At 45.0% G+C, this 72089-nt stretch overlaps 1 protein-coding gene across 1 annotated transcript; it reads right to left on the reverse strand.

Moving 5' to 3' along the window:
• Window positions 1-20474: 20474 nt before the first annotated feature.
• On the reverse strand, window positions 20475-59286 carry LOC107187714 (zygotic gap protein knirps-like). The gene is made up of 3 exons (XM_015575868.1): window positions 59123-59286; window positions 47067-47144; window positions 20475-22584 (listed from the first exon to the last, which is right to left on the reverse strand). The coding sequence occupies exons 2-3, from the start codon at window positions 47142-47144 to the stop codon at window positions 21391-21393; spliced, it is 1272 nt and encodes a 423-aa protein (XP_015431354.1). The 5' UTR covers window positions 59123-59286; the 3' UTR covers window positions 20475-21390.
• Window positions 59287-72089: the final 12803 nt, after the last annotated feature.

The raw sequence follows: 72089 nt of genomic DNA on the forward strand, positions 1-72089 counted from the left end.
GAGGCGGAGGATGGAGTCGAAAGGACGCGGGGGACCGTCGAACGCTGCGTGACCGCGCGCAAAACGCTTCGCGTCCAGGATCTCACGGCGCGCACCGACGAGATTACAGGGTCGGTAATTAATATATTGAGCGGTAATTAATATATTGGCCGGGCTACGCCGGCAACGTGTTATTAGGGGGAAGCCTCCGAAGAAAAAAAATGGGTGAGGGGGGATCGGTCCCTCTTTGCGGCGACAGATTCGGCCGGTTGAACGCCGCAGGGGTTCGAATACGCTTCGACAACCAAGGGATCACGCCGGCCTCCTCTTCCGCTTCCTCCTATCCCCTTCGATCGGATCGTGACTCAATTTATCACTGATAATTTGCGCGATACGAATCCATCGCTGTCGCGAATAAACGTCCGCGAAGTTATTACCGCGGCGACGACGGTGGCAGACACCGCGCCGGCTCGATCGGGAACACGCATCGTCGTCCTTCCCGCTGCCTTTCATATGGTTGACTGTAATTTATCGATCGGACGCCTCCGATAACTTCTCCTCTTTCTCCGTCTCTCTTGTTGTTTTCCGTCGCGCGCGTACCACGGAGGACGCGAGTTGGTAAATTACGGGGACGCCGGACGCGATGATTCGGGGAAACCCGATCGGCGCCGATGGAATTTTTAACGAGAGATCGGGTGTCTACCGACGACGCTCGACGCTATCGGCGAGAATCTGCCGGGAATTACAAGTTAATCGAAGATCGGGAAGATTGTACAGTCAACGGCAAAAGACTTCGAGCGGGCTGTTCACCGGGATGGTAACAGGATAATTGCTCCTGGTATGTTTACGCTTTGGGTAGACTGAATATAGATACTAATTGTGTAATTATAGAAACGTAATACGTTAATGCATTTTGCATTTTATTTAATTATTAAACTGTGGTTCTCGGTGTACGGTTCAGTTGCAAGTAAAATGTTGTATTCCTCAAAACTCATGTTTCAAATTTTGGCACATGTATGACTATGATAGTACTGTTATAGTATTGAATAATTACGGAATATTGAAATTCTTTTATTAAAATTGTGAATTTAATCTTCTTCGATCATTAATTTATTGAAAAGACTGTATTAAATGTTAGTAAAAATGTGGAACCCTTTCGCAATTAATTAATTAATTATTCAAAGTTGAAGAACGTGCCACTTAAATAGAACAACCCATTCGAGTGTATTTTCAACGATTAATAATACGGAAACGAAGCCTGGAACGCAATTTGATCATTCTTGATTTTCATTTGGGCTTTTCAAGAGAAATCCACTCTGTGAGAAAGTGCCACATTTTTACCAACACCCTCTGTAAATTTCCGTCAGATAATAGAACAGGGTAGTCTATCAGAAAAAATAAGTTGAAAAAGAACAAATTTTGTTCATACAATGCTTCGTTTTCGTGAAAGCCTGTAGGAAATGTCATCGAGTGTACATGTATTCGTGGTGACAATAAGTAGAAACGGACTGCACTGAACAGACGTGTCAGCCAAGTCATACTCAAATACTCAAAATTTAATTACCTCGTAAACAAAGTATCATAGGATAAAATTTTATTCCATATCTTCGATTTATTTTTGCACGTAGAATTCTACCCGGTTGTATTACCCAACCTAGGACACCTCCTATACTAATTTCCCGTGTATAATGCACAAACACTTGCTATGGAAATTAAACTATCGAAGAATAATTAATTGCACTGCCGTAGTGAAAGATTCGAGATAACTCGTAATGACCAGAAACCACAATAACCGACCCACCGAATTCATTAACATTGCATTAAAAGCGAGTATCTTCCGACAATCTCGATTCACCCTCCGTTTTTTATCGCGAATCGATCGCATCGGTCATCTCCCGGAGCGGCTTGTCCGCGGCCGATCGACTCGATTTTAGCCAGATCGAAATCGCGGTTAGCTGCAACGGAACCAACTTCCCTCCCCGCCCCTTCCTCCGCCGTGTTTCCATTTAAATGCGAGCGAGCAGCAGCGGCCGGAATAAATTATCCGGTCCATCGATTATTTCCTTACAACACCGCCGGCAGCAGGCCCTTATTTAGAGAGCCTCGCGGCCCGAGTCCGAGCTGGAAGCGTCCGCACGGCGGATGCCTGCGCGCCTAGAATAGGAGAAATTCCCTGACAATCGTCGAGGCGCGCGCGATCCTTCTCTCTGAAGAGATACACATCGACGCGCGCGGGGACGTCGCTGGATCGATTCCGCGGTGGGCGACGGGGAGGAAGAACGCAGCCCAGAGAGTCCGATGTCGTCTAGAAACGCGGCTCGAGAAATCGCGGAAATCGTGTCGATCGGGAAAGGTCAGATCGCCGACATTTCGGTGCGGCTCGACGGCGAGCCTGCTCGTGACAATAACGTTATCGATTAGTTCACGTTAATTCGAGCTGGTTACGCGGGGAACACGGAAGGATCTGCCACAAAATGGCTGATATTATATGTATGTAGTTTCTTGGTATAGGATAGGAATCTCTTTGTAATTTTAGTTGAACATCTTCTGGTTGTATATTTTAATCACTTAATCGATGATATTCTAAGAGTCGGGATTAAATGGAAATTCGTCTTTATTTTTGTGGGTCTGTTTTAAATGTTCAGTCACTTACCATGTTTTTATACTGATAATAGTATACTTACAGTAGTGGATAGAAAAGTTATCACTTTCTGATATTTTGTATTTCTATTATTTCTTAACATCGACGTAAAAACTTAAAAGGTTTGAGTTGATGTTTAGAAGTAATAAAAATAAAACAAACTGGAAAGTCGTAACTTTTTTGTCCGCTACTGTATGTCGAGCTTCTTATTACCTACAGAAATAGTTTGTACACGTTTTCTTATTTATTAGTGCATTGTTTAACCCTTTAACTATGCGTATACCTATACATATTCATAAAACTGACTATTCGAATGTAAAAAATAAGTCAATTCACGAATTAAAATAGTAAGTAGGCATGGAAAGAAGAAATTAATTGTTTTATAAACAGAAAAAATATCAGTACAAGTGTAATGCGATAAAAAGGTAAATTGTTATGTCTATTAATTTTTAGTTCCTTGCGTTTGAAGGGTTAATTCATCGTCAAGTTTTTATATCTGCGTCAGCTGTTAACAAGAGGTATACTATTAGAAGATATCGAGGGTCCCTTTCCAATAAGTTACTCGACGCGTTCATTGTTGGGAGCCGAGATTCCCATCTGTCGACCTGGATCTACGGCGGATCGAGAGGCGTTTGCGTGCAGGTATCGGGGGAGCTGTCTCGTTGCCGGGTTCGAAGGTGCCGAATGATGAAATACACCGTCGCTCCGCGGAGTCTCGTCCATCAGCGAAATGACGTGGAATTAGTAGTTTGGAATGGTGTAGCGGCTGCAAATTTGAATTTCATCCGAGCGGCGCGTGCACGCGCCATCGCAGGTTACCATTAGCGCGGCCACGGTGAAAGGCATCGAGGACAGTGCGATATTATTTGTGCCTTTTTCTGTGAATTTTTTTTCCCCATTCTTTTTCTTCACGTCGAAACGTTGAATCATTTTCTAGGAGTACTCGTTACCCGAGGCTGGTGAGCGTTGCGATTGTAATTCGCGACGCACCTGGAGCTATCGATGCCTATTCAGCAACCTGTTCGAAAGGTTGCGCTGATTGCGGCTGTTACCCTCGGAACGTACCATCGTAGCATTATTTAGCCTCGCCGTTGCATGGCGTGTATTAAAAATCCATCCAATATGAAGTTGGATAAAAGTATTAACCACGTGGAGGTCTCTCTGATCGCGAGAATCCATCAACCGAGGACGTTCAGTCCACTTTTCGTGTTCTTTCTTATCATTATTTCTGCAGTAAGTATACACCAGCGTGATAGAACAGAATAGGTATGTGATTAACAGTATAGTGTGTGCTTATGTTAAAGTGATACATGGATCGAATACAAGTTCGTATGAAAATCCATTTGATCTGTGAAGATTAATAATTAAAACGATTAAAATGACTCCTTATTTCTACGATAATACATAAAGGTACAATTTGAAGAACTGGAATAAAGTATAACAATATTAAATTACAATATTTAATGTCGAAGAAACCATAAATCATACAGCGAAATGGTAACATAGCTATTTCTCTGGTGATTTCAATACATGGTAAAGCACAATCGCCGCATAGGCCACAGTATCAACTGACCAGAGCTAACAATCATATTAAAACTCTGAAGTCATTCGATCAAACGCCAGTTAATCTTCGTCAAACACTACCAATACAAAGTGAAGTCTTCATCGACTCGATCAATTTTTACCATAATCACCAGCCCCAGTAATTACGTTTCGATCAAAACCGTCGATTGTTACGTCGACTCTTGTACAAAGCGCCACCGTCTCAACCAAAAGCCACGAACCTTCTTAATCGTCCAAACATATCCCAACGGTAAAGCCCAGTAGAAAGCCGAGCAGACAGGAGCTATCGCGATAACAGGTAATCCGTGATTAGCAACGCGTCGATTGCCCCGTATCGTTGATCGGTAGTCCGATCCCAGCGATATTTCAACTTGATCAGGGGGGTAGGGGGACTATGGACGGTGAAACTCGATCTCGGGGATCGAGCACATGGATCCCCCATCGGGAAAGCTTCCTTTGAGAAGCCGGCAGCTACGCGGACGTATCGTGCAGCCGGGGTCTCGTCCTCTACCGCTCCGGTTGAGTGATATAAAACCGGCATCCGCGAATAAATACTCCATTGCGGGAGTACGGGGGCCCTAAATATTCATGGGGCAGAGCAGCTCGCTCTCCTTAGTGTCCTCCGTCCTCGTTCAGTTCCTACCGTCTTTAACCTCGGCTATGGCCGTGGCAGGGAACGTCACGTTTGTTACGACCGCGAGAGAGGACTTTACCATTCGAGATCGGTTCGAGGCTTTTGCATCGTTCTGATCCGATCGACGCGACGCGACGTTACGAAACGCGGCGTTTATTCTTGTACGCTGTTCCTCGTTCCTTCTTCTTTCGCGTGGATTAGCTTCATTGCTTCATTCGTCGACTCAGTAGTACACAGGTGATTCGATGATTCACCGTGAAAATTCGGGGTAATTGGTACCGTTTCTGCGAATGTGATCTAGGTTACGTGAAATCTTGAAACTAGGCCGACTTTTTATTTTAATAAGTAGTTTAGATTGTTTTGTATAATGTTCCACCAAGATAGATTCTTTGCTTTGTTCAATGCAAAAATTACTGCGAGTTGCAGTAAGTTTGACTCAGTCAGAGTGACTTTGTCCTAAGTTAGAAAATAATAATTTCATATTTTGCAGCTCTGAAAATTGTTAAATTGAATTGATTTTTACGTGGAATATTATTTCACGTAGAATAAATACCTGCAAAAGAATTGCGAAATCGGAAATGATCATTTTCTGAGTTCGGGACAAAGTTACCCCTAGCAGAGTCAAACTTACCCCAACTTACGGTGTTTATTTATCATAGTCACACTGAATTCCTTGAATTTACTTCGAATTTATGTATTTCAGTGCTTCGTCCGAAGGTTGAATTGCTGCAATCAAGTCACGACTCGCTGATTGCAGTCTCACTTGACGCCGGAGAATTCTTCGAGAAGTCGGTAAGTACAGGTGTCTTCGGGACATTTCTTACATAAAATATTGGGTGGTTGGTTAATTAAGTTGCAAACCAAGAGAAACATACGTACGGCCGTTCGCAGATTTCATCGATACGTAATAACGTTTTCACTTCGTCCCCGTAAGTCATCGTTCAAATTAACCCTCAACCGTGTATCGTCAATTTTCCCCATTATCTTAATATTCTCCATCGTCCGCACTTCCTCCATTATCCACTCACGTTTGACTCGCACATCGAGATTGGAGATTAACCGTCGAAAGTGGCGTTTAACGCTAAAACGATTTTTAATTGGCGATAGCTTGGAAGAGAAACCTCGACAAATTTTCCGTGGTTTATATAGAGCACACAAAGAACATCTGTTGAATTTGATTAAAACTTCAACGACTTCAATCAAGGATCCGCCTCAATAACAATTCTGTTTCGATCTCGAATTTTTTCAACTACCCCACAATGCCTTTCCAAATCCATAGTCTTCCACGGTTCAGGATCATGGATTTAAATGAAAAAGGCCTGGCCTCATGAAGTCGTCTCACGTTTGGGGAGTTGGGTCTTTCGAAGCCTCTTTGTAATCTGTAGTGGGATAGTAGGAGCCCTGCCGAACGCACGGGCGAAGTTTCCCGAAGGGTGACCATAATAGTTCATGATACCAAAGTAATAACTAGTAATAACTCGTGGTACCAAAGTAATAACTAATGATATTAAAGTAATAACTAGTATAATTAGAAGTATTACTTTACAAAAGCGAATGACAATATCGAAACCATTACATTGAAATTATTCTACTAATTACCACCAAGTTATTGCATTCTTTGCTTAACTGAGTAACATAGTACCCCGTTCTCGAATAATAAAAAAATATCAATCGTTTAAACGATGGACTTCATCAATCACGCACATCACCCGAAACTACAGATTATAAGCAGGCTTCGAGAAACCCAATTCCCCTAACGTGAGACGACCTCATGAGGCCAGGCCTCGAGGTAAACCTCACCGTCTGCTTAACAAAACACGCACATTCTCCATCAACAATTGAATTTCTCACTATACATACAAGTGTTTTCCACCATTCGACGCTTCAGAATCGACGGAATAGCATCGATCGGCCAACCAGCGTGCAGCAATAATCCAGTCAATTAATCCGATGAAATCGTTCGTGGCGCTAATTGAACGGCTGACAATGCGGCGAGACGATCGGCACGAAACAATTTGCTGTCGCGACTCGTTAGCGCGGGACGTTGACGTCCACTCGTTCCCGATTTCGAGCACGACGAGGCCGGCCGCTAATAAATTAACCGGCGAATCCCTCGCGGCCGAGTAACTACGAGACTGTTCGTTCGTTTCGCCGCGTAATTAAGTTCGCCTGGCCTCGAGTCCGACGGCGACGTCGTCGTCGCTTCTTCTTCTTCTTGCTTTTCTTTATACCCGATGTGTCCGTCACCTAGCCCGCGTTAATCTCCTTCGATCCTGCGGCCCAGGCTCGTGCGCGAAGACCGAGGCGCGGCGACTTCGACGGTGGATCATCGATCTTTACGGCCCGCGGGGCCATTTTTACGGTGTACAATTGAGTTACCTTTATGACGGATCGACGCGCCGCGCCGACGGCATTCCATGGACCGTCGTACAGGTGAAAAAACTCGGGAACAGAGGGAAGATGAGGATCGAGCCGTGTGTGTTCATTTTTGTGGCGTGGAATATCGATAAATACTGTGCTCTGGTAAGTTCATATTCGTTTCGGAGAGTAAGGGAACTCTGCAATTGGGAGGAAAAGGGTATGTTTGGATAACCAGTCACTGGTAAATTTGAATCACTGACGATAAGAATTCGTTCGAAATTTACGATACTGGGCAAATGTATGGGACCAGGTCATGATAATTAAAGACAGAGAAAAATAATATTTTATAAAGATCGTTCTAGAAGATTTGTACATGTATACATATACCTACTGATGCCGTAATTCTTATTATATTGTAACAGAGTAATAAGTTACTGTTTCATCGATCATGAATTCTAGTCCCATACTTTTGACCGCTAGTGGATATCAGTCGTTACAACGTTGATTTCTGGTTACTCGAACCTTTCCTATGGGCTTTGTTAATAATTTAAAAAGAAGCATTTGTTTGTGTAAATTTAGAAAATGTAACAATTGTAATTATCACAGAAGAAGCGTTCGATAGATGCAAAGCAACCGACGGATTAAAAAATGGTCCTTTAAAAAATGCTGTACACAGTTAAAGGGTTAACCTCTTGCCTGTTAATAATGAGTCATACTTGTGACAATTATAAACAGGATGTAGTAAACATGAATTCTACCCATTTTCTCGAAGTCGAAGTAAAATACTATGTTCCTGATTTTGACGTTTAAATTCCAAGGCAAGTGCATACTTACAATGAACGTGGTATTCATTTTTCGTCCGGAAAATTATTAATAATAAATTGACACCGGTGTGAGAAGTCGAAAAAATAAATCATAAGGCCAAGGTGTTATTATCCATTAGTCTAAAAAAAAAAAAGAATCGACAGAGAAAACGTGTAACAAAATTCAACAATCATTGATTCACCTGTAACACTCCAATAAAGTTCCTTCGAAACAGAGCGTACCACACGAACCGCCATAATAAATTTATTCCATCGCGTGTAATAACGTAATACCGCCGACGAAGGTGATGATAAAAGAAGCGACTTAAGAAGAGTGATTCGAGGGTTATCCACAGCTACATTGTGTCTAAATCGGACCATTTCGAGGCCCGCCGACGGGCGCCCACACGATCGTCCGGTAGCCTGTAATCGCGTTGATATCGGAGTAGATCCGATTATAGCCACCGGCTAGTAATACCGATCGCCGCTTTAATAGACATCCCCCACCTTTCCCTCAGTCGTTATAGCCGCGTCGAATTTCTCCTCGCGCGTGTACACGCCGATTTTACCCACGGGCGCGTAAGCGTCGCTTTTTTTCCGGTCGGTCGTCCGAGAATGGTCATCGGGCACGCAACCAGTAGCACACGCGACGCATTAATTCCACCATTTTTCTGATGTCCTGGCATTAACCTTTAAAGTAGACGGCGTGATCGCCCGCAATCACGCGTGTGTGCCATCTTTACAGCCGCCTATCGTTCCACTTTGTGCTGTGAAGGGGGGCGAGGGGGGGGGGACACCTGTTCATCTTCGTCTCCTTGTTTTGCTCCCCCCTTTGAGAGACGGTCCCCGATGGCGACTCGACGAAGGAAGCGGGCCTGCTCGATCCGCGCGCGCGCTGATATTCGTGACGATCTTGTTGACAAGCCCGAGACATTAAACCGCACGGCGGAATGGTAAGTGCGCCGTGTCACGCGGACCTTAAGTTATTTCTCGTCTCGGTTTTTGCAGAAGCTGCCGCGTCTTGTCTAAATGGCTTCGATGAGTCTCTTAATAATGCACCGACGATCAAAGGTTCGGTGTTTCGATTATTCGATCGGTAGCTTGGATTTGGTAATGGGGAGCATACACTACCGGCTAAAAGTATGGGCTCTGGTCTGGTAATTGAAGAATGAGGAAAATATTATTCTAGAAAAATTTGATAACAGTAATGTGGTGAAACTGACTGGAAACAACTTGTACATGGACTGAGTAGGTAGCTTTTATTATGTCGTAGGAGAATAATGAGTTACTGGTCCATCAATTATGATCTCTTTATGGATTTCAGGTTAATCATACGAGTAGAGAAAATAGTGGCATATAAAATTGAAATTAGACTAGACTAATAAATTATTGTAGATCAGGAATATTGTAAATGGTACCGAATTTTTTAGCAGGACTGTATATATTCTTGTTTACCGAGTCAAATTGTTCTGGTCAATCGATCGAGCACTCTAAAGCGTTCAATTAGAATAATTTTCTTATACAGGGACAAAAGGTTATTTTAAACGAAAGGTCAAATTCTAACAGATCAGCCGTTATGTATTTCACGAGAGAAATATCCGAATGAAAAAAAAAAAGTAATGCTATACCATCAAGGTTCCATTTCCATTAAGAGGGATTTAATCAGAATTTAATTCAATCTCCGTTTCAAGAAGTACTCAGTTTCATAAATATATTTTAAGATTATTTTAGAATACATACGTAGACATCACGAATATCCAGCATATATGAAAATCGATTTCACTCCTGACGAACAAGCATTCCGGGAATACCTCGATAAGAATCGAGGAGGCGTTCGCCGGATACGAACCTCGACCTGGACATCTGCTAATGTACACCCCGTTTAATAGTTCATAAATACACGATTCGCAAATCATTTTCCCGCGAGCGTTTCGCGTGTGTATCGATTCCCCGGCTACACCAGCGTGCAAGATCGTTCGATGATCCACCGGCTGGATCGTAAGACCCGTGCACAGTTTCACCGGAACGCCTGAACGACTTCGCGCCGTCGAGGCGGGAGAACACTTTTGACGGTCGTAAGTTCCCGCGTAATGACTTAAAGGATTGGTCCCGCCGCACGGACGTGGTAATTTACGCGGCTCGTAAGTCGCCTGGTCGCGGGGCCGAGTTACAACGGCTCGGTTACAAAGTTACCACGCATCCGCCGTTAATAGAACGCCTCGTAATTTCGACGCTAACGATCGCGGAACGCAACTTCGATTTCACACCGTTTCCCGTCCCGCTACGACTCGGCCGATCGGTTCGATAAAATCTTTGAATTTGTGAACGTCATTACCCTTTATCAGCGCTCGATGTTCATCGACGATGATACCAGAAAAATCCTCGCAAAACCAAATAACCAATATAATACATCCGGTGATTCTGTTATATTCTTACCAATTTAAGGGATAAGAAATCCAACAGTTCGCAAAACTAATTTTGCCTGGCCCTCTTGATTAAACATCGAAGGGATCTCGCGGGATCGCGAAAACCGTATTCCATTCCACGATGGATAATATCGCCTGGGATATATATCGTCTGTATCTCGCGGAATATCTGCTGATAGTATCTGTACAAGTGCTCTCGCACACCCCCGTGGGTCGCCCGTACGAGCTGGAACACCTTGCGCCTGGGCAACGGCGTGCACGAGCATTACCCCCGCCAATAGGCGTATAAGCGCTCGGGCCCTAAGTGTATCTGTATGCATCGCGGCCAGTGCATCCCGAGCGCCTCTTATGGGCTCTCCGCGCTGGCGTTGCACCATAATATTATTAGATAAACGGCTCGCTGCTAGATAGTGTGTGCTTCTATATGGTTTACATAAGCGGTTGTGACCCCACTGCCTCGCTAGGGCCCTGTTCTTCTTCTTCTTCTCGCTCTATCCACCACCATCCCCCTCCCCTTCACTCCCACCATTCTCCTTCCCTTCAGCCCCCTTTTCGATGTATATAGGAGAGAACTATGCGGATACCTCGGTGCATCTCCATGCGATGCAACACAACCGAGGAACTTTGCAAGCGACAAGTGCGATCCTCCTCGCCCTTTATCCCCCTCACGCCTATCTATCCTTGTCCACCGTTCGCGATCGCACCACCTCCGCTGCCTCTTCCGTCGTTCATCTCCGAAGGGTTAATGGGGTTTCAGGGAAATTGCCTTTCGCGCCTAGCGACGGATAAGAACGGCTCTCGAGGCCGGCCAGGGAAGCTCGGTTACCTGTCGTCGAGTGGGAAAAGAATGGCGGGGGCAGAGAGGTGGGTTGAACGGGGTAAGATATAGGTTTAGGGGTTACGTGTACGATCGGTGATACGGGGGTCTAATTAGGAGTTAAGGGGTATGGTTAATTAAATCGTTAAGGATAAGACCAAGTTCAGATTTAGTTAGGGACTTTAGATAAAATTGTGCATTACACGCGATAATGTTTTGCAAGGTGTGTTGTTACATGGTGCGTCGATTGATTGCAATTTCTGTGAAACTCGAGGTTACCGTGTTCATTCAATGTTACATTGATATCTCAGATAATATAAGATATCGAAAAATCAAATTGCATTTATGCGATGAATCTCTTCTAATATAACATAATTCTTTTCAAACGTTTTTTTTATACGATCAGAAAGTAACGAGTTATTCTAGATGATAGTTCATATTAACTCACCTTGTCATATTTGTTCTTTCAAGAATCCTATTCACGGTTCTTATTCTCTGAGTGTGCTTTGTGTCCACTTAAAAAGAGTTGTACCTCTAAAAGAGGAAAATATTCTTCCACGGACCGTTTCCAGGAATTCCAAGAATATAGTTACATTCCCAGTTCACCATTGATTATGCCGTTAAACCTACGAATACCAGCAAGACTGACTAATTCCCTCCCATAACACGTCTGATACGTCCGAGGAAACCCCCCTGGAAGGGAACAGGAAAATCCGTGTACACAGCCGGGTGGCCAGTGACAGAGGTTAACGAGCGACGAATTCGAGCGGTCCACGAAAAATATGGCGTTGTCAGCCACGGGGGAATGAAAACGTCCCGTTTGATTGGCGCCAGTTGTAGCCGATAACGATCCTTATCGTTGGGCTGGGTATCTTCCGAGTCGGACCTCTAAACCATTCGTCCTCCGATTCAGGAAAATTAGCCTCGTGGCCAGTTAACGTTTCCAACGTCGGATCTAACGGACGTAGAGTCACACGAGGGCCGCGTTTCCTGATGATGAATCGCGGTGTCTTCGATTTCCACGAGATACCAACGCACACACACGCGCGCATGTTCAATCGGCCGGATCAGGAAGAGGCGAGGAGAAGAATGAAGAATGTTCCGGCGGATCGTCGGGTCCTTCGGATCTTCATTAATAATTACTTCTCTCCTACGGTCGGATCAAGTTTCTCTGCGTGTACGCGAGCTCGAGATACGAAGGTGGTTGCGTTCCCTCGTTCGCTTCGATCGGAAAGTAACCAGATGCTTGGCTACCACCGAACGGGGACGCTGGCGATGCTGCGTGAAAGCGTGATGAAGACGTCTACCGTGGCGGACGTGCGTGTACGACGGAGCGTCGTTAACGAATTCATAAGGAAACTTAATTAGCTCTGGACGAGGGGGAAATATTGAAGGCTGATCTATCGCAAAACTTCTTTGACACTTTTTTACTACTGTTGTTTGTAATATTTTGCTGTGTAGTAATTTTATTCTTCGTTTCAGTTGTGGGTTTTATATTGTATGTACATTACTGAACGACGGTATGGGACCAGGTTTGATAATTAAAGAAATAGGAAAGTATTATTCTACACAGATTTGATAAAGGTATGGTGCTAAAACTGACTGGAAATGATTTGTACATGTACTGATTTTTTAACTTTTACTACAGGGGTGGACAAGCCTTGTCAGGTAGGAGCTATATATCGCAATATCAGAAATACTCGAGAACCACATCCTCTATTGGAACAGTATTAAATTGTGAGTTATGCTTACAATCCGTGTGTATATCACACTGTATAATAAAATCAGTAAACTTACAAAAATATTACATACCTGTACTATGTATCATGTTTATAAAAAAATATTCTATGAGTATACGTTAGCTGCAGTAAGGGTCTAGTGCATTGTGCAGCTCACGAGTCCCAGTTTGGATGCCGTAGTTTTATTACATCGTAACAGAATAATCAGTCACTGTTCCATGAATAATGAACTCTGGTCCCATACTTTAGGCCACTAGTGTATATCGCGATTCTTGTCGCGTCTACTTTAAAAATAAGAATTCCTGAATCTAAAATATCGCTACTTGATCTTAAGAGAGTGCACGTACACATACGTAACGGTTCCACGACGTTTACATCGTGTCTGATCCCGTGGTTGAGAAAAACGATCGGTGAAATCGCCGAAAGAACAACGAGCTTTCGCTCATCGAATAATCCAGGCCCTATCTCGACGAGGCTAATGCTTTTTGTGGCCGTGCTCGAACGTACGCCGACCTTGTTTCGCGATCGAAGATAGCCGGAAAACGGCTACCGTGCGGATGAACCTCCGTGATCGAGGTGGAGGGAATCGATCGAGGCGCGAGATCGGCGAAGAAGGAAGCCAGACCGTGGAGCGGCGCAATCGCGAGATTTCCGTGAGAGCAGACGTGATCGAAAAGCCAATGTCTGTTGCGCTCGATCCCGGCCGCAGGGAGAAACGAGCCTGATCCGCCTAATGAACCGATCGCTGTATCGATTAGCGCCGGTTAAGAGCGATCGATTGCGTGTCTTGTCAAATTTGTCAACGGGTGCGAACCGGCCGCAGACATAACGATCACGCCGGCCAGCTCGCTTCGGCGTTCACTTGCGAAACCCGTGTGGCATGGCCTCCTCCTCCTTCACTCCCCGAGAAAGAGAATCGAGACGAGGAAGAAGGACAGGGAGAGGACACGAACGTGGTTTCGATCGCGAGACGCGTGCCGTGGTGCCACTGTCAGGCTGAAATTCATTCGTGAGAAAAAGTTATCCCTTGAAATGAATTTTTCAGTAATCTTACGTGATCGCTTTCGGTAATTGTTATTTGTTTAAGGAAATTGTTATGTTGTATATTTAAGAGACATAGTAATGTAGAAATTAATTGATGTATATTAATACTATGAGGATATTTGTTATATGGTTACGCCTTTGGTGATTTGAATCAGTGGTCAGAGTACTATCACAGACGAGATACAAGGATAGACTTCATTTTTGGTCCGATGCTTCGGGAGCGTCAGAAGCCCCCGTACCATTTCAAAATTCCGTGGCAATAATGTATGTATGTATCGCTATATACAGTCACGGATGCATGTTCTATCTTTTATATATTTTTGTGGGACACCAAGTCCCATAAGATGTTAGGTCTATTCTTATATCTCGTTTCAAGCTTGACCGTATTTATCAATTATTGCCTTTCGTGGTTATCCAACATGGTAATAATATCTCTAACATTCATACGACCTACAATAATAATTGACAAAAGTGTTTGGTGAACAAACAAATATTTCAGAAACACCAATTATCCCCGTACAGCGTGGATACCTCAATCGACTAGATTAACTCGTTCCATTCGCGTTCAGCGAGCCACGCAACCAATTCTCTCTCCCTACAAAGTTAATGGCGCTCCGCGTAATCTCTAAATCAGGTTCTCCATCTAGTGCACCTGGCTTTAAAATCGATCTCGTGATTAGTCCCGACGAGCGTAGCCCATGGTAAAGCGGCAATCTCGCCCCGAAAATTCCTACCGTGGGCGTAAAGACGAAATATTGGTAATAAGATGTTTTATTTTTCTACGTATAAAAATAAGTACCGGTTAGATCGAGAACATGTTGGGAGTGATCAGCGAATCCTCCACCGCGGTACGTATCATTTTCCCCTGAAGAACGATCGCAGCGTGTCGACGTGCACGTTCACGCAGTGCTCCATCGGCAATTTACGATCATCCAAGGGTGCTAAAAGCAACCAAGCTGGGTGTCTTAATCGTAAATCGCGTTGGCGTGCTTTGCCCGCGACATCTTCCTCTTCCCCGGCGTGTTACGCTCTCCCTTGGCTCGGTATACACTCATCGACAAATATTGAGAAACACAAAACGGAAACGCAGAGGCAGAACGAAGACAAAGAGCTCCGATCCATCGACACCGGCCCAATTACCTTAAATTGAGTTATAACCGTATCAAATTGCCGATAATTGCCGATCGCGTACCTTAATCGACTGCCACCCCCCCGATTCTCCTCCCACGTCTTCTTTCTTCTCTTTACCACACTATTCTCTCAGCTGGCTCGTATGAAGTTATTCCGTAAAGTGGCCTCCAAGAGGAAACGAACGAGGGAGATGCTGCATACAGGAAGACAGAACTACAGAGGCCAGAATAGGAAGAGACGAGGTGAAGGAAGGATAAACGAGAGAAGCCTAACGAGAGAGAGAGAGAGATTCTTGAGTCGTCCAGAGTGCCGCAGTCTTATCCTTCAACAATACAAATTGCTGATTATGCGCCCGGCTTTTACGTGCCTTCTAATTGGGCCGCCTCGGCTCTTGGGAAAGATCGACCGATCGCACGATCGGCCCTCGTTAACCCCTAACGCTCTCCGTGCACGCCAGGGTTCCGTTCCTACCAACCCCCCCTCTGGCCCTCCTGCCCCCCTTCCACGTTGACGATAGCTCGCGACGTCGTAGGCTGCACCCACCCGTAGCGTGTGTGTCTGTATTCTCTCTTGGGTTTCGTATCCACCAAGGGGACTCATATATGGGCATGCAGGAAGTCTTACCACGCGCTGGACCAGTTTCGATGTGTCGTCCCTTTTGACTATCGAAATCTGGATCGCAGGGACCAAGTGAGCGTTTTCGTCGCCGATCCCTCCGGCCCGAGTAGTCGTCGATCGCTCTTTATGGGGAGACGCGATCCTCCACGGAAACCGCGGCGAGCTTTCACCCGGGGGATTTTATCCTCGTGGACGGGGCCCCGTTGGTCGAGATGGGAACCATGTTCGGGTGCAGAGTAGTATCTCGAACGGCATAAACGAGCGCGATTTGCTCTTGCCGGTCGGACCGAGTCAGTGCCATTAGGATAATTTTATTGGGCAATTATGGGGGCCGGTACGGTAGTGCCGCGTCTCATTGGAAACGTTTCCCTGTGCTCGTGTTTTCTGTCCATCGGGTTGCTTTTCGATTTGATATGTTCGAGCCTGGCGAATTATATTGCGATAGAACTGACGATACTGTTGTTCGAGACTCTTGCGGATTAATTTGAAATCCTTGTAATTTGCTGAATAATCGTAGGAAAGACTGTGATGTAATTGCTAATGATGAAATACGGTAACGCTGGAGACAACATCGAGTCTAATCTAATGGAGAAACAGGAATGTTATTTACCGGTTCACTTTAATAATTTATTAGAATAGTCATGTATTAAAGTGGTAACCGACTTTATCATCAATATTATCATCTTACCGCGGTGGTAACACGTCTCCGGGGAACGGGATTACGTAAAAATTGCATGGGTACCACGTCTATCCTTCGAATCATAGGCGGCTCGAGCGGTTACCCGTGCTTTATGAATTAATAATCACGGCGAAGACGCAGGCTCCATTACTCACCGCTATCGCGGCCCAGCCGTTACGCGTGGTACGCGTATACCTGCCGTGTGTAATCAATTAAAGCTCATTACGGTTGTCCTTTTGCTCCCCGCGGTCGTTAATTCGCTTTAACCGGGAAACGAGGAATGGCAGAAAGAAGGAATGCAAGAAAAAAAGGAAAATGAAGAAAAAAATAGACGGGGCCAGAGGAGATGTACAGGAGGCCTGTGTTCTACAACGAGCACCGGCCTGGCTTCTTATTCGAGCCGCGTAGAACCGTAAGTAAGTAGTCGATCAATGGCTCTCCGTGTCCGCGTTCGGGACGCGAGAGTCAGCCCCGATGGACTTCTAGGTCCCTGGAGAGCTGTTGACATCCAGCGACGGTGCACTATGTTCGCTGTTTCTCGTATTTTATGCGAGCGTTTCTCCTTTCGCGGCCGATCTTCCCTCGAATAGAGAAAAGGGATCTCGTGCTGGCCGCGATCTCGATGCCCCGGTACCTCTTGTGGATCTTAAAGGACTTCCGGCACTCCATTCCGTGACGTTTTTTTTATTTTTTTGGAATGCTGTGTGCCGTGGTGCTTTTTGTTTTGTGCAAATGGACCTATCAACGTCGACGTGCCTAGTCCCTTAATCAGATCAACTTGTTACCCCCTGCTACTTGAAGTCTTCAATGGCTTTGTAATGGCTTCTGGATGCGAATAGTAGAGTTTTATCAACGTTGTTCTGTGATTTTATAACGTAGAGGAGGTGATCCAAATACAGGCTAGAGTCTAAATATGGCCGAGTCAAGGAAAAAATAAGGTTATTTTAATTCCATATCTTGAAGCACACATGTTTTAGATACATGAAAGTGTTACATTTTAAAAATCTTCAACAGGTCTGGCAATAAGTCTTGAAAAAAGTAAAAGTGCTAACCCATATTTATACAATCTTCTCTACGGTTTACATATTCTGTTCTACGTTTAGTGAACCCGTTTTTTAAACCTTGATGCACTATTCAGATGAACTTAACCCAAACCCAATGTTAGATTCTTAATAATATTCTTTATTCCAGAAATTTCTGGATTAATTTAGCACCAATAGCATATAGCAATAGATAAGTATGCTGCACAATAATTTCGAAAGAATAGTAATGCAATAGTTCATTGATCACTGCACGAGAGTTCAGTGTACCTTCAACGTGACCACCCAAGGTATTCAGATAGTTCTAGAATGAATAGACCGAATATTTACACACCCTAATATTAATCATCGCCACTCTATGAATAAATAACTAAAATTACAGTTCGAATTCTCCCAATCATTCGATCCAAATCTCCAAATTCGATCGACAATAGGAAACGAAATGCCAAAGTTCCAACAGCGAGCTATTGCCCCGCCGTAAAGGAGGTCTGCTTGATCGAGATCGCTCCAGTTTCTCCCGCGGAGCGAATCAAGCAGCCAACGAGTAGATCTCTCGAACCCTAACCGGTAACCCTGGTCCCCGTCGATATTTCACTCGGCGTGAGGCCGAGGGGGGAACACAAGCGGAGACCCGGTGCACTGGGGCAAAATCGTCCCGCGTGCGCCGCGAGGTTGCCCAACTCATGCATAGAGTCATGACGAGCCTAAGCGATTGCTTATTGCTCGGGTGGTGCAACCAGTCCGCCGTGGACTGACGCATTGGTCCGAGTCTCGCCCGTTTGTTATCCTGGATAGCCGCGGTCTTACACACGGTGCCCGGAATACGTGTCTCCGAGAGTTCTCCGGTCTGCTTCGCGAATGCGATCCGCGTTCGGTCCATGTACGTGCGTGTACCGATCGCTTAAGGTTACCTTTACACCGCTGTAAAGGCCTTGTGTAAGGAGCCGTGGATCGGGAGGGGTTGATTCTAAATGAATCAACGAGCACGACGATGGATGTACTGCACGGGAGGGAAGTATGGTTGATGAGAGTGGTGTTAACGATCTCCGATGGATAACTGTCAACAGATGTTTGTAAGTAAAATGCATGGCAGTTCTAGGTGAATTGTGTATTCATTTGATTTAGTTGATTGATTAAACGGAGATGATATTAGTTGTTGAATGAAAGAAGGGGAATAGGATATGAAACCTTGAAGTTTTCATCCGAAATTTTTTTGTTGTAAACAAATTATATTTCGGACAATTTGTTAGCACTATATTATTCCATATAAAAAACCGCAAACCTCGTCTATTAGAAGTTTTTATGTATTTCCTCTGATTTTCGAGATAGTATCTTCGAGGGGTGATTTCACCCCTTAAAGCAGCGTCTCAACCGATAAAAAAAAATACGTATCCCTTATTTTTGACTGCTTAACAGACATACGAAGTTTCATCAATATCGGAGGGGGACAGTTCCGTGCCTTTCCTTGTAAGTCTACCGATCAGAATACCGATCGGACCTTTATTCCTGTTCTAATATCTGAAACCTATCAAACTGTCCTACAGTTTTCCATCTCATCGAAGCAAACAACCCATGTAAACGTGCCCTAAGAGGATCACGGTCCACCGCTCGACAAATCGACCGACCTCGGACGTAGATTTTTCCGTTCTGTACCAGTTTTTCTTTTTTCGTACGATACCTACCGCGTATACGTGGGCCCCCTTATGCGACTCGCGTCGCGTATACATTACGCGCGAAATGAATGATTCGATATATGGGCCGTGATACGGTGAATTATGGGCCGCAATAAAACCGGGCCCGATGAGTTTAGAGCGCAATAAAACCAGATGGTCGCCGATCGTCGCTCCGTTTTACGGCACAATTCGACCTAGGATGCGCGCACGCTCTCGAGCATATCTCGCGGGGCTTACGTAAAGTTATTATCGCGCCGTGAATAAAACCACGCTCGATTAGCATCGATAATCGTCGTCCGCTCGGGAAGACCGACGCATCACGAGGGTCTCCGGGGACAGGGGACCGTCCAGAGATGCACCGTTCCGCGCTCCGATCCGGACGTGGAAGGAACGCGCGACCTGCCAAGGTCAACCGAGTGGGCAGGTATCCGTAACTCGACGATTTTGCAACGATTCCCGTGTGCTTCCTGTTGCAATTGATTAATGGTCGTCTTCTCCGTGGTACGTACGGGGTGAGGCGGATCGAATTACTACTGACATGTGTAATTAACATCCGAGGTTTCTTAGGGAAAAAATGGGTCTGCGTGGAGGTCGATCGTCCTTAGGAGGGGTGTGTGGTTTTAGTTCACCTAATCTGTACTACAAGAAACTTGTGATTTTATTGAACTTTACCACAGACGAGGACTAGACATTTTATGCAATTTATTTTTGCGGTCCACTTTTCTGAGATTCCATACCTGGAATTCTAACATCAAGAAGAGATATTTCTTTGTGTTAGTAGTGACTAGAATTTAAGTTTATGATGAGTTATAATCGGGTGTGCAACTACGACAACTGCATAGTATGTACGTAGTTGTTAGAAATAGTATCACCAGGTATCAAAGCCTTCGAGCAAGTATTGAAATCGTCAAATTTTACCTTTTCCCACCAAATAAAGTGAATCTAATTCCTCAATAGTAGTTGTCCCATCTTAAACCCTGTTTGTTTCCAATTTCCTGGCAATCTGTTCAATCGTTGAAGATTCTAGGACCAATAACGAAGGACGACTGGGAAGGGTGGCAGAAGAAGTGACACAGATTCGTGTAGATTAAACAAAAATATTTTAATTCCGCGATACGTTTAGGTACTGGCCGCTCGTGTTCACCGCTTACGTGCTATTATGTACAAAACGAAACAAAAAAGACAGAGAGAGAGAGAAATAAAATATACGGTCCGCCTGTTACGCCAGCCGAGAGGTCGTACACCAAGCGGAAGCACAGAAGCGCGATACATTCTGATTCGTAGACGAAGTCCTTCCCCCCTCCCCCCTCCCATTTATTACCCCGATTATTTACAAGATGCACGATTGTTTTATACATCGACGTGACGTCATTTCTCTCGTTCGTTTTAATTACTGGCCTCTGATCGTGACAGGGTCGCGGATGCGCGAGGAAACACCGTTCCACGAGTGTTACTCGCCTCCCTCCGCTGCCCCGTAACACGCGTATGACAATATCGCTATACAACAGCGAAGAGAATATTACGGCGCGCGCGCGAGCGATCGTGCGTTCCCCGGTTCAGACGACATCCATAAAAGCGGTCCGTTTCCGAATTATACATACATATACATAAAGGATATTTGTATAAATATATTATATTAAGGCACTCCACTACTGGCCGGTATATCCGCGACTCCTCGGGTTTTTTTTTATACAGGGCTTACATAGTCGCATGGTGTATAAACGCGTACGATACAGCTCGCGATCGAGAAAAAAAAAAAGAAACAAAGAAACAGAAAAGAACCTCTAACATGTCAGAATTAAGGAGTTAAGTGAAATCAGCGATTAGGTCGACTCCGTTTCTCGCTCGCTTTCTAGCCGCTACCGCAATAAATTAATCTCGACTCCCCCGGATCGGTTCGATGGACACCTCTATGTACAGGATTTGAACACATTTTCGTGCCGGTCTCCGATCGTTGCTCCAGAACGATCGCCCCCCCCCCCTCGATTTTCGTTCGTTCCGAAAAATACAGAACGATTCCGTTAACGATCATCCAGCCGTCTTCTAGTTCCTTCGATGTTCCTTTTCTCCTGATCTCTGGCCTCGGAGAGACCATATCTATCCTCGTGACTTTCCCCCGTTTTTTCATCGATCCCCTCGAAGCCATCAGTCGGACTCTTTCGACGAGGATTCACCCGCACCTAATGGGTGCGTCAGTACTCGGGACCAGCCCGTCTTGGGCCTGCTGGTTCACCGGAAGCTTTCACAGCGACAGAGGTAGTTCCGTGGGCCTCTTCACTCCTAGCGTCAGGTCCAACGGTTTGCTCTTCGTCGTGGCCTCCTCTTTCACCGGACTGTCGCGATCGCAGTCGTTGTCGTTCGATCTGTTGTCCTCCTCCGACGACTGGCTGGGTCTGGGGGAGCTTCTGCTCGACCTGATGCTCAGATCGATCGGTTCGTCCTGTTCGACCGCTAGGCCGCCTGGACTGGGGCTGACCAACAACAGATCGCCGCCTCTGGGTGAATGCTGTGACGTTGCTGGGGTGACCAGACCAGGTGGCGGGTACATCAGTCCTAGACCTTGATGAGGATGATAGCCTGTCGTTAGAGTTACCGTAGCGTTGATCTTCCTCGCTGGGAAATCTCTTTCGGATAATGTCGGCGATGCAGCGCTGGCTTTGAAGTAGCTCAACGCTGAGTTACTCCTGGACTCGGTGTCCTGACCGTCGCCGCCGTCCACGGAGGATGCACCACTGTCGCTGGGTGTGTCCGCTGCCCTTTTGTACGTCGGCAGGAACGGTCTGAAAACGTCTGGCGGGCTGCACGGCACGCAGACGTCCTTTTGAGCAAAGTTCATAGGGAATATAGGCGATGCTGGGTGTTGCTGTTCCTGTTTATAGAACGGCGGGGGTGTTGTGTCCCTGGGTGGTGTGCCAGGCCGTTGTTGAGGGTTACCGCCGATCCTCTCGCGTTCCTTCTGCCAGGCCAGCAAGCGCAACTGGTTCTGAAGGGCCACATCGTCGGGGTGCGGTGACTTGTTGCCCCTTTCGTGTTCTTGCTTCAGCATCGCCACGTGTAGGAGGTGCGATTGGAGGGCTAGGTCCTCCTGACTAGGTGAAGCACGATCCTTTCCGTCCTTGTACACGCCGCCAGGCTGCTGTCCTTGGGGCTGGGGCAGAAATCCTGGCAGGAAACCAGGTCCAAATGGCGAACCAGCGCCCGGCGCCACGCCCATATTCTGACTCCCGTTGGTCTGTTCTTGCAGGAGACAGTGGATCTTGAACCAATTCGATCGACGACCGTATCGCGACCCAGACTTCGACATCCCGACCATCAGACATTTGCGTAGCCGACACGCTTTGCAGGCGGTCCGGTTCTTCTTGTTGATCACGCAGACGCCGCCGTTTTTGCACTCGGATATGCTGCCCAGGTTGTTGTAGGTGCGCCCGAAGAAGGACTGTAATCAGAAGAAAAATGATCGGTGAGTTACCAGCAGTTAACGATCGAGACTAAAATTGTATGTTCTTAAGTTGTTAATAATATTATCTATCGATCCATCGCATTGAAAGGGCGGTAGTATTTTATCGAATAGAAGTATAATATTTTAAAGTTTCATAAACTTGTGCTAATTTTCGTTTCACTTCTCCATGGGTGGCATTTATCTCCTATCGACAAAATAACGATTATTTATGGAGTATTAAGTTTACAGCGGACTTTTTTTCATTGCTCGGGTATATTTGGAGAAAATTCTATTGCCCCGATCGTACGAACCGTGATTTATTTCCTTGCCAGTCAAGTTTTTCACAGCTTGTTTCTTATCATTCGACGAACAGCGAATGTTTTCTTCTGCTTGCGTCTAATGGACTAACCGAGCGCGCATCTGCGAGGCTGGCTTCCGTTTATGACGTTCAGCCGTGGTGTGCGTTCATTAATGCTCGGCTGGTACCGTGTAATGAGACTTCTGCTCCGACATTATAATATCCTCTACGCTTTAATTAATTACCGGGTCCTTAAAGCTTACATTTGAAATACTATGCATCCTATCACAAACACACGACTATTTTCTTTACGTTCGATACTTAAATCACTCAGCCCATAATCGTTCACCTAGATTTCATTTCCATCCAGATCACTGAAAGTCGTTCGATGCTGAAAAATGCTACCATATCTTCCCGTGAGATCATAAAACGGATTCGTTCACCCTCGATTCGCAAATCGGTTTCCTAAACGGTAAAAATCCACTCGAGAAAACCGACTGGTTCGATGATAATAAATTTCCTCCCGAGGTGAACAGCGTCGCGAGAGTTATTGCAACAAATTTTTGCCACGGTTTCCACGAAAGGCAAAGTCATCCCGGTAACTTCCTTACGGGGACAGCGCGTTCGAAACAAATAGCGTATCGCCAGTGATGTTCAGGATCCTCTCTCGTTCTTTTCGTTACGTGGATTCTACTCTGCCAGATGTATATCTAGGACGAAGGGTCGTCCACGCCATATAAAGGGCCCCGACCGACGCGGCGGATCCGCGTTTCTCTAGCGGATTAAACGTCAGAGGTTAATGTTACGCACGTCACGGGAATTAGCATGCCTAGAAGTGGAGGGAACAGTCGACGGGGGTGGCCGAGGGTGGTGCACGAGATTGAGCGCACAGCCGCTCGTAAAGTTAAACTCACGCCTGTCGGCCGACCAATAAAACCGCCTCGAAACCGGCGGACATCGCAGCTCTAATTTACGACAGAGATTCCTCTGTGTCTTGGGAACCACTTTGAGATTTCGAGGATTCTTGAATCGGTGAACGATTCTCCGTTTTTTCGATCGGCGTTTTATATTATAATAAATAACGTAGAGTACGTTTAATGGCTTCTTTATATTATACTGTTAACTTGTTTCCAGGTATAATATAGACAGTCAACTGTTTAGTAATTAACTTGGTTATTCTTGGGTCGTAAATAATAACACAGTCATAATTCAGAGTGTAGGAGGTGCACCAATGAATATGATGTTAGAACACGTTGACTGCCACTTGATCAACGGCGTCATTAAATTACAGGATGACATATTGAATTTCTAGAGGAACATTTAACCCTCAACCGTCCCTTGTGTCAAGTGGACACATCTTTTTCCTAGGAAATTATGTTATTCTGTCATGTGTAAGTAAATTTAACTGAAGCTCCGGAAGTTTTGTTTTGAAAAAATTTGCATGTTTAACTATTTATCCCTTCATTATATTAATGTTTTACCACTGTGTCAGTTTGACACCGATGTTTTCTGAATATAATTAGTAGTACAGTAATAATGACAGTCAAGTAAATGCATAAATACTTATACTATCCAAAAAATAAAAAACTGTGGTATTCAATGTATTAACATTCCATTAACATCTCCACATAACGGATGAAATATTACAGTATCGATACATTTACGATTCAAATACTCCAGATATCCCTAGAAAAACGTCGAAATACCGATACGCTCCGAGACGAATAGAATCAAACGAATGCCAGCGCGGATAATCTCAAGCGTGTACCGCTTCGAATGCATAAACGTGTTCCACGGTCGCAGAAACAAACCCACATGGACCTGACTCAGCCACGTCCATATTTCACCGGTCTACCGGAAACGCTCGGATTCTGGGTTTCACCTGACGCATACCCACGTGGGCGGCCCGCTAACGGTCTGAGACGCCGAAAGCTCGTGGTTAGCGGTACTCGACCAAAATGGGACCGAGGAATCATCCAGCTGATGGTGATGTCCACGCGATCGATCCGTGACCGACATTTCGGCCTTCGAGACGTATGCCCAGTGGATTGATCCGACCTCGTGTCATCGCGTTGCTATGAGTCAGCTTCGTGGCGAACGCGATTGTCGTGAGAAAACTGGTTGGTCCCCTCGCAATAAGAATCACTGAATCGTCAAGGATACCTTGGTGTATTAACTGTGTAATAAGGATTGGTTTATTAACCGGGAAATCAGCGTAAACGTGGAATCGAATGATTCGAAGCGTCAGGTAGGGTGCATCGGTGATTAATCGAATGTTAACGGCGCGATCTGGGAACAACGCCGGACGGTTGACAAACTGGTAATGATCGCGAGATGGGAGCAGTAGGAATGAGGGGGACCAGCGGTACTACGCAATCTACCGGCAACGATCTTAGATCGCGATGTTGGGACGCGTTGGAAACGGCTCCCGTACGCCAGATGATCCTTGGCTGTCACCGCGACTGTGTGAAAGGGGTCACGGTGCCGCGTGGTGTTTGCGCGCACGCGAAAACCAGCGCACGGCCGACGGTATCCGATCGCTTCCGCCTACGAAAATGCTCATTGTCCGCGGATGGAATATGATCTAGTGTATACACGCGTTGTGTCGGCCTTTGTATACCGTATTCCCGTGTGGACTCGGAACGAGAGACTTTCGCGGGATACGGGAATATTATATATCGAGGGGGAGGAGGAAGATGGGGGAACGCAGAGGCGGACAGCGTGAGTCCGAGAGACCGTCCCGTTAGAAAGCGTTTACTTCGCGATCGGAATCACCGCGAGATGGTTTAAATCCTACCCGATACACTTGAATTCTGGTTTTATGGAGAAACTACAGGCACGGCGCGATTCGTGAGCGAGCCGGATAGATTGATTATTTTGATTAATGCCTCGATCCTGAGACCCCTATAGCCAACGGTATAGCGGAAAACCGGAAATTTTATGTTTCGGGCTTGTTTGAACTCTGACCTTGAATTTCACTTGAACGCATTCTACAGTTAGAGCTCAACACTAGGTGTAATTGCGATAGAAGGATGTATGCAACTGAGATTTGTCCGGACGTCACTGGAGAGATTTCTGGGCAGGGTAATGTATCGTTGATGGAGGACTTTGACGCATGGGAAACGGTATAGTCAAGTGATTTCAATGCGTGCGATGTGCTGTAACCTCAATGCTTACTGTCGGACACAGAATATCGAAATATTCTTAGAAATGTGTTGGTGATTGTGAAAATGGTGTAAGTTAAAAAGGAAAAAATTCAGCTTTTTTTCACATAGATTATATTTGAATATTGGGGCAAGGATGACGAATTTTGATCATCGCGTAGGTTCAACCATTACTGTAGCGTTTGCATTACCTAACTTAGCACTAGAACTACCAAAGCAGTCAAAATGACTGGTTAGTAGAATATTCTAACGATGATTAAAATGTTATCACAATACACTTTCTCAGATCTTTCAGTAGTTCCATTATAATATGAAAATGAAGAAATTGATTAATTAAAGAATTTGAATATATTTAAAAGGTTCTCATGATTACAGATCTGACGGACATAAATATACATTCATCATCGGTAGTTTTAGCGTTAGTATACAAGCATGACATATTCTACAAATGACAAGTTACAGTAGAGTTTCAACCTAGGGGATGATCCAAATTTGGCAACCTTCCTCTGTGGAAGAACATTCAAAACGAAAAATACACGACTTACACCACTTTCATAATAATAAATAACATCTCTATTATAATTAATTTTTTCTATCATACGCAACACTCAGTTAACGCCACTGTTTCCAAATTCATCCGAAAAATATCGATTTTTCAAATGAAACGCCGACGTCGGAGCGGAAAGCAAGCGTGTTTACAATCGCGATTGCGTCGCTGGAGTCGGTCAGCTGTGCGTATCTTGACCGTAGACAGAAAACAAGGTGGACAACGGGATTCGCGTTGATTGCGTAAGAGGCGTGCGAGCGCGCGTGTTCCGCCGCGGTCGTTTCAAGTTTTCCTTTTTTTGCCGGTCCTCCGTGGTCCGCTCGCGGAATCACGTAGCGGCGGCGTGCAACGTTCGCGAATCAAACGTCCGAGAAAATTCCGGTACGGCTGAAATGCGTTGCCATTTAGGGGGACGACTGCGACAAATCCGTCATGGACAGACCGGAGATTATCACGAATCCAGAGCCGGCATGCCCGGAATCCCGAACCGATTTGTAACGCCATATAAAACCGCGACACACGGGGAAATCGCGCGTTGTCCGTGATCGTGAACGGCAAACCCGCCGCTGGGAAAGTTTGACAAATTGTCGACGGGATCCGGCAAGAACAACCATCGTGCCGTATATACCGTGTGTCGCCAAAAAAAAAAAACGGTCTCGTGAAAATTCATAGGTGTACTTTTACTGTCGATTTTTTAGGTTCTTTATGCTCGGAACTCTTCTCTACTTTGTCGATCGGTACGGATTTCAAATCCACCGTCTTGAATACTGTTGCAAATAACCCGACTGCATACTTTGTTCGACCGTTACGATCTTCCTTTCTTGCGGTACACTACTTTTCCTTCCATCGAAGTCAATGTGAAAGTTCAAAGAACAAATTCGAAAGTACAGTAGGACACCTTGAGATACTTTCCGTGTTACACGCAAAATGTTAAAACTAAATGAAAAAGATTTTCCTATTATAACGAAAAAAGAACGTTAAGTTATTATTCATTTTTATTTCGCGATATAGGAGCGAGTTCTAGTGTATTAAATACAGTGACTCACAAATTTCTTAACAGACGGCTGTCACATTTATTTGGCCAAATTACAAACCAAACCACGAATCTCACCATAAAATTATGAAACCATGATAAAAGTAAAAAATCACGAAGATACACAAGTAGAAACTGCATAAAATTTTTTACAATTAATTATAATTTCAAAAACATATGAAAGAATGCAAGAATCACTGTAAAAGGAATACTAACATAAAATTTAGATCTTGCGTTAGATAAAGGTTCTACAAGGCTGTTTCCAAGCTCAACAGTTTCTCAGCATTAGGGAATCGATGAACGAAACCTTTTTGCAAGGAACGAGTGAAATAAAATCGGCGATCAATTTCACGCGTGTACGGGGCCACAGCGCCGAACACGGTCATTTCTTCGATCCGGCGTCGGGAATGCGATTGGCACGGCGTTTGCTAAGCTCGCGCAGCGAGAGAACAATTTCCTCGTGAGGAGACAAGAAAGAGTAACAGAGAGGGGAAGCGTAGAAGGAAAAAAAAAAATCCAATCGCGCCGATAGTTTCCCGCACGTGACAGGAATCCGAGCTGCGAGGCAATCGGCGCTGTCTCAAGCGTAGCTGAAACGGCTGCGATTGTAAATGGTCGACGCGTTGGGCGCGGATCAACACGCTGCTCTTCGTTCCAGGAACACAAGATTTTCGTCTGTCGCAAATCTTTGTCCGGGCGACGATTGCTCGCGTCCACGACGACGATTCCGCGAATACTCGCGACCTTTGTCCGTGCGACATCGCGAGCAGCTCTAAGTGAACCCGCAAACACGACTTTCTGCGGCCGACAGACGCGGATGACGTTGCGAGTTAACGCGATTAGAGGGACGATCGAGGCTGAAATAATTTTCAGCCGTGACAATCGTGGATCACGCTGATGCTCGATTTTGCACGCGCGAGACAATGCATCGCGAGCGATACACGTCTCGTGATTCACGATTACGTAAATGTGGCGCTTTATGATCGCGGAAAAACGTACCGGTTGGATGTCTGCTGTTTTATAATCGAATGTTTATAGCGACGGAATCACGGTTGTGGGAAATATTAACCCTTTCTGAGCAGTATTTTGAGTTTCGAATTCTTTGTGATTTTGCTTATAGGATATTCGTACAGTAGTTAAAAAGGTGATAAAGTTCACTTCTAATATTCTTTTTATACTTTAGATAATATATAAATCCAAATCACGACATATGCAAATAAATTTCCAGGTTTGGGTGCTCGTCATTAGATGAAGTGCAACAAATAATTGGGTAAATAAGTAATTGTAGGTAATAGGACTATATAATCGAATTTTGAAAGGTGGTATTGGTATACTAATAAGCTCGAAAGGACTTAATCCTTAAGGAAAGTGTTGTACATATGTTAACGACCCTCTGGGAACTTACGGGGCTAGATTTTTTAAGCTGTACAGACGTTGATATAATTCGGTATAATCTAGTGACCAGTTCAGGTTTTTGCTCACTGCGGTATAATTATACTTTATTCTCCGGTATTAATAGCGTTCCAAGCGTTTTTATGTGGTTAATAAGGATAATTAATACTGCAGAAATAATTAGCTTAACGCAGCTGGAGCCGCAACCCGCAACTTTGATACACAATGTTGTTCTCCCGAGACATTACTACGGACTTCTTACTGTCTAGCTGGACAGGTCATTTCACATTCCCACGTCCTTAATATAGATTCTTGATACATACTCGAGCGAGTAAGCGGCGTGTGAAACAAGGACGCGAAAGATAAATGAAAAGGCCGAGGATACGAGGAAGATCGTTCCGAGAAAGGGAGGGGGCGTCAGACCAGAAGAAACGGAAACGGATGGATAAAGGCTGCGACTCTAGACCAAGACGACACGATCTTGTGATACGTAGGTGCGAGGATGAAAGCACTGGTCTGTCTCACAGGTGCCTCGGTCGATTGTAAAGAAACAGAATGAAAGGAAGAACGAACGAATGTGTTAAATATCTTGTAGAGACAATAGCAGCTGTCTGAAAAGATTGTTGAGACTTTTAACAAAAAACTGTAGAGGATCTAATAATTTCGAGTTTAAGAAACACAAGAAAATAATATCGACAAACAGCCGAAAACTTCGGAGTTTTTTTATAATTCTATAGATGATAGCCTTATACTCTTCAAAACTAGTTACAAGTAACGACTCGCAGAACATTTTTAGGGTGGAAAAATCGAAACCTTTCATATGAGTTAGCATTCAAAAAAAAATTTCAATACGTGGCAGTTGGACGAAATTGTCATAAAGAAATTTTTTTTATCTTCCAAAGGACAAACATCAATTTATTATTAACCATGGAAGATTTGTACCGTGTATTATTGTTCTCAGACCCTTTCGTATCAGAACAACCTCAGTAAAAAATATCACAGAGAATTGAGAGCACTATCATGAACCGTTCATTTATCTATTTTAATTTAAATAAAATTTTTTATTCCTTAAGCTAAACAATCGTATGAGCCCTTGAAGATTTCATTGCTTCGGTACTATTGTCCTGGACCAATGCGTTGCAATAGCCTCCCGATTACAGTCTAACCTCATTTCAACATTTAATTTACGTCTCAGTGACACACTGCCAAGCATTACTCTACACCCCAAAATACGTACTAAATCATAAAACTGCTTCAATCAACATACTCTTATACGTGAATCATAAAATGCATCATCGTTCGGAGCACGAGTTCAAGAATCAGCAATACATCGAAGAATGTGCTCTTCGTCGCTCAAAAAACGAGACCATAAAACCGGTCATCGGTGCGTCAACCGACGTTAACCACCAATTTCCCAGAGGTGGTCCCAAATAGCGCGTGACTGCGACGCAGCGTCTCGCCGTGACCCTGATCCACCAACGATTGAACGTGCGCGCGCGCACAATTCAGGCCCCATCGATGTTCCGCGGAATCCACGCGTCATCATCCTCGGTTCCAGCGAATCCCCGTTTACTGCTCGCGTTTCCTTCCTCCCGTGACTTTCCCATCATGGATGACTCGACGATGCTAGGCGAGATCTGAATTCCGTGTCCTGGCACTACGTGGTACCACCTGTGCTGCACACGTTCGCAGGTAATAATCGGTCACGCTGTTTTCGCGACGTCCCCCCCCCCCCCCCCCTCCATTCGCTGGGAAATCGTTTTCCACGTTTCTCGAGCGCAGACGCGAAAAAGTAGACGATCTGTGAGGGCAGAGTGAATCGCTAACGAGAATCGTTCCACGTAATGACTTATCTAGATCTTCCTGGCTATTTCTAGCTGTCGCTGGCGGCCGCCTTGCCGCGAGAATAGCACACGTCTCGAGGATTGTTATTCCAGCTTTTCTCGATCGGTCGCTACGCGCATGACTGGGCACGCGGTATGATCGACATTTCACCCAGATTGATTCCCTCCCGCCCGATAGGAGATTCCTTTTTCCGTGTACGTTTTACGTTCAGCGATCCAACGAACGGAACGACACGCGCGCTGTAGAGAGGTTCCCAGAGGTCTCGCGACCTTTCGAAATGGAAAGTTATGGCGAGTTGCTGGAAAGATGATGACTTCGAGACTTCGTACGAACGAGCTCGCCGTTCGGTAGCGAGAGAGGATTATTTGGCGGCGATCCAAGAGTGCTTCGTCTGAAACGGGATCGTTGAAATCTGGCCGAGTGACGTCACGATAGGCAACGGAGACCTTGGCTGATGGTACGGTCTGCATGCCGAACACACCGTGGAATCGAGCCACTCTCGTTTTCGTTTCGATTTTTTCAACCGATGTTACGTACGCTTTTTCATAAATCTGATCGGATTAAATGGTAGTATTTAATGTATTTTAATACGTTTTGGGTAACGTAATAATGGAGAATTAGTTTGTAGAGATTGTTTACTTCCGAGAAGTTCCACGGTGGTCTTCACGTGTCACGAGGGACTTTAATGCCGTGTCATTCGAGTTCGCGCGGTTTAACGCACTTTTATGACGCGGGGATCGCTTCCATGTTCTACGTACATACGACCGGCGATTGAATTGCAGATCGCGGCGAGGGGACAGTTCCTAACTGCGGGAACAATGAACGACGGTCATTGTATGCTGATTCCACATCGCGATTTTGTAAGTTCGTTTCTCCCGGCGCTACGTGCGGGGAAATGATGTTTAACGCTCGGTGAAATCGATTTTCGTTTTCGCCTTCCTCGGAAATGGCGCCTGTTTGGTATCGATGTATTATTTTTACTAACAAAAATGAATAACATATGCGAGTGTTCCATTAAATCCCAAAACGACCTAATTACAACAATAAAATAATTCTTTCTATGAGTCTATATAAATCTAATTATAAGGAAAATTACGGAGAAGATTTTACACGCAAAAGTCTGCTGAAAATGTGGAATAAACTTTTTGCGTACGATGTTTCGTTTTCGAGAAAATCGAATTTGAATATCTGCTGTAGAATAGGACTCGACGAAAGCGTCTGATCATTGAATTCCATTTCTACTTATTTCTGGTTAAAATTAATTATCTCGTATATGAGGCAACATACAGAAAACATTCATCGAACTTGTACGTATTCGCGCTGATAATAAGTAGAAACAGACTGTAATGAACAGACGCGTTACCCAAGACCTATTCTACTGCAAGTTTATCCAGCAGATTTTCAATATCAAATACATCGAAAACGAAGCATAGCACGACAAAATTATATTTCATATTTTCGATTCATTTTTACATCTAGAATCTCTTCCTACCGGGTTGTACCACCATTTCGGAACCACTCCGTACATCCCCTATCTTACAATAATTCCGACTGTCTGTAATGTACGAAAATGAGAATTACATGCAGTAAAAATCCTCCATTTCGTTCATCTTTCAATTTTCCTCTTCAATATACCGCCAAAATATTTTCGAGTAACGTATTCACGCGGTAAGAAGCGTCGTCGTCGTCGAAACGGCGGCGGTCCCCGATCAGGAAGTCATCGATCTTCGCAGCGGCGAGACGAGCCCGTGTTTCAGTCGTCGTCGTCCCGCAAGCTCGCATCCCCCTTTGCGTCCGACTGGGCGCTTTATGGTCGCGGGCAAGATCGTACGTCAGCGATTTTTTCCGGCGGCCCGATATGGTCGGGGGGAATTTGTCTGCGCGCGAGCTATTTGCTTACATTAGTCGGTCGCGATCCGCGCCGCGGAGGAGCCGTTCAGTCTATCTCGAACGAACACCGTACGACGAACTACGTGTTCCGTGGATCCTTCCTCGGATAGCCCAGCATGCCGGGGATTGATGCACGGGAGAGGATTCACGCTCCAGGAAGACACGATAGACGCATTGTACGTACGTCGAAGGTTATACATTAGCAACTGAAAGTTTGGAAGCGGTTCCGAATTATTGGGATCGCTTCTCTTGGAGGGTACAATTTCCGTCTGGAGTTTTCTGTTATTACAGAATAGTTAATTTTCTTTTTTTCTAGTTTTAAATTTCGAGACACTTTCAAGAACACAGTTTAAGAATGATCAATAATTGACACGTTGGATGTACCGTAGGGTGACTGGCACTCGAATTGCCAGTGGCATTATGGGATTGGCATTGGTGACCATCGCTGTCAATATTAATAAAATACTTAATTTAACTGAACTGTAATATTTGTATGCTTTTCGATAGTATTAATACTGGAGCATGAACTGGTAACCTTCCAGAAACTAAATGTTCCCGAAGTATATGATGACATAGTTTAATTCAATTATTTTATATAACATTTTATTCTTATACATTCTGTATAACGAAGAATTCACTTCAGCGTTATGACTGAAACTTACGAAAATTCCCCAGTATTCAACGTTTTAACCCCTTGCCTTACGATTTTCTTAACGTCCCCATTCTCTAGAATTACTTTGTTGCGCATAATTTCCCACAAACGAAACAAATTCCGCATTTATTCCAACTGTACAATTACTCTAAAAGTTAAATATTAATACCAGAGTTGTTACTATTAAACCGAAATAATAATCATTTTAATTGAATCAATTTTCAAATCGTCGATGCAAATCTAACGGGATGTTACAAGGGTTAATCAAATCTTCCCTTTCTCTGGTCCCCCAACTTCCCATCTCATATTTCGATGTACCCTCATACCAATTTATTTGATAAGAATATCATCAATAATGTACTCGAAGAACAGAGTTTGACCGTACGCAGGCGAAAGGTCTCGCTAAAACGATGGAACAGCGTCCAAACTTTCTGTCGATAGTGTACGCACGCGGTGGTCCCGCGATGGAAAGGGTACGGGGGCTCTTGCGTCGGTACGTGAGAAAAGCCCCGGACAAGAAGAAACCGGCGGGTTCGATCGACGGATACCGAAGAATTATTTCTTAAGGTTGGCCATCGAGCTGCGAGAAAATCCTGCTTCGTCGGACGAGAGGGGCCCCACGATGGAAAAGTTATGGTCGGACGCGAACGAGATTGCAACGGTCTGCGCTCGCGCGCGCGCGTTTCACTCTCTGGCGTCGTCCTTTTCCACTCGGCGCGCAATCGCGCCGGTCGAATCTAGCCGCGGCTGAGACCGATTCAATTGGATACAATCGGGCATCGTTCGTACATACCCGATGATCACGATACCCGACGAGTTTCACCTGAACGTTTCGTAGGCTCGATTAGGATTACAAAGTCGAGAGAGGAAACACCGTTCGTGGCTGCGCGGAAAAGTCTCTCTTCGCCCCGAAAATGGTAAACCGGCGAGTACGGTCACGCGGGTGAAAGATATGTAGAGAGAGAGGCAGAGGGAAAGAAGATCTGGGAGGATCGAGAAGCGTGATCGATCGCGCAGGACCGGTGATTTATTCGTTGCGTGCGCCTGGAAAATGTCTTGCAGCGTGGATGTCCCGGCTCAAAGGCCGCGCGCATACCATTATCTCTCTCCCGCGAGATGGATTTAATTGCTCGATCATATTCAGATGGAAGAGAGAAAGATTAAGAAAGAAGGGGGATGCAACGGGGAAAATGTCGAACGATCGACGTGGCTTGGTTTCGCAACAAGTCGATAAATTGTTCAGGGACTGCCACCGATTGTTTATCGAATCGCTACCGGACGGTTGCTTAATCGAGGCGTAATCTCCGATCGATCGCTGCCTACGTTCCCTATTATGTCCTCGGGGAAAAGAACGCACCGATCAAATTTCTCGACTGTGGTAGAGGAGAACGATCTTACGAAATATTCATCTCTGTGACACGTTTAAATCAAGCTTCAACATTACCGGGAGGGGGGGGAAAAAAAATCGTTAAAGTCCTCTTGGCTAAGAACTCCCAGCCAGTCGACTAATAAATTCTCTGAACTGCTTTCACTCCTCAACAGTCGAGATAAACACGCTTCTGGAGGGAGGGGAATACCAGCACGGTGGAACGCTAATTTTCAAGAATCGAGAGATGCAGGAGTAGACGATAACGTGTCGCGATACCCGCCGTACGATCCCGCGAAAACAATACGGAGTTTCCTCGTTACACGAGAGGCCGGGCGCACGAGAGAACGAGCGTTTCTAGCCGACCTTACTCAATCCGAAAGATCATCCACGATGCACGCCACCGTCGTTTCTTTCTTCCTCTCTCTCACTCTTTCTTCTGGCAACGACGGTGGGATCCACGGAGGCAAACGACGACAACGACGACGACGTCGACGGGGTCACGTGAATCCGATTCCAGCGTGATAATCGTTCGACGAACGCTTTCCACGGCTGCCTGGCGTTCGATATTTCATCCGAGGGACCCGTGCTCGCGTGACTAAGAAACCGGGTAGGTAACCGCGGCCGCCTCGTTTGCGAACCAGGAACGACGACGATTGTCCCGCGGACAGACAGACAGATTTACCAGACAACGGGGCCTCCGCCGCCAACGTAGACACCCCGAGAGAGACGAGCGGTGTATTTACGAGTCTCGCGACCCGCAGACAGCGCCTCTGTCTCTCGCCTCCGGTGAAAGCGGTGACGACGAATTTGAAAAAAAGTGTACCGAAGACGATTTAATTCGAATCCACGATCTCTGGGTGGGTGTCTGCGACTGGTAAACAAACCATTTCGGAATTGTATTTAGGACGATCCGTAGCCTTGTAATATAGTGACTTTCTAAGATCTAGAAAAGAGTTCGTAGAATAAATACACTGGAAATATCGGGCATTGCCAGAAGTCTCTATAATCATCGTAATCCGCTGGTTTAAGTTTCGTTCGCGGCACGTTTACTTCGTCGGAAGAAATAGAAAGAGTTCCATGAAATTCCAGACAGTAAGTAGACTTTAGTCAAGCAGAAAATCCTGTCGATTGCTCAAGAATTAATACAGTCTCGGTGACTTCAACGCGTGGCTCATGCGTGTTATCCCGATACCGTGAGTATCGAATGTACGGAGGAACAAAGACAGAAGGTGAACAACCTGATAGTCGATTAAACCAGCAGACAGGATTATGAAAGTTTTCGTAAACAGTTCGATCGAGAAACTGGAATAATAAAGATTCGAAAATCATCATCGGAGAGGATGCTCGTTGTCACCTGTGGTGACGACAGCCAATGCAAATAAGGATGTACGCAATCCTTCGGCTAACGTATTCAGCGACCGAAATTTCACGCCGCAACTCATTACACGGTGCTTCTGTTCCAGTTGGACGAGAAGGACAGCGATTTTTGATGGTTCTCGTTTTGAACACACCTCGAGTCCCGTATTCATGGTCTCCTGAAGCCTCTTTCCACAGAATTGGACGCGGTCTAGTCGCTGCCAAGAGCGTTAGTCCAGGTTCGCGAGGTTCCAACGGTTTCGTCAATCGGTGTCTCTGTCCGTTTGCGCAAGTTCGATCGTTCTGAAAAGATCGCTCGCGGACGTGAGCTCGGATCGTCGCGATGACGACGATGGTTGCGCAGGGCGACGGGGAACCACCACGGCGGCCGTCCCATGAATGCTAAACGACGATCCTCAAGGGCGCGACGGCTGTGGCAAGAGCGACGCGAGCGCGGGCGTGAACTGGGCCATCCAGATGATAGCTTCGGGTCTGATTTCCATTCCGTGACAATGTGTGGAATTAATTTCGTCACTTTTATTATAGAAATCAGAGGATGTTCAATGTGGGAATACTGTGTTCGATTTTTAAATTAGTTACCTGATGGGTGATGGTAATACATGGACTTCTTCATAATTGCTCATAAGTATTAGGACATTTACCGAATGTCCAATAAATATGAAAGTTTGATGTGGATGTTATTTAGAGGATATTAAAGCTGAGGATAACGTTTGTGGCACAATAAAGTAATAAACGTGGGCTTGAATATGTCATTTTTACGAAATATCACATTTCTTTCATCCAGTACAGCAAATTCTCGGTAAGTGCCCGGAAGGATATCGACGTTAAATACTTCTGCTTTATCCCCACTACTGGGATGTTTCGCACTGGAGGTTCAGTCTGAAATGCACTTCGAACAGATTGGACACATTTCATGAAATGCAGAAATCGTGTCCCTCTGCGTTAACTGCTCCTACGCGTAATGTATTTATTCTTCCCATTTATCTAACCATCTAGTTTCCAGCACAGAGTATTCACTACCTTTAAACTGGACGCAGAAAAATTTGTATGTCCTAGCGATCAGGTACTATTTCCGAGGTGTGCATTGGGTGCATTTCCTGTCCAAGTGACTCGTCCTTTCTGTTTTATTTTCTATGATAAATACATCGACCAAACGTACGAACAAGTACAAAGTCTGCACGCGAGGGTGTGTCGCGAGTAATCTTAATTCGCGAGACGGCTGTAAATTATGTGGGGCGTTAAATTATGTCACGGTTATTACGATTTCAACGGCGGATCCGCGACGAGCGGGTGGACAAGCCGTGAGCAGGTTCGCGTCGTGACGTCGGGATCGATAGATCGCGATTTATTGGCTCGTAAAAGGAGCGTAAAAGCGGACGTCGCCGCGATTTGGCCCACATACGGAGCCAGGTGCTGCTGGCCGTCGAGCGTTTCCGCGCTACGCCGGGCACCCTGCCCGCTCGTAAATCGCCGCTTTATACGAGCGACGCGTTGCGGTTCGTGGTTTCCTCCCCTCTGTCACGTTTTACGCTCCTCGAGGTTAGGACTCCGGCGAGGTTAGGCCACACGCTTCCGATGGGAGACGACGACGACGACCACGATAAATAGCCATGGGAAGATTCCCGGAGGAATCTGTCCGCCATTTTTTTTTTGTTTCTACGTGTTCATGGCTCTTCCCCTTCGTGTGACGAGAGAAACTATCCTTTCATGCTTTCGGGGTCAGTCTGATTAAGAGACACTTTATATTTTAACCTTTACATTATTCATACTCTTCGTCATCTTTTATGCACCTTTTCTATATTTTTATGTACTTTCTTATCGGAGAACGTCCTAGTTACTATTATTTACTATACTACCGGTCATAAGTATCAGGATACTTGGTTCTAATAAAAATTATGTATATTTTGGACCATTTTTAGTACTTTACGGAAGTGTTTTCCATTGAGCTGTCACATCGCCCAAACGATATTTATTTTGTCACATCTATCTCCTATTCGACAATTGTCCTAATCCTTATAAACGGGATGTATTCTCAGATCCCTTTCAATTGCCATACACACATTACCGCTGGCAACTATTGGGACACCTAGTCTGTGCGAAGAAAATACCATGTTTCATAAAACATATATTCTTTTAGGCTTCATTTATTACTTCATAGTAACATACTCGTTTCACGTTGACCTCCAACATCCCCCAAGCAATATTTCTATCACGCTACCAACAATTTCGTGATGCCCCGTGACATTTACTATATCTCCGATAAGTATCATTACACTTCTAACCAGCAGTGTAATCGATATATATCCACCATTATTTTCATCATTTCCATCGGGTCATTTATTCCCCAGTAGCCTAATAGTCACGAATGGATTACACACCATTGAGAATCACCGAACAAGTTGAAGCAAATCTAGTTCCCAGTTCACCTAGCCGATCGTCCGTAAATATCTCACGCGGCGTCGACACCAAAATGCCGGCGGAAGATGCACGGTCGGTGCCGATGCCCCGGTAAATCGACCTCGCGAACCCGCTGGCGAAGTCGAGCGCAGGTGACACGGAAACTCCGCTCGACCCTGCTCGCGCGAGTACTTAGTATACCGCGAGCCAGCTCGGAAACACCGCCGTAAACTCGATTATAGAGGCAATCTCCTCGCGATATCTCCGCCGTCCAGGCCCACAATTAGCTCTCTCATAAAGCCGACGTTAGGCCAGGCAATAAGGTGGCGCGTGTTAACACACGCGGAGAATCCGAGAAGCGATGCCGACGGCGGCCACAGCGCACTCTTCCGCCTCCCCCGCTCCGCTCTCTTTCGCCGCGCGCGGCTTCCCCTTTTTCTACGTAACGGCGCAAAGCGAGGCGATTCGGTTGGCAACTTCGTCCGCGCGACCCGGCTCCTTAACTGCCGCGATTACGTCGCCTAATTGCCGGCCATTTAAATACCGCCGGTTGCAAATAGATCCACGCGATAAAACGGAGTGTACACCGCGATCCACCGTGCCGGATGTCGCGGAACGAACCAACGGGAGCAATCTGAACGTACGAAGTGTAATTGTATTTTCTTTGGAAATAATTAAACTTTTAATTTTCGGTGGCTTAAATGGTTCTTTGTTCGTTAGGATGTTTATATAATTCGATTTCCTGTCGATCAAAGATGATTGGAGATTGTATCTTCGTGGAGAGCAATGGGTTAAGGACGGTTTAGAAGGACGTTCTTGAAACATTGAATGTTGTGGGAAACCGATAATCCGAATTTTTCCTATTACTACCCTCCTGATCGAGATAGAGGGTTGAAACTTGACACAGACTATTTTTTCTTGACAAGCTATCGAATGGTATATTACAAGTCAAAATCGGTCAAAGGGCACTTTTGACACAATTATTTTGCTATACCCTTTCAATATATTTTGGAATATACGACATTGACCACTATTTCAGGTTAATATTTGGTAGACAGACAAATACCACGGATGAAACTTCAGAATTTTTAACAGTTTGAGGGCACAGATTATACAAGTTCTTAGAAGTGCACATGGGGGACAAGTGACACCAAGTACTTTAAAACTCGAAATATGTATCTCCCAAACCATGGACTAAATAAGTTCTGGAAGTATTTTTCGAAGTTTGATATTTGTACATACTTTCAGGTAGAATAGTTGAGATTAGAGAAAATATAAAGTGAAATCATAGAAAAACAGGTACAAAGTGCGGATGTTTTTAAAAATCGAGGTTGAGGTCAAACTTGGAACTGGGGTCGTTCATCCCCCTGATGCACTGGAAGTCTAAAAAAACAAATCAAGATTTCTCAAACCCTAATTTCAATAGTGTGACTACTTCTCACCCAACAACTAACAACACTTTAATGCCCAGACCCTTAAATCCTTATTCAAAAATTATGAAACTGATATACACTATGTTGTATCTTAGTATTTTGAAGTACAAACTGTCGACATTAAACCTATTTCTTTTACCTTTTATTTATTTATGACGGCAATACTTGAATCTCCCAACTGTCAACATTGAAATCTACTTTCCTATCAGTGAAACTACCACGCACTTTTAATACGAGTGTTGCACCTGCGCAAAACTGAAAGTTAAAGGGTTGCAATGAAAAGGCAGGCACCGTGGAAACGCATCGTCGTCGTCAATTCATTCGTACGTCCATTCGCGAGGCCACGCTGGTTTCGCAAAGCCCGTGTGGTCGTCGATGATACAATTGCAAACGGCTTCTCTCGCAGTTCGTCGAAAGTCGCGGCGTTCCAGGTTTTGCGTAACCTGGCCTCGTATTTCGCGGCGGAATCGTTACGATTTGCGACGACTTCGCCGTTCGGGCGCACGCGGTACGAAAAGGGGGGGCTCCCGATTCTCGCCAGTGGCACAGATAAAATACGGGAACGTGACAGTTCTGTCTAAGGGACAGAAACCGCCAGAGTCGATATATTCTGTCGCGAGTCAGACTGGACACTCCCAGGCGCAAGCGATAAAGCGCCGCGGCAAAAAACGAACCGGTCGACTAATCTGTCGATCGTGACGGGAAACAGTAATCGCAATGGTTCGCGAAATCGTCCGCCGTTTGTGGAAATCGGGGCCTAAACGGTTTCTCTAAAACGGTTTCTGGTCCCGTGCCATTGTGCGTTCCTCCCCCCTCACCCTTCCCCATTCTACTCGTCACTGTCACTTTTATCCAGGCAACAAGTGTTCTCTTTGCATGGACGTGCCAACGAAGCGTTGCATAAAGTGCTCCGGTAATCTACTTCGATATTCTTCTACTTCTCCTATGACGCAACGATACGCGAGAGACTCTGCTCGATACGTAGTAAAATGGTTTCCAGGTAATTCTTTGAACATCTTTCAGAATATTCAATTTTATTGCTCGGTACGAGTGCTGTTTAGAGGGATCATTGGTTCCCTCCAGTTGTTGCCCAACTGTGCCAGAGATGGGCACAATCATTATCTGGATTTTATTATGATCATCGTGATTACCTGGATAATAAATTTCGAATAAGGAATAAAAGGTAGGAAAAGTACCTGGACAATTTTAATCGAATAAACGTTGGAATTCTAGTTTTTATAATAAAATGATATTTTTTCTCGAACGCGTAGACACTTGGCGAACAATTATTTCATCCCATTAACTGTATAAAGTGTTAGAATCACTGTGTTAGAACTTATGAAGTGTTAGAATAATAGTGGTCGTATTTTCAAGTGATTTTATAGACCCGAACATATTAAACCTGACTTTTTATTTACCTAAACGAACAACCCCCAACTACTGGTCCTCAAAGACATCGCTACGAACCTTTATGCAAAATGAAATTCCATAATCTTATTTATGAAAGCAGTAGCAAAAGTAGGAATTTCATTCCTCTTCCAAGGATCATATTGAGTTGCGAATAAAACAATGAACTCGTTGCACCGGATGAAAGTTTAGTCTTTCCAATCTCGCGGAAACGTTATCGCCAGTTGGAATAGCCAAGTACCAGACTATTTCCAACTTTCGAGCAACCTCTATCGCCATTTCCGACAACAACCTCTAAACTGCACCTCGAAGACCTGATGCAACCGCCTCCGACCGGAAAACTCGACACATACATCGGGGCTAAGTGCCTTTTCAGATTCCCCCGCCGGAAGTCCCTCGGATTCCAAGCTGAGGCCGCACGACGAGAGAGACAGCCCGACACGAGAGGGTCGCCGTGAAAAGCGACCCAGGTCCCCCGCTAATGTCGCGTGACCTCGATCCATCGGGGCCTCTCATTGTCGCCCGATGAATAACTTCGTGAATCACGAAGAGAGCCGCCGAAAAATTTTGTTCGCGATTTCGGTCGCCGCATAATCGCCAGCGCGGAAAACAATGGTTCCCCTCCCTACAGGCGGGCCGATTTGCATCACAACACGCCGCGAATCCACGAAATCTCGCCTCGCATCCTCAAGACCGCCATAACGAGCGTGTCGAGCCTTGCAAATTGGTGCACCGGAGGAGGGAACCGGCCGGGTCACGTTAATATTCATACGTCAAGCGCAGCGGGATCCCCCGGTGGATCTCTTCGATCGGCCTTCAAGCGACCATTCCGTTGTTTCTTTTTTTTCTCTCTTTTTTCGTCCATTTGTTTTCCCACCTGGTGGACTCTGGAATTCGCAACACTACTAGACGAGGAATCGTGGAAGAGGGTGGAGGTCTGGATTCCTACATCCTAGTGTTCGATTTCTATTTTTAGATGCCGGGAACTAGTTTGCCAGGAGGCTGGGGTTATGGAGGACTACTTCGTTTGAAATTTTTCATCGAAAATTGTGCTTCGTGGACTGCATGCATTTTTTTACACCGTGGGTGAAATATATATTCGATGTTTGTATTTAGAATATGAATTACGCCTTATTATTATTAACTTGTGGGTAGCGGTGTCTGAATCCATTTTGATCCAGGATTTTAGGAACCTCCTGCACTATTTCAACTTACAGAAGTTAATTGAAACGTACAATTGTTTATGTTAGTATTTCAGAAGATCAGCATATTTGGAAGAATATTCCTTTCGAAACACATCTGAGGACCGACTATTAGGGGTATATCTGGACCTAAGTACCGTAGTCTATTCGATCATGTAAAAGTCTGTCTTCCCAGGATTTATCAGATACCAGAAGAATCTCACATTTCATAGAGGAGAAAGAATTTATACTAGCATTTTACGGTTCTCTTATGTTTCACCCAAAAATATTTTCCTTCCACATGAAAGACAGTAATTTAGTTACACGTACGATAAAGATCAGATTTCTGAACATTTCCCTTTTTCCCTGTACCTACTTATCCTCCATGAACTTGATCGAGATCAAAACTGCATAATGCATCATTGTATCCGCTCCTCCATATACCAGAGCTTTAATTAAAAATGCTGTTTAATACACCGTGAATTCTTGAGATCGTCGATCGGCTCGAGATTGAAGACAGGTTCCGAAGAACGCGACGTCGCGCCCGAAATGGAAGAGGTCCTAAGGAAAAAGGCGGCGAGAGAGGGAAAGGGGGGAAGGAGGCGGGAATGGTAGACTTCTCAATGTTACGCAGGGAATTCAAGGCAGTCGTTAGTATGCTAATGAGTGTCCCCGGTTTCTCGTCCCGGCTCCCGTAATGCACGGCCCGGTAAATTGTTTCAAATATTTCCCGAACATCCCCGCCTCCGTGAGAATGGAGCCCCTAACCTAAAAGTTTGAATGAAATCGCAATAAAACCGCGTGGACAAATTACACAGAATTCCTCCAGCTCGTGCAATAACTCCTAGCATTCTTTTTTCGCTTTCTCGATCGACCCTGGACGCCCTACGAAGATTTCTTTCGATCCACCGTAACGAGAAACCTAACCTCACCTCGAGCCCTGCTCGTACGTAACTACACTCGAATTACGTCATCTCGTGTTCGTTCGTAAACGTTTGAAGAGGCGAGGTGAACCACGATTTTTATACGATCGGTACCGTTATACCGCAGGGAATCTCGTTTCTTCTCGTTTTCTGCTATCGCCGTCTCCCGTCCGATCCAGCATCGATCAAGCTGTTCCCGGGGGTCGGAGCGCCACGCGCAAAATTTCTCATACGAATTGAATGTTTAATTAATGGATCGGTGGGATCGCCGCGACGGGGTCCAGGATGAAATAGACGAGTACAACACGGTTAGACCACGGGAATTAATATTATCATCCCGTGGACTAACCGAGGCCCTGATATCGAGGAGCCGCACGAAAGTCCAGAGGTGAGAATTAAAGGCACTCGACCCGACGACCGATCTCTCATCCTGCACGCTCTGACGCACGCGCGGTCGCTCCCTGACCGCACCTCGAAAAACCGCTTCTCGAAACGAACCTTATCGGGCGGGGCCCGGTTGATGCCCAGGTATCAGTCGAGCGAACGAGGGTGAGTCTTACGTAACCTGGAGGAATTTAAGCCGTAGCTTAGAAATTTTCATGTAATACAAAATATGTACGCGTGAAACACAATTGTTTGTTCGAAAGGACTTTGTTGTTGTACGGAAAGTAGATTGCTTCGATTTTCATAAAGAGAACAGATGGTATATTTGAAAGTTAGGATCCCTTATGTTGAATTAAGTCTGTCGAAATTTTTTAGGAACGCCAGTCCACGAATGCACTATTATTATTTCGTTAAGCCGCACGATACTCCGAGCAAAGCCTTAACAAACCCACGAACAACTCCTCTTATCGCAAAGGTATCCGAAGCGGAGTTACGATGGTGAGAAGCAGGTGAAGAGAGGGAGGGTAGGAGGATACGATAGAAAAGCCGGCCCGTAGACGGAGAGGATGCTTTCGAAGGCCTGGCATAGATATACGGACATAAATCTATGAGCGCAGCGTATAGACCGTCGGCCGTATTTTCCCCCGTTAGAGCCGATCCTAGTCCCACAAAGAGAGAGTCTAATTTACCTAAAACGCGTTATCTGGTGGCTCGGTCTCTCCGGGAAACCGAACGCAACGTGGGCCCGTAGGGGGGCGAGAACAGAGACAGCGCCAGTGGGGGCCCCCGTTGTTGCCTTAATGAGGTCCAATTACTATCGGATGGGTCACTTAGTATGCGGTACCGATATTCCACGGTGCACCACATTAGTGGGACCGAGAGACGAGAGCAAGGGTCAACACCCTTCGGGGCCCAACTAAACCGCGGCCTAACGAGAAGAGACTCCTCTTGGAGGGGGGATCGTCCTGTCGGTACGATAGCGTAGTACGCGTTCCCGCGAGCACGTGCGCGCGCCATGGTATCCGCCGATTGAATATTATTTGCGTCCTTATCGATCGATCCCGCGAACAGAGGAGGGGGAAGAAACCGTCGAAGGACATCGCGATGAAAGCGCCGCGGTCCCCGCTTTGCTGTGCTGTCCCAGCGCTTCCCAGCCGCGGACGTTTCGACGTTACGAATTGCCGTCGACGATGAAAGGAGGGATTCCTCGTTTCGCTGCGGAGAACTCGTACGACTCGAGGAGATATTGTTCGTATCGCGATAGAGGACGGACGTTGAACGTCTTGCGGGATTTTCTGGTACGTTTTGTGCGGTACCCTGTGAAAAATCCTTGCGCAACTTCGGCGAGATTAGGATCGACGAGGCTGGGAACTGCGATTCAACTCGTGCCATTGAAATTATCGGAAATGCACTTGTAACGTTTGTATGCAACGTGTTTCTTGAATGGGTATTTAGTAAAATGAATGTTGAGGATGCATCTTATTATCCTAATGCTTCTGGTGATGCCGACAAAATTGAAGTATGCGTACATAATATCCTGATTGATTCTATTATTTTTCTACAGTACGAAAGAGACTGTTTTTTTTTTGGGAACAAAAAGAATACGATGGAACTACGTTTATATAAACTCCAGGTAAATGTACGTCAGTTTAGTATGTAGTGCCTGATTAGCTGAAATCTAATTAAAATCATAGGGTGGATGCACCAGTAAATGAACACGTACCAGTGAAGGAAGCTTGTACATCAAAACGTGTAAATTACGATAACAAAATAAGCAAATGATTAAATATTAATTTTTTCAATTCCTTGTTTCATATTCAAACAGTTTTCACGCCATTGGTTAGAAAAGTTCATTTACTGGTTAACGTTCATTTACCGGGTAAAATATGTATTTTTTTTAAATTGATTAATTAAATTTTTCCAATTTTTCAAATTGTATCTATACGTTCTAAGGAGTATAATCTAATGTTCAGATGTCAAATATTTACTAATATTATTGTCATTTATAATTCGACTTTAATTGTTAGAAAATCTCTTTAGTGTTCATACATTTGTGCGTTTACCCTAGATGGTCCGGAAGAAATAGGTAAACTTCTATTATATGTACGACCTGGTTATAATGAACCAACTTGTCCCCCGACATGTTCATATAAACGGAGTTCTACTGTATTCATAAGAAGACACATAAATGAAATTTAGAAATGCCTTTCAATTTAATTATTCGGCTATCACTGACAATATAAAAGAACTAAAAAAAAAAAATCATCGTTTCGCACGAAACAATTTTTAACTCGATCACGTTCCCCACGAATCCAACACCAATGACGATCTGAGACAATCGATTGGACACGCTCGATTCTTCCGTCCACTTATGAATTCGCGTCGGGCCAGTCTTTTTTCCCCGGATGTTCTCGCACGTTGTCGGTCCAGCACGATCCAGGACTTTCTCACCTGCTTCACCGACGTGTACGTGCCGGTCGTTTCTTCTTTTCGCGATTCGACGCGGCTTATTAACCCTCCCTCTCCTGTAAACTGGAGTAGACAGGAGGTGGTTCGTTTCAGATTCAACGGGCCCCAATCACGTACGTACGTATCTCGTGTTCAATTGGACTTTCGGGCGGTGATTTCAACGCGTCGAAAGCGGTGTCGCGGGAATGCAAACAAGGTGAAACACGCGTGTAATGCGACCTCGATTAATTCGTTGTTAATTGGTCTACGTGAACGTATCTGGCGGTACCGTGTGCGGTACTGAGCGTTAAATCATTCCAATGACGTTTCCAGAAAGGTACGGCGGTACAGGTGATACCGCTTTGATCATTTCTGGTCGTAACACAATCTTCGAGGACGTAAAGAATTAGCTAGATTTCAGTAAAATTACCGTTCCATTGAGCTTAAACATTAAATTATAATTCATTAAACATTCAACGACTTCTTTAAGGGTATTCGAAAGTGTCATTGTGAGACTGAATCCATTCGAATCAGATCTCATCTTAAATATTATCGCGTACCTGTTGAGGATCAAAGATTGAAAATTCCCACCCAAGAAACGTTTCTCCAGTTTCTTCCTGGTATGAAAACGTACCGTACGAGGCGATCATTTTCACACGAGAACCAGCTCCGTACCGTCCACACGGTTAAAGGGGTTAAGTGCCGCGGTATCAAGAGGATGATTAAACGGATTCCTTACCTTGCAACCCTCGCACGTGAACGCTCCGAAATGAAAACCAGCCGCCGGCTCGCCGCAGACCTTGCACTGTTGGTTCATCTGCAATTATAGAAATTATGTTATTCGAAGGATAGTGGTGCGTCAGTTAGTCCCGGCTCATCCTTGGAAAGATAAAAGAGACGGAGAGGCCCCGGATACCGGGAAGAGGAGCTTGAAAAATTATTCCCCGGTTTCTTTACGACCATTATCGCCCCTGACACGGTTCGGCAGCGTGTACTAATGCTTCAGGCATCCGAGAGAGAAAGAGAGAGAGCATCGAGGGGCCCTCGATCGATTTCTGTTCGTTTCTCTTCACTGTCGTCTCTTCGCAGTCTCGTCCCCATTTGCACGATCGTTAACTTTTGGGCACAGCTCTGAAGACCAACATCCGCGGACAGAAATCTTCTCGGTCGGACCCTGGAAACTAGTCTAACCACATTTTCCCCCCTTTTTCCCTTTTCTCGAGTCGATTAATAAAGCCTAATGCAATTCGTCGAAGGATCGACATAGACCCATTAAGCCCTCTCGGGATGAATCTAAGTATCTTTTTCTGTTCGACCGGGACCAAGTCCGTTCCGTTCCGAACTGGGACCCATAAATCAGCGCTATCTAGGTGAAAAAAGAACACCATCTGTCGCGCACAGGTTCGTGTCAGGGAAATGGACGCGTTTCTCGAGTAAACTGGAATAAAATTAGACCATCGATGATCCGATAAGGGAACCTTGGCCCAGGATCTCGAGGGCACCTGGCACCTATCTTCTAATGTCGCCGACTTTTACCTAACCGGAGACGGCTGACTCGCATAATTCACCGAAATGAGATCTCTGATAACTCGGAACTTTCTTCGTACGGATGCCTAAATTCGTAGATAATCTCTGTGTACTTCCTGATAGATGGCAAACAATTGCAGCTGGTCCTAATTTATTATTTTGACCCCGTTTGAAAATTTCATCCATTTACTTTAATTTGAAGTACGATACAAGTTTCTTTATAACGAAAATTAACGCTCATTGAATTCCAGGTTTGCGAAGTGAGAAAATATACTGTTCGAAGTGTAATAAGAGGGTGATAAGGTGCCATTAACGTCTTAACGAGAATTTAAATTGGATGTAATTGCGTCGGGTTGCAACGCGAGCCCTACTAATAGTCTCTTTCCGATTGTTCTTCAAATGGAGGAGGAACTGACGCGACCGCGGTCACTCTTATTAACCGACGGAAAGAGACGGAGAAACGAGGGGGGCAGAATGAGAAAAAGAGAAGACGAGCCGACTCGCAGGTTCGTTAAGGTTTCCAAGTTTTTTCTCGACGCAGTTGTTTGACGCCAGCTCTTTCTTTTCGTTCCGCTTGCTTACGCGGCCACACTATCCTCTTTTCTCCATGGTCTTCAGAAAAAGGGGCAACAGGTAGATTTCCTCTTTGTACACTCTTCGCATTGTTCCTTTTTTTTTTTTACCAATTTATAGCCGAACAACGACACGGTTATCCGTTTTTTCAAGGTTTTTGTGTCACTCCGCCTTTCGATTGATTCTTGAGCGACTGGAGACTTTGATGCGTGAAGAGGCGAGCAACCAGTGCTGTTAAGCCATATTTCAAGAATATTAATTTGTTAGTAATTTTCTATACATATTAACTCTTCCAGAAAATATATTCCAGTTTTATTGGTTTCTACTATTTTAAATACAGTTGCCTGGAAATTTATAATTGTGTATGTATTTTAATACACGGCATTTTTACTTCTATTGTTCTGACATTCTGATCAATAATAGTCCTACAAATAAATGTTCCATAGATATTGCCTTGAAATACGATTACTCCTCATTCGTCATTTCTGTCTAATTGACAATTGTTCAATGTTGAACAAAATGTCCACTATATCAATCGACAATTGTTTAATGTTTGAACAGAATATCCCTTGTATTAATTTCCAATTGTTTAAAGTCAAACAATTGTTGAATGTTTCAAGTAAATACAGTATTCTCCTAAGAAATGATATCAGAAGCTCCGTGACTTTTATTCCAAAAAATTTGCAAATTAACCTATTCATCCCTTCATTACATTAATCGTTACCACTATCGATTTAACATCGACGAATAAATAAGGTTTGAAAAACGAGGTACAGACAAGGGCCAAATAGAGCAACGAACCTTCTCAAAAAAAAAGCTTGCAGAAACAATCCCCCAAACTGGACCAACATTAAATTCACTTTTTCCCATTGTTGAAAACGCATGATCGGCAGGTTACTCGAAGCAATCTAATAAAAGCGAGGTTTGTTTGCGGTACCGGGGGCACACGGAATCGCGTGAGAAATATATACTGGGAGCTTCGTGGTCGCGCGAGCAAGCGTGCAAAGCGATAATCTCCATGGCGAACGGAATATAGAGGGAGGAGGAAAGGTTAAGCGGCGCAAAAACGGGGCGCGGAGCTAATATCGGGACGTTGTTTTCCATCGATGGCGCGGCGGGCACACACACGTACAAACACGGGGCTCCATGGAATATTCGAGAACCCGAGGAGAGGCCGTTGTGGCACGCAGGTCGACGTTGATTAAGAGTGGTCTCGCGATTAACAGTAAATCACACAGAGCGCATCGATTCAACCTTCGTAACCGTATCCGTGGGGCCACCGTAGCCGAGCGCTAGCCGGACCGGTGTGTGACTATAACCAGCGAACGGTACCATTTAAGTAGCCGAGCCTATTGATTTTACAAAGGATCGGGGCTAGACATACCGGCAAGTAAGTAGAGGACTGATATCGATGCGATCCCACGAAGGTTAATTCGGGCCAAGGCTGGCCTCTGCACCGCGCACGATAGAGAGAAACGGATTTCTCTCTGCCCTAAACTGTCCTGCGATCCATGAAATCTCCTCTAACTGCCTCCTATTTCCGCCGTGATTTCACCGCTAATCGGAATCTTTCAACATGCAACCGTATCCTTTCTCCCTCTTCATCTCTCTACGCTCAATTATTTCGTGGAACACACACGTTTCTGGTTTCCGTAATCGGATTTCGATACGAAATCCCTTCTGTGATTAATAGCTCTTTCTGAATATTCATGCGCCTTAACTGCCTAGGAGATAGAGAGGTGCTCCCCCCTTATTACGGCAATGATGGTGATTTCAATTCGACCGATAGGAATTCGATCGTGTTTTCGAAACTCGAACGCCACGGATAACTGTGTGGAGATTCGAAGTATCGGTGGAATATATATCTCGTTAAATTAGTATTCACCTAGCCGTGCCCCGATAATCGGAATTCGAACGTTCACGGGATTCCATCCCGATATGCCGAATTTCTGTTCCCAGACAGCGGAGGTACGGTTCGAGAAGGATCGCGAGGCGAGGTTCTACCTCGGCCAAGACCGCTTATCGCGGGGCGCACGAAGCATCAGATAACGCGACGGCGGACTACCGTGACCAGAAGCGTACCCCTTTACCATTGATATGCAAAAATATCTGTGAACCCTGAACGAAACGAAGGAAACGACCGTAGTGTAATCTGTTCCGTGGACGGTTTGTACGAGGCGTTCGAAGTCAAAAGAGGAAGGGGGGACATACTCTGGGCAGCTCTCGTGTACACACGTGCGACTCGTACCCCAGTTTCCACCGGAGAGACCCAGAGTCAATATTTGCCCGGGCACACGTTAATGAAGTCGATCGACCTACTCCAAATATCAGCTTACGCCGATGCGCCTGGACGTGGAACGTACGACGACGGAACGATGAACACAGGAACGTGGGGGAACAGACACAGAAGGGGTCACGCACCCCTCCTGTCATCGTACCGCTGCCTCCGCGTAATACACGCGTGTATATGTATACATACGTACCCTCTCCGGCTACGTCGAGATGGGGGCACGTCGAACTTTACGCGCCATTAAACTCGAGTCCCGTCTGACGTTTATCCCTTTATGAGCGTCGTTTTTTTTCTTAGAGGATCCCTACGGTTGCTTCCCATTGTCCTTTCAACCCCGACAACCCTTTTCTTACGGCGACTTCTTACACACTCCCTTCGGAGTGGAAGGAGGGGGAACAGGAAGGACGAATATCGGGAGTCGGAGGGTACGGACCCGGTCAAAGGAAGATTTCGGGAAGATAGGATACATTGTGAAGACCGGGAGAAAGAGAATGTGGGATATCGAGGCGTTAAAAGGGCCCCGAGGAAATAGTGTGAATGGAGGTGTGTGTGCGCGTTCGTGGAGCCTGTTGGTGGAATTATACTTGAATGTAAAAATGAATCGTAGGAAGATTTTGGTGTTCTGTTGTACTTTTCATCTGATTGTGAGTTTAAATTTAAGAATATGTTGGTACATGTGATGTTGAGCCTCCTTAGAACCAGTGCACATTGCAATGTACAAGAATTTGTTCCGAAACTATTTTATATTCTTTTTTGCAGTTATTATTTTTAAAAAGTGCAGCATGTTCTGTGCAGCGAATAAATTGATTCAAAATAACAGGAACTTAAAACATCTTCAGAACTAACGTTAAACTTATTGTACAATTCTAATGTACAAATGGACTGAAAATTTAAAAAAGAACGTAAAATAACTTCAGAACGTTAAAATTATTGTACATTGTAATGCACAAATGGACTAAAAATTAAAAAAAAAAACGTAAAATAATTTCAGGACAAACCTTAAAATTATTGTACATTCTAATGTACAAATGGACTAAAAATTAAAAAAAAAAAACGTTTATTTATAAGCAACGTGTTTAGTCACGATAAATAACGAACTAGTAATCGCAGTAACACAGTTTTTCTATAGTTTGGATGTCATTAAAAAAAGTTTCGTACTGTCGATCGTCAAAAAATATTCAATATATTGTTCCTAAACTGATCAAGTACGCATCTACTGTTGGACAAATGCAGTTAGCAGGTTGAAAGAACTCCACAAAACAATAGTTCGTTACACGAAGTATAAAATGTCAATTTCATAGATCTCTCTTCCCCAGAGATCAGTTCCCAAGAATAGGGAATCGTTCTCGCAAAACCACTTGTTATTCGAAGTAGCCTCTCCTTGTCGTGGTTTCCACACCCCCGTGAATAATATAATCCGTAGATCCCGTGGCGATCGTGTTGCAGGCTCGCGCCGCGCACAATTACAATCGGTACGTGGTGGCCCCCGTTCGCGCGCGCGCGCGCGCGCGCACACGGTCCGTTCATTTTCTCTAATTGGCGATAAACGGATGTAATCGTCCGTATATTTTAACCCGAGGGGCCAGCAACCGTGGTTCGCGCGGGCGAGCGAGCGGTCGCCTCGCGGTAACTACGCGACGATAAGATCGCGACCGGTGGCCGGTTAACTTTCGTGCGAAGGAAATTCCCTTGACGCGGCTTACACACCGGTGATATATCGACTTCCCTCTTTCCTGAGTAGATTCATTAACTCATTAACTCGAACCAAGAGACAACAAAAAAAAAAGAGAAAAGAAAGAATCGTCGGCTGTATATCACGGGCGAGCGCGCGGTGGGAGCACCCAGGGGCTCCGGTGGTAATCAAGCGGTCATTCTTAATGCGGTCATAAATTCGCGAATTAATATACCGCCAATTAATTAAATCCAGCCGCTGCGACACGCTTTCTCTAACGCGGGACTGCGCCGTGGAATTGTAACAATCGTTCGCTCCCTCGACTGCCCTGTCAACCGGGTAATTGCAGTTAACGCGGACTGCTCGTGAATCGGCCCAGCTCGCCAGAAACTCGTTTTGCCCCCGCTTCGTCTCGCGGCGGAAACTCGACCATCGACGGAACCGATTATTCGACGCGTTTAATTGGACGATTATCTCTCACTCGGTTTTCAGTTCCCCTTTACCTGGGTTTCTTTTCTTCTTCTTTTTTTTTTGTCGTATCATCGGGGATGTCCGTTTGCTTACACCGCGTGTGCGTCTGTCGCCGCGTCTTTAATTAATTTCCGTGGAATTCGAGCGAATTAAACCGACGGATTACGGGGAAACGATAATTTTATGAACGCCTGGGCGCGACACGGTCTTCGCTTGGACGATGGAACGGTGTCAATGTCGAGCATCTTCGAGACTCGCGGATCCGCTTGCGGATCTCATGGCAGACTTGTTTGTTAAAGATCGACACGGTAACAGCGGGGATCTTGGGAAATTGTAACGTCATCGGAGTTACTATGCAACATCGTGGAATATTATTCCTGGGAGAATTTTTGTTGAGTCTTCGAGGAAGTATTGAACATATACATATTTACTATTGACAGTGGTTATTCGTTCTTGAAGGGTGCAAATCAATGGCAGTTTTTACTTTTTTGCATAAATACTCTAAATAATAATAATTTCTTCACGGGTCTACACACTTTGGTAACAAAATACATTAATTCGGATACATAGTTGACAGCATGTAACGGTAAAAAATAGTACATTATAAATAATATTTCTAGTCTATTTATGTAAAAAAGTGACAATCAACGTTACGTTTTTACATTGCTGTCGTAATAATATAAATAACATTTGGAATCTATTTATGTGAAAAGATAAAAATCGACAAAATGACCATTGCCCCTTACGTTTATACTTTCCTGTCGTCGAAGTATTCTCACGGTTCTATCATTCACATAGAAGTAGAGCACATAATATTCACAGTAAACACAGAACAAGATGCACCATATCGTCTACCTTCATTCTGTATAGACCGTTTCCTTCCGACCAAGTCACTTTCCAGAAATTAGGTTAAACTAGTTTCGTCGCTACGAAATCGGGGCCCGCATTCACCTGTCAGTTCGACACAGAAATGAAATATAGGTCCAATATTTTTTAAAGAGACCGCTTCCTACGAAAATCAGCACGGACCACTTTACACCGTTGTTCCCTCGTGAAAGAAGGTAAAAAGAGGATCGAAACGGCCTCGGACAGTTCCGATGGTTAAAAGACGACCTGGCTAGACACGGTTACTTGCGAATTCCTTTGTGATCCATTTCCCGCCATGGGGTCTAAAGAGCATCGCCGAGGCCCGTAGACGATGTATAGAAGGCACGAGACCGTCCGCTCATTGCCAGTCACCGCGGGTCGTCCACGAGCCGGTGACGACCCGTCCAGGAGGACGCACAGATTCAGGGAAAGCTTCACGAAAGGGAAACTGGAGTGCTGCTCGGAATATGCCTGGGTATATATACGTATATACAGGTCGCGCAATTTGTATCGGGTTCCGGATGCATTTTTAACGATCGGTTTGATGGATGATGCCCACGGTGCGTCTCGATCGAGTATCCTTGAAAAATGATGCCCTGAATCGTTGTGTACGCGCAGCAGACACTCGAATGTATATCCAGGGATCGTCACGGACCAGACTGGTGCACACGCACGACTCCCATAGGCATATGGCCAGAATGGAGGACAGAGGGGGGAGCAGAGACGGCAGCTTCTTTTCGGTTAATATGTTTTCGCGAGCCACAAAGCGCCCGGTTGGAAGTCAAAGACAATTAATAACCTTCCTCAGGATCATTTATCGCGACAGTTTAGCCCCACGAGAGGCGAACCCGCTCCGCTTTCTCGCCGCGGCATCCCGAGGACACCTCCTATCTTCCCATTGAAGGAAGCCACTGGCTGACGGACCCAGATCTGCATTGTTCGTCTCCTCGTCCCGTGACCGATCCAATTTTTAACTGTGACGCTCCTTACACTTCTCCACGCACGATTTTCCTCAGGCGCTCGAAAGTTAATCGAGGACGACCGAACGGGCGCAACCCTTTGCGCCACTTGTGGGAATCGTACGCTGCGCGGGATTCGTTATGCCAGCGAATGTATTAGGGGAGGTCGTTATTGAACGGCTCGATGAAGAAATCAAGGATATTTATGTTTCGATTGTTGAGAAGAACGTTAGCGAATTATCGTATATGGAGGATTTAGGAAATCGGTGGAATCGATCGATGATCGGCTCACGTCACTTCGTAATTGGTCGATCGACTGGAAACTTAGATCGTAGAACGTTTGACTCGATTTGTATGGATTGAAATTGAGACGTTCCACTTTCGAAATCCGCCGTAGGATTCTAACCAGACACCGGGACGTATCGCCATTTTGCGCGCAACACATCGCCTGAACTCTCCTATCCCTCGATGCACAATTACAACCGTTCAAAGTTTCATTACCGTCTCAATGAGATCACGAAACTATGACCAGACAATATCAACATACAAGTCATAAATTACGTATAATCTAGAACTCGAATATTTTTTATCCGATAAAGTCGTCAACAGCGATAAACACGACGCGTAACGTCGCTTCCAGCATTTACTGTCAGAAAACACTAATAACCATTCAATGAATCCGTAATTGCAATTGCATCATTTCCGAACGGAAAAAAAAAAGAAAACGTTTTCATAGATCGTTGTTTTATTTTTCTTTTCTTTTTGTACAATGTACGTCTAAATATCGTAATGGTATGCGATGGACGTCTTTGATGCTGTTAAGATTTCAACGCATCGTGGTTTAGGAAATCCCCCTGTGAGACCAATAAGCGGTTTAAATGCAAATAAATCGCCCCTGGTTCTGATCATTCCTACGTCGTTAATCCAGCTTTAATTACACGCTCCGATGATTTACATTCGTCCGTTCGAGCACGGATAGGTATATATTGCCGCGTGAATTTTATGCGCGCGCCATTTTCCACCGGCGGACACGTTGCCGTCGCGAGTCCTCGTCGCGAGCGCTGAAAATCTCCCGACGAGAATCCCCGGAACCTTCGCCGCCGATTTAATCTCCCTTTATTCGGCGATTAAACGCGCCACCGTTTGATTTATAATATCGTAAACGCTGTGGCTACGGCGTCGGCAATATCGACCGGACGAATCGGCCTCGGAAGTTCGCTTCTGCGAGTACAGCTTCGAGGTTCACCTTTGAAGACAGAAGAAAAATTCGCGGAAAGGAGAGCCTTAATCCCTGATAGGTTGTATATCTTCGATGAAATCTCATGTCTTCTGATTTTTCGAGATGAAATGACCCTCTTATGTCAGAATTGTTCTTTAGTACATTTACTTTATGCAGTTTGTTTCTGCTGTTTTGAACAATTAGACTACTAGGTTGAGTTTTAAATAACTTTGGTTTTTCTGTTTTAAATTTATGTTGATTCAAGGTATTTTAATTATTAATATCGATCTATGCAACGGTCCTCGTTACCTCTAAACTTAATTATCGATGTTCAGTTTAAATGAATTTTGTTTCGACAGAACAATTATTCACACATATTTCGTAAAATAATTGTGTAATAATAAATGTCAACGAACTGAAATATGTTTTCAGAGTAACATGTGTAGTAACACAATATAGAAATAGACAATTGAAAGTTATTGAAAATAAGAAACTACCTATAAAGACAAAATGAATATCCATTTCTTCATCTGTAACGTATACCTCTAATATCTTTGCATTATTAACACAATGGACATTCGAACAATGAAACACCATATAGTTTGTATGTTATACAATTACACGAAAATATCGTACCACTTTCTAAAATTCAATAACAAAGACCGACAATCAATGGAAAGCTCCATAAGACATATACGAGGGCATAATTACGCAGGCTAATCACTTAATGCAAAACTTATCGAGAGTCAAAGACTGTAGAGCCGTTCCATTTAAACGACACAAGATTCCACGCAACTTCTCGGCAGCTTTCGAGTCGTCGATCCGTGTCGAAGCCGCGATAAAACTCTAATTCCGTCGTTTCCCCGGAAACCGTGAACCGGAAGGAAGCGTGACCGAGAGTGTGGTTACCTGTATTTCGCGAATTATCGCGTCTCGAAGGCGCATCGGTTCCGATTAGAAAAGTAACGGGGACCGTTTACCGTTAAACTCTTCTCTCTATGGACGTTGCATCGAGATAAAGGCCCGCTAGAAAACGTACCAAGCGCCATTTTTTCGCGAACGATTGAAAGAAACTCCGGTTCAGAGTCCGACCCGACGTGACCCGGTCAGATACCGTCCGGATCCGCAACCCGACGTTTCCGTTTCCCGCCATTTGTATCGCAAAAACGGAGATAATACGCGTATTTGTCTGGAGTTTTACGATTCCCCTGTGCGAAGGGCGAAACGGCAAAAAGGCGTTAAGTCAGGATTCCGAGTCCGTCCACGAGGGGTTAATATGCAAATGAGGAATTGACGATTCTTGGCCTGGCTCACGAAGGGTACGGAACCGTTGATTTCGTTCAACCGATACAGTCACCGAACTCCGAATGCGCATTCGAAGCTCGGATTAAGGTTAATTAAACCGTCCAACGATCCTGTGTACGAATTTTTATTTTATTCCAACGTGAATTTCATGTTATCCGTTCGTGGTCCACGCACACGCTTTCTCCGGACAAAGTCACATCGTTCTTTAAAGTACACGTCGTGTGTAGGTTCCTCGCGAGAGTTTTTATGGACTTTCTCCGAAAATTATTTACCGGACCGTATAATCTTCCAAATTAGTGGCTCGATAGGGAATTTATTCATTATTCCAGCGGGAGACATCGGAGTAGATTCGTAAGAATATACACGCTATATTTCACGCGATTTAGAGACCAGCTTGTCACTTTTCTCTAAGGTCTCCTCTCTCGACTTCTGCCGTACAAGTGGGTAATAACCGTATGAAAGGGCAACAATGGCGGCTGACACACCGCAACCAAGGTAAAAAAAAAAAGAAACAAAGAGAGAACAGGGGAGGGGGGCAATAAATATATTTTGACATGGGAGAGACCCGGGCCGGGGCAGCTATGCATAATAATTGTAACGCTTCTTCGTCACCGTTTTCTCTCCCTCTTTCTCCCTCCTTCCGTGTCGCACACGTGCGTGTGCACGCCACCTCGGTTCCGTGACTCTTGGGCGTTCGCCTTTATTCCACGGCCGAAAGAACGTCGGGGCCATTGTGACCGTGTGTGCCCGAATTACGGGCGCTGTACTACCGGTAGGCAAATATTATAGCAACAGGCGGCCCCGCGAGGGGTGACGATAATGTTTTCATTTGCGACTAACCCCAGCCAACCGCATTGACACACGGGAGGGTCGCGTCCGAGTGTGCTCGAAATCTCGAATAAAGGAGATACTGACAGAGGGAACACGTACACAGGAATCGCGGTTGATGATCTTATTGGTGGAACGGGGAAGACGTTTATTTAATCTGTCGCATTTTTCTGCACGGTAAATCTTTCGAGGAATTCCTCGAAACTTTGTTGATCACTGCTGAGAACTTAACCCCTTTACTTAACATTAGAAATAATATTAGAATTGACGTAACTGATTTTTATGACTATTTATCGAATTAAAAATCTTTGTGACAAGGGGTTAATTTCAGGCAATGAAGTGTCATAATCATTGTGGTATCGATGATTAATTTCTGTTGTTTGAATAGATCGATTTTAATGCAAAGAGTAGAGATTAGGAAAAAAAGTCACAGATTACCCTGTTGGCCGGGATAACAACGTTCACGGAGTCTGTTACAACGTGCGTACACCGGACACGGTCTAACAGTGCCGTAATTATATTCCAATCAAAATTTACCCGGTACGAGAGGGTATTTTTAATGGTCAATCGTGCTCGCGCCCGTTATTAGGTTACATTATCAATTTCACGCCGTGGTGTAATCGCGAGCAACGCAGCGGTGCCCACTTTGGATGTAGACTTTAATTTACGACAGATAAATGGAGCGGTGAATGGACTCTAAGATTGACGAAACGCCGGTGATTACCGGCTGAATGCGCGTGATTTATTTTCTTCGTTTTTATAACTATCATTAGTGCAGCCTTTTCCACCCTGGTGCCCACCGTTTCGCGAGTGGTTCGCCGACAATTTCCCGCCGCGAAGCTGTTCACGATGGGAACACTCGGTTTTTCTTTCACTTCGATCCCATAAATTCATCGAAACTACTAACGAAACGATCAGCGACACTGTGTACGATTTGTCACAAATTTCCGTTCGACTCCAACGACGGGACAATAGAGCGCGGGAGAGTTCAAACGTAGTGTCGACAGGGTCCGAGGACATCAACGCCCGCGTACGAAACTAGTTCACCACGGTACATAGATCGAAACGATTCAGCTCCACTCACCTTCGCAGTCAGACGATATCCAAACAAGCAGGGCCCAATCGGTTCTCCTCTCCGCAACCACAAACTTTAATATTAACCTTCTTCTCCGGAACAACCGATCGTCCAAGTTCCTCGATCACACGTTACACACCATAACCTTCCGTTTTCTTCTCTCCTCCTCCCGACGATACACGACGGAAAATCTTCGATCGTCGAGTAAAATCGTTTCCCGATCAACCGTACACACACTTCCCCGAAGAACAGTTCTGTCCTGTCGCGTGGTCACGTGGTAAACACCGCCGGGTCTCGTGGTGTTTACACGATCTCCCTCACCCGGAAATACGTTCTGTGATCACACAAGAATCGTTCACCTTCGACGACGACCGGACCGATCTTTCACCCCCTCGAAGGACACGCGACCGACACACGGTACCCCTTCGATGCAAATCCGTCGAATGACCGCCGAGTACTCTGATCGACGACGATCCACGCGGGTCCGGTCGTAGCTTCAAAGTGGTCTCTCCTCCACCACCGGTTCAGTCTCTCTGTCTCTGTCCCTCTCTCCTGCTCGACCCGTCCCCGTTGATCCCTTCCGACAATTTTTCCTCAATCTCGACTCTATCTGTCTCTCTCGAACATCCACGAGTCACGGTGCGGCCACGTCGATGGACGGGAGAGGACTGGCGCTTCGCGATCGCTGCGACCTGTTCGACTGCATCGAAGGCGCCTAAGGAGAAGCCCACACGGTTCTACCGACGGGAACCGATTTTCCTTCCCGCTGGCAAACGGGGAGGGAGGGGGGACCACCTGAACCTGCCCATCGGTTCACGCCCGTCCCGCTCTCCGCCAATAGGCCCCGTTCGGGCCCGTTCCGTCCGCCAATCCGCTCCCTCGCGGTCCCAGAAGACCGGCTGGCCAGGTACCACCCATCGATCCCCCACTTCTTCTGGCGATCGTACGCTCCTCCACTCCGCAAAGTCTTCTACCGTTTCCTCGTGTGTACACTGTGCCGGCGAAGCCCCCGCAGGGAAACGATCGCCGGCTGCACGGCGGACAGCTTCTACCTTGCCTGAGAACACGAACGGAGTCGCCTGTACGATGATCTCTTGTATGTTGATCGTAGACATAAGAACTTTTGTTTTGTTTTTTTTTTTTTCTTTCGTTTTAACGATTCGTAAGAAATGTCACGGAATTCATTCTACGAGGGCTGGTTTGTGAATAAATTTGGCTTCATTGTAGAATATTTTGTGCACACAGAGTGCGATCGAAAGGATGCCACAGCTGGTGATTAGAAGTGTCGAGTAAAAGCATCCTTTCTGGAGCTTTGTTTTTGATGAAGCCCATTTTGAATATTTGTTATACTCACTCAAGGCCTGGATCATTTCGACGTATTCATTGTTTCTGTATCTCATCGTCGTGATAGCACGATGAACACTGACAGTTCGCGTAAATAAGACGCACGAGAAAATCGCGCAGTGTATACAAACACGGCAGGCGTTATAAATAGCGTTGCTCGACGAAGCGTACCTTACAATTACCTAACTGCATACGTACACAACGGATTAACGAATTTCGTATAAATTCCGGTGATTTTAATGAGACTCTGGTTGTTTCAACGCGTGAGTTTCAGTCATACAATTTCCTTCTACAAATTTCAGTTTTTTACCGAGTATCGATTGTATAATCAGTAGTTCTAGAATACCTCTCGATATTCCTGTTGACCTATCATTATTTCTAATCGAGAATAATCGCGATCAACGTAACAACTCGCCAGTCAGTAATTCCCTGAAATTATTTAACTTAATCCTGAAAAGAGTCTATATCCTCGCCATTTCCGTGTCATTACGCTCCACCCATAAACAGATTCCAACGCTTCCTTGGCTGGTCAGCTGTCCCTTTCGTTTTCAACTGAAGTTTCAAAACCGAATCCTCGCAGATGACTAGATTCCCGTTCCAACAGCCAGCCCGCGCACGCTTGGCCCCGCGACGTATCTGTACCGCCGTGTGTACTCGCCCATATAATTTAGTTGCTGGCCTGCAAGACGTAAGCGCTCGTAATGATAGCTATTACCCGGCTCGCTGGTTCAATTAACGTACAGATCCGATAAACACACGCGTTGGATCACCCAGGGCCGGACGGAGGCGCGGGAATCCCCGTTGATCTTGTCGCTTCCACAACGACGGTGGCTGGGAACGGATCGACCTTGCGAAATCACGGGGGCAATTAGACCAGCGGGCTAATCGCAAAGCTAACCCGATGAGAGATGGCCTAGGAACCGGAATGATGGTATATACACAGGTGAGCGCGCACCATCGATCGGGGCACCGTCTTCTGAATCCCTCTAGGTTCGAATGTTCTCGCGGCGAACGGAATCCCGACGAGTCACAGAAACCCGGCCGACCCAATAAAATGTCGAAAGGCGTTCAACAGAGGTGGAAGAGTAGGAGGGCAGGAAGGACGGGGTTGGACGGTGCCATAAATTAAAGAAGATGTCCACCCGTAAAAATTAAACCATAGAAACTGGTTTCGAACGTAAAACGCTTCTTCTTCTCCTGCTCCTGATCCCTCTCTCACTTTCTCCCACTCTTGTCTCTCTACCTTTGCTCCTCGTTTCGACCCCTCTACCCGCCGCCTTGACCCTATGAATTCTCCGGAGCCCTGGCGCTTTTTTGTGGTCGCGTCTCCTCTCTCGCACCCCCCTCGGCACCGTCTCGCTTCCTCGTTTAACGACCGATTTCATTTTATCGAGATAATGCTGGCCCGGTGAACGAAGGCGGCTACAAATCTGGGAAAGTCCGCTACGCTCCGAGCCTACGGTCCTCTATGGTGCTTTTTTACGAGCCAGATAGTCGATGATGACGGTGTCAGTTCCCCCCCCCCCTCGTGCTTCAAGGTACGACACACGATATACACACCTTGGTACCCGGGGAATCGTAAGAATTGCGTCACTCCAACGTGTCGATTCTCCCTGGTTCTCCGTCATCGATCGATAGTCCCCGTCCCGGTCAGTTAAACTCGTAATGGATCGTAAAGACGACGGAGACTTGTTCTATCCCGGCCGAAGTTCTATTAGGTTCATGCAAATTTATTGCTTTGGAATTGATGGAGGATGATTGAGAAACCATGTCCGATATTGTCGCCTTAAATTCGACAATGGGCTAGACTTTGTAACTGCAAATGTTCTTACAGTAATATTTATATATAAAATTCTATTCAACTGAATGTTTATTCAACTAATGAATAAATCGTAATATTTGTAGAGCTAACGGTAAAAGCTAACGATTCACAGGATCCAAAATCTGAAAGCATACAACAGAGTCCTGGATCAATTCTAGTTCTGTCGAATCATTTTGTATAACGTCGAACTGCACACGAAGGAGAAACGCAGACGTTTTGTTCACCGTCATAAATAATTTATCGGGACTTTTGGCAGCGGACAGAGGCGACGGTGAAAGAGCTCCACGGTATGTATGTCCGTCGATGTGTAGCAAACACGAGAGGCGCGGCAATGCGTCGTCGGATTCGTGATCAATTGGCCGAACATAATCCGGATGTATTTTACGCCGTCCGTTCGTTCGTCGATCCTGCTCGTCCGCCACGGTTTTGTCTGTCGACGTGTCGTCCCTGTGTGCTTGATCGTTCATGCAGAAGCCCTTCTCACCCCCGGGAGAAGGCAGATGGGGCTAATATGAACTCGATTCTGCCCCCGAAGATATGAACTCATTCTTTCGGGCGCACGAAGGTGTCTGCCCATCGACACGGAAGGAAACAAGATTTATCGTCCTCTCTCGACGGTGAACGGTGACCTCTCCGTCGGGCGAAACGGGCTCCTTCTCAACGATCCCGTGTGCTCGGGGTCGTTGCAGTTGTCAACGCCGCGACCTTCTTTCCATTGTGTGCTTCGGCTAATGAAAGATTCAAGTGACGATGATTGACTCGAGGAAGAGAGTTCGTTAGGCTTTGATCGTGTAGATTACTTAGGGACTGATTAATTGTTGTATGAAGAAGGTATGGGGACATTTTTTACTCCGGCGTTGAAAATGTACGACGTTGTTCTCCCAGAAGATTTCTAACTGCGTGTGTTATACTGGTTTTTATGCACCGTGAATTTTGCAGGTAATATGAATGTTAGTCTGTGCTTATTTTCGGCGATGTATATAAATTTATTTGCTTTAAATACCAATCGATTAATTACTTAATATGTTGATTGCTATGTGATACGATAGGGAGTCATATTTTGTCTTCTAGTATTTTATTGATGCAAATATTACAATATGAAATAAGTTGTTTGTATGAATGGTTGGTTTTTACTAATGTCAGATGATTTTAGGGCTTCTTTGACTTCTTTCGATACGGACATATCTGCTGCGAAACGTATCACATAATACGACTATACGACATAATACTTTGGAGCAATATAAAAATTAGCAATGCTTCCAAACATTTAGATATTAAATTGTAAGTAATCTTTAAATAAAAAACAAACGTTCAGTAGAATCCGAATCGTAATAAAATTTAAAGTTAATCCTGGCTTACTGAACTATCGTAAAAATTACAAACTCGAATTTGCAATTCTCTGAAATCGGTACATTACGTCAATGTTATCAACGTGTGTGCAGAATGTACTGTATAATTACTCTCTTAATTTTTCATTATTCTTAAGTCTGCTTATCATAAATATATATAACGTACGTTTTTATCTCAACAAAAATAATATTATTCTAAAATATTATATGTTTCCATTTAATCATTTTTACGAATGAATAGTAATAACATAAGTCATAGAATAATTTAGTAATCGAAGGTTAAATGTACTTCAACGGTTTAAGAACTGTTCAATGAGTACACACTAATAACTTCATGCAAAATGGATAAAATATAATAGTCTATGAACAACGTTTCATGAAGAGCGACTATAGCCGTTCCACGAAACATTAATACGTTTGATACGTTAGCACACAGGGAAGGAAAAGTGAAAGTCTGGTCCATCAGCCAACACATTAAACCACCCATCCTCTACTTCCACTTCTCCACATTTTCAATTCCTCCGTCTCACGCAAAGAAATCACCAATAAAATCAATTTCTATGACACCCGTACACATCCTCATCGACTTCGTCTACGTTACGTTCGTGTTAAATCTCCAAATTCCTTCACAAAAAATCTAAAAAATCCCACAACCGTTAAGGGTCTCGAAGGAACATAAACCAAAAACTCGCGACTCCAGTCACGAACCGGTCCGCGCGTCGTTTTCCTAGCACGTTGCGATTAATAGCAGCGCGATTTCGTTTCCCCGGAAACTTGAACGCCAGCACAAGCGATGCTGAAGCAGCTATCGGGTAAGTCGTGAGATCCTCCGGGGAGTTTTCGCAGCTAGAAGTCGCGCGTACCGTGTCCCGTGTGTCCCTTTGACCTCATCGCGGATTTTCTTCGCCAGCGGGACGCTTAATAATCCGGCCGTGGGTAATCGATTACCAGTGACGACCGAACGGACGTCGCGACGGCGGCGATGTTTCGTACATATACGATGGCGACGACGATTCGCACGTCGGCGGCGGCGGCGGAATACACACACCGACTGAGAAACACCGTCAGCGCCGATGCACGCGGTCGGCTCTTACGACATTCCGTTGCGCTTTTCGATTAATGAGATTGAGTGCCAGTTTTCACCGCTGGCCTGTGGCTGCGCGCGGATCCGGCCCGCGGAATTCAATTAATCGTCCCCGCGTTCCTGAAACCCCGGGAATGCCCGCGCGCGCGAGCAACGCTCGAACGTCATAATTCAGTTCCGCGGATAGCCTGAATTTCAACGGAGTGTAATCCTCGCGTTGGCTCGAGGGAAAGATTGATTGCATTGTGATGGAAGGATCGACTTTTGCGTCGTTAACGTGCTCGACACGCTTCGGGTGTCTCGTCTGACTGTCTCCAGAGAATGGCGGATAGACAATTTTCGAATTGTTTTGCTCGGGGCTTTAATGTTAGGTTTAATATTATGAGAGTCGTTTATTTCTTCGGTAAGCATCATCCGTCCCTTGTGTGAATTTGACACAGTTTGCTTCTAAGAAATGACGTTATTTTGTCTTGTGTAGTTAAATTTAGCTGAGGCTTTGTGATTTTTGCCTTGAAGCATTTGCAAATTTAACTATTTATCACTTTATTGTATTAGTTTTGACCACTGGGTGTACATTTGTTCGAGGAACAAATTAAGTTGGGAAAGTAAGGAAGGAATGAGGGCTCATAGTATGACAGATATATGCATTATTTATTTCGAAACTCGATTGGAGTTGGTACCTATGGTTTTGGATTTGGATAAGGGTGAAACTTGCGAAAACCGCATCAAAATTTCGGGGTGTTATCTCGAACCCTATCCTTGTAAGTATTGGCCATAATGGCTCAGATTAATTTTTGGGCTGTCAGGAGTATCTCTTCGGGATATTGACAAAACTCGAAACACAGCACAGTATATATGTTATATATAATTTTTAGCCAAAAACTATTTGTGAAAAAATATCGACAGTCTAAACGTTAATATCAATCAATAAGACTTTAATCAGAAATACAAGACGTTAACATTATTCGCACAGTATTACTAAGACACTTTGAAATTAACTAAAATTTAGTTATCCAGAACTTTCCTCCACCTTTCACAAAAGAATCACCGTGATGTTCTACCCTCTACTGTTGTCTTTTTCCATATAAAAGTAACATCTATAAAAATATTATTAAAAACAGTGTAAATAAGGATTCAGGAATAAAGATATTTCAACGTTCGAACGTCTGGAGGGTGTGTAACAGAGCCAGAAGGAGCAGAAACAAAAGCCGTCGGGGCCGAATGAAAAATGATGCACGTTAATGGTCCGTTTACCCGGAAAGGGATGCTTCGAAACGTCTTCGAAACGCGTTTATCGTATTGTGGGCAAACATCGTTTAGTCACTGAACGACCCCGGCTCTCGAGTGACCATTCACGGGGGACACCTACCCGTAGAGGTGGTCCCCGCGCGAAAAGGACCCTTCTGCCAGGGGTCACGAGTCCAGTCGAAAATGGCCATGCTGTTTGCCCTGATCTCGAGCTAACAACGTTTTGACCGGAATCCCCCCCGGGTTCTTAAAGGAATCTGCGCCAGTACGAATCCTATTAGGACTCGTTAAAGCGTCTTTTTCATCGCTTCACCAGACCGACCGCGTTTTCTGTGCGAATTTCCCTTAGCAAATCGCCGCGTAACGGATACTTTGGCTTACCGACTGTGGCTGGAAAAACGGCCACTGGCTTAGAATTTCACCGTTTTAAGCGTTTGATCGCTTTTCGTGGTTAATCTTCGGTTTTGTCGTTGGTTAACGCTGTTTACCGATCCCCGGTGCCATTTTGAGATTTTCAGTCCACTGTTTAACCCTTTGTTTCATAATTTTTTTTACGACTGCACTCTTAAGAATTACTTTATCCTTAATAATTTTCTAGATATAAAATGAATTGTATTCTTATGGTAGGTGTAACATTTATTTGAAATATTAAATGTTAATTCCAGCGTAACTGCATTTCACGTCGGCTCGACGGAAATTAGTAATTCACGTGTTTATCAAACCCAGTTTGAAATCGTCATCGCGTGTCTGATTCGATGTTTCATGGCAAGGGGTTAGTGCAAAATATATGTACAGAAAATGGTTCTTATGCAAGGGTCGACTTCGAGCGATTTAACGAGACAACTTAGTTACATTCAAAAAGAGTAAAATACAAATTGATGGCAAACATAATTTACGGTGTACGTTACTGCAGAAAATAGTGAAAAATAGTAGCCTGACGAGACATAAGCGAAACATACCCAGGAAGACGACGTCGCACAAAAAAACATACACTTTACCACCCTAGAACACGTATTCCAGCTAATTTCCTAAAACGTATCTCAAGCACAATAATTACACCATTCGTTTCTGAATCGAATTACATTACCCTGCTACCAGTACGATCGCCCAGAAATGTAATTCCAAAACCATCCGAGCAGAACCGACCGTGCGTAACAACCTTTGGACGACCAGTACCATTCGCAGATCGGATCGATGTCGCGCTCGTAACGTAGCATAGTAAACCCCGTGAAAACCACGGCGATGCGTTATTCGATCGACCAATTATCTCGATAATAGCCAGCTCTGGTTTCTCCCGAGCGGGTATCAGCCTACAGCCACGTTAGTATTCCAAAACGAGCATCGGAAACGGCGATGCAAATGCTCGATCGCGCCACAGATTCCCTTCGAGGCTTCCATTCTCAGCTGCATGAGCCGCGCTATCAACCGGCGACAGTCCCCGATCGGCAAAGTTATCGGTCACCGTTTCAACCCCCCTTTGGGGAATAATTCTTCAGGGTGAAGAAGGGAGGGAGAAGGGGGACGTTAGCGGTCGTCGTACATCGGGCCAGGTATCGATTTCACCGTGGACAACGACGAATTATTTCGAGTGATCCGCGGGAAACAGGATCTCGAGCCGTACGCGTGTGTCCTTCGCCCCGGATGGCGGATCCTTCTTCCGCGGGAAAGGGCGTAGGCGAATCTCCGATCTCGAATGCAACTTGGAAGTCAACCGGCGGCCATATACGACCGGCACGACCCCACGGGAACTGGGGAGCGAACCGTCGCGTCCGATATCTCGAATCTACTTTGTGTCCTTCCACGGGCAAACCAAGACGGAGACAGAAAGAACGGTACACAGGTACACCCCGCGATCCGTGGGATATACGTTTCAATGATCTACGGCCCGGCTGGATCGAATCCTCCGATGAAACCGTGCAGGGATTCCGTGGACTCGGTTGAATCCTTTTACCGATATTACACCCCACCCCCCCCCTGGACACCCTTTCGGTGTAGCTCGCCCTGCGCTCGTGGGATTCCGTTTCCCCTCGGTTGAGATGATGGATACCGATTAGCAAGGTGATTGATTCTGGGCTCCGTGGTACGGAGGATGCAGATTACATTGATTCCGAGTAAGGTGTTCTAAGCCTCCCAGGCACCGAATGCGGGGCTATTTTGAGGCGTTTGGTGCGACAGTCGACTCTCGAGATATCGGATCTTATCGAAGTAATGTAACCACCTCGTCTTCCGAAATATTGTTTGAAAAGGAACATTCCAGAGAAATAGTACACTCAATATTGGTATTTAATCCTGGGTCAATTTTACACATTTTTCTTCTGAGAAATGATGTTATTTTTTCGGTAAATTTAGTTGAGGCTCCGTGACATTTATTTTAAAGAACTTGCAAATTTAACTATTTACAGTGACTCGCGAATTTGTTCACGAAGAACTGCCACATTTATTTACCTAAATCACGTACCAAACTGTGAATTTAATTACGAAATTACGAAAAATTTATCAAAAAAGCATGATAAAATTAAAGATTCGGTGTGCAGGGGGTTGATTATTAAGGTGTATCACCTTACGATACAATTTCATACGAGACTACGCAACAAGTGGATCCGCACTTTTACAGGAATCCAATTCTTTGAGGACAATCTGAAAATTTTCCCCGATCCATGCTCTTAGACACGGTAAATGAAATTCATGTTTCAAAGTATATAAAGGCTCCCACAAACCAACGCGATATATTCGCAGCGATAGCGAATAATTCGCGGCGATAGATTCGCAATGGCAGCTTATGAGACTGTTCACACCAATGAGAAAAATTTCCGCCAAAATTTATCTATAAAAAATCAATTTTTACTGAGAATATTTCGCATTGGTTTGTAGGAGCCTAAATACCAGTATACTCTAACGAAACCTCACGAAAATTTGTAACGAATTTTACAATCGTATTCCAAACGATCTAACGCGAGGACCATTTTCTTCCTCCGGAACAGAAGTGGCACTCGACCAGACGATGACTCGGTGTATCGGTTCTCTGTGTCCGGATGACGAATCAACAACGATCAGGAATGATTAACATCGATCGTGACAGTCGAGTGTCGGTGACGAAGTGGCCCGGGGCCTAACTAGGCCTCGACATCTGTTCGATTTGTCACGGGTGCGCTTTTCCGAGCGATAGATCGGCCCGCGGCGTGCGGCCGCCTCTTTCTCGCAGTCGCCTCTGTGAATAATTGTTGAATACCGCTAATGAGTGTCTAGTGGCGAGAGACCCCCGCGCGATGCACTCTCGAACCGCGTCGAATCGCGTGCTCGCGCGGTTTTGCGGCGACCGGCTTACGCTCGTGAGAACGCTATTTGGGTAGATCCGTTCGTATTCGATACGGACAACTAACCGTTCCGTTGTATTGCGCCCTTAATCAGCGGATATTTACGATCCTCGATGAGGGTGCGAACGATGAATCGGTAGGAATCGATAGAACGAATCGGACTGAATATATCATCTGATTGTTGTATACGCAACTATCCGAATCATTATCATTTTTCTCTATGCAGCTTACAATATTTCTACACCGACAGTTCACTAGTGAATTCTAACAGGAATTCAGCGGTTAAGGATGGTAAATATTTTAGATTGCGTGAACGGTTAACTTTGCTGCAGTGAAATTGTGGAGATGAAATTAATAGGTGTTCTTCTCTGATGATTTCAACGGTTGGTGAAGAATCGTCGCCGCAGTACAAGCGTTATAATCACCGTGGAACCTAAATCTCCAGTTCCGGTATATACAGTACTGTTATTTACGATATATTTATGAAAAATAAGCGTTGAAAAGTTTCTCTTGTGTCTTCAATATCGTTCTCCTTAATTTTCTTAACTCTTCCATGAAATATCACGCTAAAGTGAAGAAAATATTCGTGTTACAAGAGACAGTATTACAATGAATATAATAAGGGATGATGTATCGTCCCGTTTCTGCGTAACCAACGCGATCATCGTCGGGACATCTCGTCTGTCCTTCCGATCGTCCCCCTGTCGGGGCTCGTTATCGCCAGGAAAATATTCATGATGCTTCTCCCGCGGTTGCATAGACGTTGGGGTCGCCAGGAAGCCGCTACAGGGTGCATTTTGTAACGTGCAAGAAACAATGGGGGAGCGAAATGATAGCGGAGAGAGGCTTAGGATCGGTTGAAAGCGAAGGAGCAACCGTGGGCCCCTCTCTCGTCGTACACGTGAGACGAGCTCAATCGTGCGGAACGATATTCGCCGTGTGGTTCCGTGTTATGTACCGGCGCGGTAGTTTATAGTTGTCATCCATTAAGCGTATTTAGACGCAGGGGTTTCTCGTCACCGGCAGGACGGGTCATTGCTTCCTGTCGTCGGGAAAGCGGTCCACTCGATACCACACTGTCCTCCGTGGTCGTGGATCTCAGCTGAATCGATCAAAACAGTCGGATCGTATAAATCACGTGACTGTATAAAAGTTCCAGGTAACTGTGGATGAGAAATACTGGCTTTCGAATGTAAATGACGACAATGAACCAGGATGAATTGTTCAAGTTGGTATTCAATTTTTCTGTGATATCGAAACTTTTGTATTTATTGATTATTATATATTGTGGTTAAAATGAAAACGAACCAAGTATGTCATGTCTGAAACTGTGTTGAGAAATAATGTTACTGCAGGAAAGGATAGATTGTATTCCCTAGAAAAAAGTGGTTCGTTCTTATTTTAAGTATAATAAGTAAGGATTGCAAATTTGGGGGTGGTTTCGTAGTTATGCCTCTCAGTGTAGAAGGATCAACCAAGCATAAAACACATGAAGACGATCTTTGTTTGAAAACTGTGCAATGGCGGATTCAGGAACCTTTCTTGAGGTGGGCGAAATATGTAAAAGTACAAGAATATCTTTTGGACCTTCTTTCACAACATTAAAAATTTGCTTGTAATTTACATTGTAATATCTCTGTCTGATACTATAGTTCAAATAATTAAATTCACATTAATTACTTATACATTATAAAAAAAAATTAAAATATGCCAAACAAGTTTTTCAGAATGTGATGTAATATTTTTATGTTTTATTATTCTTGAGGGGGATCGTGGGTCGATCACCCCATCTGGATCCACCACTGAAACAATTCAACGTAACGACCTATGGAAGATGCGTATTCTTTCTCGTAAATCCAACGATCGATACGAAAATTTACGAGAATTACGGGATCGGAACAAAAGCGTCGATATAGGGTCGTGGGTCTCGCGCGGCACGAGTCTCTTGAAACGTAATCCGCCGGCGTGCTAGGGACTACCAGACCCTATCTGAAATTTAATATCGCGTCCTCGCGGTTTTCGCGATAAATCGACTGCCCACCGCCTACCGCCCACTCGCGGGGCCCCGGCATATTTAATTACAGAAAATCGTTCGACCTTCGCGCTCGGGACCTCCCCACGCGTCCATAGGTTTTACGCCGGCAGTGAACCATCTTTCAGAATCCGCTGTCCGTGAACCAACCCCCCCCCCTCCTCTCCCTCCCCCCTCGCGAACAAAGAGGCTTAATGAATTCCCGTAAAGGATGACCGAACGCGAACGAATCGATAATTACTGGCTTCGAACGGGACGATCGAACGTCTACGCTTCTCGACTGACCGTTCGAACCCGATTTTATCGCGTCGATCTCGTTCGGAGAGCAAATCGTTCGGCCACTTTTCTCGTGAGGCGTGAACACGGGAATGCGTGAATCGTTTCCTGATCGAGAAACCTTTTTGGAGTAGTCGGTCGACAGATAGGATACATACAAATGGTTCCCTATTTCTTCCGTACGTGTATAATGAGGCAAGTTTAATGTACAGAGTGTCATTTTTAACTGGTCACGGCAAAATATTCTTGCAAAAGTTGTTTAGTATGGAGGGAAGTATTATGCAGTGGAAATAATCTTTTTGCTGATAAGGTTGTGGAGGAGATTTCAGGGTCAATGTAACTAGAATGCTATATATTTTTATTCATAATATTATAGCGTTTGTTAAGACAAATTCAACGATGTACCGTGTAAGGTCATTAACCTACAGAGGACGGGAAGCCTATTTTTAGGCTTCAGAGGAGTCGTTTATTTTTCATAGTATAACTACTATAGCAATATATAAAACT

Source organism: Dufourea novaeangliae, unplaced genomic scaffold, assembly GCF_001272555.1.
Source record: "Dufourea novaeangliae isolate 0120121106 unplaced genomic scaffold, ASM127255v1 scaffold101, whole genome shotgun sequence".
NCBI classification, from domain to species: Eukaryota; Metazoa; Arthropoda; class Insecta; order Hymenoptera; family Halictidae; genus Dufourea; species Dufourea novaeangliae.

Bases quoted from the DNA above. Each gene is read 5' to 3' on its own strand.
- LOC107187714 (XM_015575868.1), bottom strand. From the start codon at position 47,144: ATGAACCAACAGTGCAAGGTCTGCGGCGAGCCGGCGGCTGGTTTTCAT. The intron at 22,585-47,066 runs GTAAGGAATCCG...TTCTGATTACAG, and splicing joins TCACGTGCGAGGGTTGCAAG to TCCTTCTTCGGGCGCACCTA.